The following is a 72,089-nucleotide window of genomic DNA, read 5'->3' on the forward strand; positions in this document are numbered from 1 at the left end:
ATGAAAGAGGAACTTATCCCATGAAGAGGGGATCTATCCCTTTGAAAGAGGGGCTTATCCCATTGATGGTGGACCTGTTTAACTTCCTCCAAAGCATTATAAATACAGGCATTGGGCCAGAGGCAAAGGGGGTTGAAAGCTAAACATTCCTAAGGGTAGATGTTGCTGAAATTAGGACTCCCTTATAGAGCTTGAGAGGAGAGATCACATTCCTTTCTTAGCTTCATTTGGAAGTGGGTGAGCTGATCAAAGTAGAGGAGAACTCTTGCTGGACCCTGGGAGGGACCTGCATAACACCAAGGCGTTGGTTGTAAGGTTTCTTTTGTTTCCAATTAATACAATTAAGTTCATTTTTCTCAACAAGTTGTTATATATAATTTGTTTCATAAACTCCTTGGTCTTTATGATGAATATGTTTTATTATATGAGTTATTTAGGTGCTACGTAATCGTTTGCTTGTTTGTGTATGCAGGCTTCAAGGAGAGGAGCTCATCTGGATCGAAGAGGCTTGGCCGCTACAAACAGCGTTGGACTAAAGGTAAGCCTTAAACACCTGGTTGCTTTTATTTTAAATGCATATTTAGGGAAAGATAGTGCTTGATTGTTATGTTTGTCACTAGAAAAGCCTTAGTTTCTAGGGAGGTCGGCTTTGTCCGCAAAATTGACTCTTTCCGCATGACAAAATGGCGACTCCACTGGGGATTTGATTGTTTTCCTTGTCTATACTTTGGCCTGAGAAACTGTATTTTTTGTTTCTGTTTTTGACTTGATGATTGTGGGATTGGGTGAATTTAGTTAATTTTGAGTTAGTTTTCATTTTTCATAGTTTTGGGAGAGGTACGCACCCTCTGAGTTAAGCACAGTGCGTACTTGTACGCACTTTTTCTTTGTGCACAGAGCGTGGACGCACCTGTGTAAACAGGTTGCCTGCGTACCCTGTCAAAAATTTGGAAAATTTTAAATTTTTCTCTTTTTTATCAGTTTAGAATTTGTTTATAGGTTTTAGCCACTGCCCAGACCTGCATGTGACTTGTCAGAAACTTTCCTTGGTTAATTCCATTGGCATTCCTGCTTTAAGCTTTTATCAATTGGGTGTTTTGAGTCTCTTTTTTGAGAAATTCTAAATTTGATTTCCTTTGGTCATTACTTCGAGGTTTGTCTCAGTCTTTTCACAATTTTGCACCTTTTTGCTTTTCTAAATTGTGTATGAGTGTTAATCGCCTTTGAGTGTTTTTATTTTTTGATCTTTGGAACTCTCACCCAATTTTCTCGACTTGCACTTGATTGGTTCTTAGATTACATTAGAATCGTCTTGTGTTTGAGAATTCTCTTGCATAGATCACATTTACATAATTAGAATTCTCATTTTCAGAATATGAATGAAAAATGTGCATAGATTACATTTGCATACTTTTCAAGTGAATTGTGCATAGATTACAATTGCATAGTTTACATTCTGAAAAATCAATCGTAGATTTAGATAAGTTTTCTTTGATTTGAATTTACAAAAAAAAAAAATAAATAAAAAAAAAACTATTTTGGAATTGATTTGCATTAGTTTTTCTTGATGAAATTAGTGCATTAGAGAATTTGTTATATTTTCTCTTAGTGATCAATTTTTTGCATTGTTGGAAGTGAATGGAAACTGTCTCCTTACTTTATTTAGGATTCATCGAATTGAAAGGATTACATTATCATATTTGATTGCATTCAGTTTTGAGTCGGGTCATAACACCATTGGTTTCGTATCCATTTACCCCTTTGAGTAATAACAGCATAAATAACACAGCGCTTAATTAAAATTCATCTAGTAATTTTTACATTTCTAGGGCTCTGATACACCAACATAGCTTAGGCTAGTGTCTTGGAGTAGGAGAGTAATTAACTCTCCAAGATAGTAAAAACAAACAAGTAGATGTATCTTGTGGTAGGGAAGAAATCCAATTGTTGCATTTATGCTCTGGGAAAGCTCCTCTTAAAGGAGAAGCACGAGATCGTGTCCGAACCAGTGTGGGAATCAATCCTTCCTCATTGGGAATGACGCCAGATATTCACGTATTAAAAACGGTAAACCTCAGATTAACCATTGTCGAGGAGCCTGGGGTCACTTGTTGGTAAACCTTGGATTATGTCAAGGAGCCTTCAAGGGGATTGAGCTTGCTACTCTACCCTTGCGTGCGTATCGGATCGTAGATTGTTCCCCCAGGTATATTTGTTTCAGTTGGTAACCTTAGTGGCCATGTTCTTTAGGATTCTTCCTAAGGTGACAGTGGTGGGAAGATCCCACTGTACCTGGAGTAGACGTCGACTAGACTCACTTGGATTTTCTGGGGGGTTCTCTTCACTCGAGACGGTTTAGTGGAGGAACTTGTGCCAGTCTATTCATTAAGTAGGTTGTCGGGGTAACTGTTCCAACCGCCATTTCTGTATTGGATTCTGCGACGTTGGATTTCATCACCAACTAGTGTTTTCGGTACGGAAAGTTACTGTTTGTGTGTGGTTTGACTCTTAGATTTGATAGTGCGTGTTAATTTGTTTGTTTTTACTTTTAGAAACCATAGGTGTGAATTGAGAATTTTAATTGTTAGGTGTGAATTGTGAATTGTTAATTTTAGTTCTAAAATTGTTAATAAAATTCACTGAAGTTGAATATAATGGCAAATGTTCCAGAATTTACCAACCAAGGAATCCCTCTTGACGAGAATCCTAGTACTTTTCCTTACTTTGGAAATGTTGGTCCGCCTTACATGGCTACTTTGTCATTACCTGGATTTACAATAGGTTTACCGATATTGTTATTTTCAACTTCATTGGCCCCAAACACTCCAATTGTTCCACCTCAACTGAATGCTTCACCTCAACAGAGTTCACCATCTCAACATCACCAACCTTCTATTGACCCTTTACCTTCTTCGCCTAATTTTTCTTCCTCCATTTCTTCCTCTTCGCTTGGTAAAAGCCTTGATGCTAGTAACCAGGTGGCTAAGAAGAAGAAGAAAGGGAAGAAGAAAAAGAAGAAGAAGAAGCAAGATAAGAAAGAAGTCAACCAACCAAACACGACTGTAAGTGTTAGTTGTGTTGAGGAAAACTCTGACATGCATCGTAAACCCAAATACCCTTGCAGGCTTTGTAAGGGTGACCACTTCCTTGTCGATTGTCCTGGTATTCCAAAGGTCTTGGAAGTATGGTCAGAAAAATCTCATCAACTTTCCATTGATCCATCAACCAGTGATAGTCAGGTTCCTGGGAAAAAGGGTAAAGTTAGGTTTCCTTGTAAGTTATGTAAAGGGAGTCATCAAACTCACATTTGCCCTCACATGGATGAATCCTCAAAATTGTTGGAAAACCTTATTGTTCCACAACAAGCATTTCCAACTGGTTACCGTAAACTTTCTCCCAACCTACCATCAACTGACGGAGTGATTGATGTAATTTCAAGTCCAGACAATCACACTCTTCCATTGGAGAGTGAAACTCATGTCACTCAGTTTGATGATCCGTTAGTTGATCAAGTGGTCGATTCAATTTCACATTCGGTCGATCCCACTTTCCCTTTAGAGAGTGAACTTCATACCGCTCAGGTTCTTCTTGTTACATCAGATTCTTCTATGCCGGGGGGCATTTCACTTGTTTCTATGGAACCCCCTCCAAGCACTGAGGTCTTTTCCTTTGATTGGAATAGACTGACAGAACCTCGTCTTCCTTCCTCCATCCCTTTCCAAATCATTGTCAAGGCTGGTGGTAGGAACATGCATCGCACACAGGTAGATGAAGGTGCTTCTGTCAGTATTTTATCCTCAACTGCTTGGAAGGCTTTGGGTTCCCCTCAGCTTGCGCCTATTACGCAGAATCTAAAAGATTTTAACAGAACCATTAGTGAACCTTTAGGGATCCTTACTAATTTTTCCATTACCTTGGAAGGTAAAACTGTCTATATTGATCTTATGGTAGTTCGAGGTCCCTTGGATTTCAATTTACTCCTTGGGCGAGACTATGTTTATGCAATGAAGGCTGTCGTATCGACACTCTTTCGCGTGATGTCTTTCCCTCACAATGGAAATATTGTGACTGTAGACCAACTTTCGTTCCCTAGTCTTGTTTCAACTACAAATAATGTGACACCCCTAAATGTTCCTGATTCTAAAGTGGTATCTACCCTGCCATGGGTTAATTATGTGGCAACTGGTCCCATGCTTTCAGTTACCGATGTAAGTGAGCCTCCCACTATTTGCTCATCTTCCTTTGATTTAGATCCGGTAATTGACATGGAAAACTCTATGGGATTATTTGAACCCGATGTTCTTATCCCTTTTGAGTCCCTTGACATGTGTTCCTTCCAGAGAACTATTCTTCCTTCTGATGAAGACCTCTTGGAAGCCATGATCAAGGTGTGTCCATTGACATGTCTTTCTTCCAGTTGGAAGCCATGATCAGTGAGCTACGAAGATAGTTTGTTCCTCTCTCAACCTCGTTAAAAAATGAAATAGGATGTTTCGAGGAAAGTTCCTGTTACTGAGTCAACCTCGTTAAAAAATGAATCAGGTTCGAGGATAGTTTCTTGTCTTGTGTCAACCTCGTTAAAAAATGAAACAAGGATCGGTTATATAAGTAGATATGAGGATAGTTTTTTCCTGTATCAACCTCGTTAAAAAATGAAACAGGTTTCTGTGAGGATAGTTTGTTCCTGTCTCAACCTCGTTAAAAAATGAAACTGGATGTTATGAGGATAGTTTTTTCCTATATCAACCTCGTTAAAAAATGAAACAGGTTGTCATGAGGACAGTTCTTTTCCTGTGTCAACCTTGTTAAAAAATGAATTAGTTGGTTAGGGGATAGCTCCTGTTACTGAGTCAAGCTCGTTAAAAAATGAATCAGGTTCGACGAAAGTTCCTGTTACTGAGTCAACCTCGTTAAAAAATGAATCAGGTATGAGGACAGTTCCTTTTACTGAGTCAACCTCGTTAAAAATTGAATCAGGTATGAGGATAGTTCTTTTCTTGTGTCAACCTCCTTAAAAAATGAAACAACTCCCTTTTCAAGTTAAATCTTGAAAGTAAACCTTCATTTCATCCACCTGGTTGAATGCAATGAAGCTTGGGGGGCATGTACCTTGATTTGCAAGAGTTCAATTGGGGGCATGTGAACTTATAACAAGCATAGTTTTTCATTTCAAGCTTGCGTAAACATGAAACCGGATCCGAGCATAGTTCTTTTCCTGTGTCAAGCTCGTTTAAAAATGAAACAAATCCTCCTCTAATTGAGCCGAGAGTTTGACTAGATCTCATAAATGTTAAGTTGTATATTTAGGTTAGTTATTTCAGTTTTTTTTGCATAATTTTCTTACAGTTTTAGGTCGATTCTTTCAAATGATCTTGTAGCTGAACCTTCATTTCATCCAACTGGTTGAACGAAATGAAGTTGGGGGGCATGCGCTCTAGCAATTATGCTTAGGGCGCATCAAGCACAGTTTTCTCTCTGTTTCAAGCTTGTGTAAAAATGAAACTACTTTGAAGCATAGTTTTTCTCTGTTTCAAGCTTTTGTAAAAATGAAACCTATCTCGAGTCAATTTCAGTTATTTTCAAGACTCGTTAAACTCATGAAAATCCCGAGATTATTTTGCTATTTTTCATTCTCGTAAAACAAATGAAAATGCTGAGTTCTTTCCGTCGTTTCCTGCTCGTAAATTAAATTGAAAGTCGGCCATATGAGTACATTTTTATCATTTTTTCGAACTCATTAAAACTTACGAAAAAGTGAAAACCATGAGTACATTTTTATCATTTTTTCGAACTCGTTAAAACTTACGAAAAAGTAAAACCTTAGAGTCATCTTTAAGCCCTTTTTTGACTCCTAAAACATGAAAAGATTTCCAAGCGTTTCTTTTACACTCGTTAAAATGGAATTAAAAGACGGTCCACTTACAACTCTTTTCCGACCATAAAAACATGAAAAGATTGCCGGATTTTTGTCTTTTCGAATTCAATATTGGTTATAAAACGTGTCTTTGATCGTTTTTTTACTTTTTCGGATCAGTGACACTAATAACGAAAAGTACTCCTTGGTCGTAAAAGATCAAGCGGTTCTCTCAAGTATTATTTTATACTTTTTCGGGCTTGGGAGACACAAATTTACGAAAAAGGTCAACCCTGGAGTCTTCTTAAGTTTTTTCAGACTCTCTAAAATTGAAAAACGCCGAGTTTCTCCTATACTGGACTCGTTAAAATTTCACAGTAAAGGACCTGTTCAATTACAAACAGGAACGAACCACTCCTTCTTAGGGTTCGAATCTAAACTAAGTTGGACTCATTCGAAGGATGAGCTTATAATCAAGCAAATGTTATCCTCCTCAAGCTTGTAAAAAATAAATAGGTACTTGCCAGAAATGGTGGGGAAAAGAGAGGAAAATGAGTCTGTTTGTCATACTTTGTAACCACTCTTGAACACGACACTTTTATTCACCTGGGTTGGGAAATCCTTTGCCTAACAGTTGATCAAACCACATTGAAAGTCTTCAGCCGGTTTCTGGGTATTAACTTTGGGTCAATTGTCACCAAGCCATCTGTTGTGTCATTATGTGTTCAAGAGGCCACTGCCAATAAGCCATTCATCTGAAAAATATCTGTCATCCATCTTGACCATCCCTGAGTTAGTCCTTGCAACTAAATTTCTTCAACTTGATCTATGATTTTGTGTTGTGGGCTTGCCTATGACGGATCACTTTCTATCGACATCAGCACATTATCTAGAAAGATGATCTAGGAATCATCAGTACCTTGAAATCTACATGCCTCAATGGCAGGTTTCTCGCCTTTGACGATAGTTTACATCATTGACTTTCGATCGAAGGATTCCGTGACATGTTCGACATCAACACATCTACTCACATCTCATGGATTGTACTGGGTACTTTGAGAACCATTAACATCAATGGTGGTCTCTCTCACACTTGTTAACAATTTACATCATTGACTGGTAATCAAGTGGTTTCTACCATGTTCGACATCAACTCATTTATTCGCATGGATAGAATCGTACTATTTCGGGAAGCAGAAATGAAGACCCTGGATCTAGTTTCCGCCATCCAGGCTGCGAGGAGTTTTGTATTCATTATACATTAGACTAACTATAAACAGATGGCTGCGTCCATACTGTGTCTACATGTGTCTATGATTATGATGTATTGCGAAATCATTCCTATATCAGAGCAGTAGTTAGTTTGTTAGTTAAGTTTTTGATCTAAGTATGGGAATGCCTACCTCAGCGATGATATGATCTCATATATGTATTTTGTGTTGAATATTTGGAGGTTCCGACTGGGCTCTCCACAAGATAATCCTCAAAATGATAAAGTGCTTCACCCTTCCTAGATGATATAAAACCCTGATCTACTACAGACCTCGCACTTTAGGGGGCAATCTGTTACACTAAAATTTGTCACCATGACTATTTACAGTTAGTATGGCTCCATCAATAACCATACTGTCCTCCTTGGCAAGTCTTATACCTCTGCTCCTCATGTCAAACTCCAAAAAAGAGAGAAAGCCTTTAAAAAATCAATATAACTCTGGTTCCGCACTTTCTCTTACTCTTACCTGCGGGAACGCACCTCAAGTACATAATACCTGCGTACTTGTATGCTCTGTCTGTAAAGGGGTGTGTGCGTACCCCTGTAAAAGTCAAAAGGCACAAGTTTTACTTCAAAAAACTTACTTGTGGTCGATTCTAGAGCATTCTAGAAGATGGTTTGACGTGGATTGAGCGCCTCCAGATGGTTCATGCATCCCAATGAAAGAGGAAATTATCCCATGAAGAGGGGATCTATCCCTTTGAAAGAGGGGCTTATCCCATTGATGGTGGACCTGTTTAACTTCCTCCAAAGCATTATAAATATAGGCATTGGGCCAGAGGCAAAGGGGGTTGAAAGCTGAACATTCCTAAGGGTAGATGCTGCTGAAATTAGGACTCGCTTATAGAGCTTGAGAGGAGAGATCACATTCCTTTCTTAGCTTCATTTGGAAGTGGGTGAGCTGATCAAAGTAGAGGAGAACTCTTGCTGGACCCTGGGAGGGACCTGTACAACACCAAGGCGTTGGTTGTAAGGTTTCTTTTGTTTCCAATTAATACAATTAAGTTCATTTTTCTCAACAAGTTGTTATATATAATTTGTTTCATAAACTCCTTGGTCTTTATGATGAATATGTTTTATTATATGAGTTATTCAGGTGCTACGTAATCGTTTGCTTGTTTGTGTATGCAGGCTTCAAGGAGAGGAGCTCATCTGGATCAAAGAGGCTTGGCCGCTACAAACAGCGTTGGACTAAAGGTAAGCCTTAAACACCTGGTTGCTTTTATTTTAAATGCATATTTAGGGAAAGATAGTGCTTGATTGTTTTGTTTGTCACTAGAAAAGCCTTAGTTTCTAGGGAGGTCGGTTTTGTCTGCAAAATTGACTCTTTCCGCATGACACATATTGTAAGGCATGTGATGCATGTCAGAGGATGGGCAGGCTGTCATGGAGGGATAAGCTACCGCTGAATCCATAGGTGTCATTGTAACCATTCAACGCCCAGGTAAGAAAACAGGTGTGCGTTACATCATCACCGCCATAAAATATTTGACTAGATGGGTGGAAGCACAACCTGTGAAGGAATGTACAGGGGAAACAAAAGCAAATTTTTTGTTTGAATATGTGTTGACTAGGTTTGGTTGCCCAAAGGTATTGATGAGTGACCGCGGTACTCATTTTCTCTATGAAACAATCAGTGTGCTGAAATAAGAGTTCCAAGTTTACCATTAGAAAAGTACACCCTATCATCCTTAGGCTAATGGAAGACTTGAGGCTTTCAATAAGATATTGGAGAATGCGCTAACAAAAATTTACAATGCGTAGCGGAATGATTGGGATGTGTGCATACTAGCGGTGTTATGAGCATATAGAACTACTTGCAAAAAGCTAATGGGTCAGACCCCTTTCCGATTGGTTTATGGTGCTGAGGATTTAATGCCAATGGAATATATCGTATTGATTCTACGCATAGTGGATTTAACAGGCATGGTGGACCTCAGAGCCTTACAAGAATGGCTCGCACATCTAATGGAGCTCGAAGAAGATAGGTTTCTAGCTAGATACCATCAGAAGGTTTAGAAGGAATGCAGAAAGCTTAGCATTATCGAGACATCAAACTGCACACTTTCAAGATAAATGACTTAGCTTTATTATATGATAGAAAGTACGATAAGCTTCTGGGAAAGTTTCAGATGCATTGGCTAGGGCCATATGGTGTCAAGGAAATTACAGATGGTGGTGCAGTTCAGCTCACAAAGTTGAATGGAGAACCCTTTCCGGGAAAAGTAAATGGAAGTCAGTTGAAGCCATACACCGGGGATTCGACCCAATGACTACATGATGGCAGGACAGTCTTAGCACTCCAGGAAGCTGTGAGGAAGCGTAGGACTATAAACTACACTGTATGGTTGGTGGAACTACGCGATAGAGGGATTGCATGAAAAAGGGTAATGTCACAGTATGAGGAGGCACACAAAGGGAGTTGAGTTACGAGGGCAGATACCGTGCAACACAACTATAAAATGACCGTTACAATCACTGTTCATGATTTGACTACTAGGAGATGATTAAGAGGAGCGGGGGGGGGGGGGGGGGTGACACTTAAGGCATTTAAGGCTGAAATATTTGGAGATCTACTACCAAATCAACATTTATGGATGAATTTTGGGGGGAATAGTCAAATTTGAATTTGAAATCACTTATAAATTACAAGTGGTCATCCAGTAGAGAACACTTTGTATCCTTAGAATTTTTGAGCTGTGTTGTCCATTGTTTATGAATCTTTAGGTTTTCGCAGATTTGGTCGCGGGCTCTCTATTAGACAGGTTACCTAAGGATAGCTAGCAGTTCATTCTCAACACCATGTCCAGACTAGGTGAGACTACAAGCACCAAAGGAACTGTTGCCTCCGAGGGAGAGGCTCTGGAAGTTGTAAGCATGGAGGGTCCTGCTCTTGTGCCTACGACACTGAGGTTGCTTAGGCCAAAGCCCAGTCTAGTGTGAGAGAATCCCAAGCCCAAAAAATACAAGCAGAAGTGGCCAATGCTGGTGCACAAGTCATCAAGGAAGCATGCTGCTACCTAGGCTCAGAAGAAAGATAAACAACCGGTGAAGGATCAGGGGAAGGTTTTGGATTTGGAGGTTGAAGAGGGCGCGAAGGATATAAACGCTGAGGGCATGAAGCCCATCTCCAAACTGCTGGATTATATCCCTCCGCAAAAGGGAAAAGTGAAGGTCATTAAGGACCCAGATACAGGTAAATTCCTCCTAAATACGCCCCTCCTTCCAGAAGGAATCTCCTTTGAAGGTTCGTGCTTGGCGCGGATTCCCCATTTAAATCTAGAAGACTAGGATTTAGTGGAACATGAGAGGTTCCCCCATCTCGCAATGGAAAACTACATGAAAATGGTATATTATAAAGAATATGGTGTCATCGCATTAGATCTAGTGGAGTGGATTCGTAGAGTGAATCAGTGAGGGTTGCTGAACCTACTATGGGTGCCTCACTACCACTGCTCCAACATTAATCTCATTTGTATAAAGCAGTTGCTAACCCTGGTGCATGATGGATGTTTGCAGCTGAGTGCGCCGATCCCGATTACAGATATATTGATCCATCGGATCACGCTATTACTACACTCAGGCCTGAATTCGGCCAAGGAGTTTGGTGGAAAGACAAGTGAGTGCGGCCTCATAAAGAAGATGAAGGAAAACTTCAAGCTGGTTAAAAATGCACATGGGAAATCCATCATGTCTATCCCTAACCCCGCGATGCAAGTTTCTACACAGATCTTACCTGGAATGGTCATGAGAAAATGCTGCATGGATAAGGTTCTGACACCAGTCATTTCATTAGCTGCATAGTGCGCGGAGAGCGTACAGTTAAATTGGTTGCGCTACCTCTGGAATGAGTTCCTCCCAAATTGTCACGAGGCTGAGGAGAAGAGAAAAACCTTCCACTACACGTGGTTGTTTCTCTCCATAGTGCTAGTAACTTGGGAACTACTAGAGGATAGTCAGTTTCCTCCCCTGGAGAAAGCATTGCTGAAGGCTTCCCTATTTGTTTCCCTTTCAGCCGCAAAGGATGTTGTGTGGGTCACGGAGACCAAAGTTTTCTGGGTGTTGATGGAGGCAAGCCTGCACATGGCCATCAACTAGAAGCCATGGTTTTCTTCATCTTTATTTGAGTAGCCATCAGAGTACGTGGATTTTAAGGCAGACTTCCACTGCATATATATCAGTGTGCGGAAAGATCCACAACAGAAATGGTTTGACCTACCTTACCTTGCTACAAATGATGCTATTCAAGAGGCTATCAAGTGATGACTGACAGATTGACATCCTCCATCTGATCTGGCTACATGCACCAGCAAATCCGCGGAAAAGAAAAAGAAGGAAGCAACAAAGTAGGTGATCCAGCAGTTGGCCGAGAAGCGAAGGAAAGAGGTCGAAGAGAAGGCTCAACTAGAAAAGGAGTGCACTGTGAAGCAGCAGGACGACCATGAAGAGCATGAATCTGAGCAGAGTGGTAAGTCCCCTTCGCCCCAGATAGAGGAAGAGGAGTAGTCAGAGCAGGGCAGTGGCAATCAGGAGGAACAAAGAACTCCCTTCTGGATAAAAATGTATAGGGATCAGTAGAAGGAGGGGCACTGAAAGAAGTTGAAAGCGACAAATTCATCACTGGATCTGAGCACACTAATAAAAGGAGATCTCAATGAGATTGGAGATAAGGTGTGTGACACCACAACAGAACTGCTACAACAATTCAAACAATAGCAACCGTAGGCGCTAAGTACTTTCCAAAAGGATTTGCGCGAGTTATAGATATAGACCAGTAGGATCTAGGTGGGCACAGGGTAGGTAAGCGCCGCACAGACAAGCTTGGCACCAGGAACAAATCAGGTAGTAGAGATGGTTAGATTAGTGAATCCCCAGGAAGTTGCACTACCTGAAGGCTCATTGAGCGTAGAAGCATCCGATGATAAGGTCATCATGAGTTCTCTAAAGAACATCGCCCTCAACCTCATAGCGCTACCCAATGAATATCTTCACATGCTATAGTCAGGTGTGATAGTGGAGGTAAGGGCATGGGAGAAACACACCCTCAGTTTAATCAGTGAATATCACGTGAACAATGAGTAGACGTTCACCGAAAAGATAGAGGCTTTGAAAGCAAAAGAAACAATCTAGGCACAGAGCACCTAGATAGCGGCCGTGGTGGTAGAAGGATGCATGATAGTGTCACCTGAGGAAGTTCCGTTGGAGGCCAAGATCAGAAAACTTTCTGCGGGCATGCGCGATGCCAAGGTAGAGGTGGCTAGGGTTTAGTTTGATTGAACATGAAAGCCATTGAACTGGAGCTGAAGTCACAGCCTTCAACCCCACTAGAGGTTAGGGAACAATGCGAAGCCACTGTTAAGGATGGAGTTTCTACGGTGGATGCTATGGTTGTGGATTGCACTGCACTATTTGAGCAGGGCATGGAAGTAGTGATGACCCTGTAGGAAGATCCCACCTTGTAGGTATTAAATACAAAGGTTTGTGAGCTCCAACAACAATACAATGAAGTAAGGGCGACGACACACACCGTTGCTACAACACAATGCCTCTCCAAGTTATAGGAGGCTAAGAAGCTCCTTACACAGATGGAAGCGACGCAGAAGAAAGATGCAATCCTTAAGGCCAATTTGGGGCCTTGGTTGGATGAAGTCTACGTAGTCTCGGCTAACATACAAGAAAATTTGGTGAACCCTTAGAGTATGCAACAACAGATCAAGTAAGCTAGCGAAGGACCATCCACAAAGCAACTGGTAGAACAAATCTGGCAGGTGGCCACTGTTACACTAAAAAATGTCACCATGGCTATTTACAGTTAGTATGGCTCTATTAACAGTCATGCTATCCTCCTGGGCAAGTCTTATAACTCTGCTTTCCATGTCGAACTCCAAAAAGAGAGAAAGTCTTTGTAAATGTGTTTATCTCTGGGTACGCAGATTCTCTCGGCCTTACCTGCGTATACGCACCTAATGTTCACAAAAACTGCGTACTTGTACGCTCTGTGTGTAAAGGGATAGGTGCGTACCCCTGTAAAGGTCAAAAGGCGCGAGCTTCATCTTTAAAAAGTTACTTATGGTCATTTCTAGAGCATTCTAGAAGGTTGTTTGACGTGTATTGAGCGCCTCCAGATGGTTCATGTACCCCTATGAAAGAGGAACTTATCCCATCAAGAGAGGAGCTATCCCATCCAAAGAGGGGATTATCCCATTGATGGTGGACCTGATTAACTTCCTCTTGAGCACTATAAATACAGGCATTGGGCCAGAAGGAGGAGAGGTTGAAAGCTAAACATTTCTAAGGGTAGATGCTGCTGGAATTAGGACTCCCATTTAGAAGCTTGTAAGGAGAGATTACCATCTTTGCTTGTTCTATTTGGAGGTGGGTGAGCTTTGTCAAAGTAAAGGAGAACTCTTGATGGACCCTAGGAGGGACTTGCACAACACCAAGGCTCAGGTTGTAATTGTTCCTTTTGTTTCCTATTAATGCAAATGAGTCCATTCTTCTCAATAACTTGTTATCTATGAGTTGTTTCATGTACTCCTTGGTCTATGTGTTAAATATGTTTTATTTTATGAGATTATCAAGTGCTATTTAATCGTTTGATTGTTAGTGAATGCAGGTTTCAAAGTGAAGGAGGAGCTCATCCGGATCGGCGAGGCTGGACTACTACAACAGTGCTGGACTACAGGTAGGATCTAAACACTTGATTTCTTGTATGGTAAAGGCATGTTTAGAGAAGGATTGCTCTTGTTTGTCTTGTTTGTCACTAGAGAGTCTTAGGCTCCTAGGGAGGTTGGTTGTGTCCGCACTATCGACTCTTTCCGCTTGACAACCATGTATAGAGCGGCTGAAGTAGCGGTTGCACAAGTAGAGCTGGGGGAACTTCGCAACAAGGTCTCCATGCTAGCTGAGTGACTCGAGGGTGAGTCACGATCTTTGTGTTGGGGTCCTGTTGCGATGGGGTCCCTTGGGTCAATTTTGGGGCAAAATCCCAAGTTTTATGTAAAAAGATGGAAAGTATTTGCAATTATGGTCGCGGAGCACATAGTTAATTAAAGAGTCGAAAAGGGTTTTTACCCTCTTTTATGTAAGTTAAGTTAGCTTTTTTAAGATTTACCCATGGTCCGCGAACCATGGGATTGTATAAATAGGTGTGTCTTAGAGATTCTAAGGCATAAGAATAGAAGAAGAGAAGTTGTGCATGGGTATGACAAAAGGATTCTAAGTTAGAGCAGAAGGTAGAAGTAAGGCTCTACAGCTGAGTGAATAGAGGCCTAGAGTAGAGTCCGCAGCTAAGTGCATGGACCCTCACAGCTGAGTGTGCAGGGAAGTCTTGAGTCTATATGGGATGAAAGGTGCACTAGTTAAAGCATCAACCTTGAATACAAAACTATGTAATGGACAGAGTGTCCATAGAACACTTGCCCTTGGTATACTTCCACATCAGGCAACAAGTTACATTGTTAACTCCGAGCCAATGCTTTCTAGACTACATGGGCTTCAATAGACAGATCTTTATCTCATGCTTGCTTTAGCCCAACAATGCAGGACCCAATTAACTAAGTATCAATAAAAGAAGATTATTCCTGAAATTCTTGTGTTTTATCTGTTTATTTCTGTTACAAATGAATGCACTTTATGCTGTGATAAATGATGGTTTTGGTGAGATAATGATTTATTGATATGTGATTTTACTAGATCTATATTGTTATCTAAAAGCAATTGATGTTAAGTTCTTACGTGAAGATTATAGCGTTGTATGTTAAAAATATCAAACACTTAAGTAGATCTCAGTAATTACTAGGTTAAGAGTAATCTACGATGTGCATAAGTAGCTAATTCACCTATTTAGGGTTTGTGAAAGCCAGTCGTAGACCTTCATGGAGGTCCAGAGGCTGATTAACGGAAGTTACATCGATAAGCCATAAGGGCTTATCGATCTGTACGAAGGCAGATCTAGTGCACAAAATGAAATCATGCTGATCTCTGGGTGCGGAAACTTGGTTCCAGCATCCCCCAATACTGCTTCGGGTGAGACTTCAGTCCGCACTCCGTGGGTTGATTCTGAAACGGCCATTAGTGTAGGGATTTTTTTGGCACAACTAGCTCTGAACCTAGGTCAGGACCCCCCAAGCCAACAGAAGATACTGAGACTCATTCAAAAGGACCTTCAAGAGACACTCAAAAGAATCACCCTAAAAATCAAATTATTGGAGATAAAAGTGAAGGAGTACAAATGAGGAAACTAGCAGAAAAATATGAGCAAGTTCATATAGCCATGTTGTCATAGATAGAGCCAAAGAAATTTGAAGAGGCAAGTAAATACAAAAGTTGGATAGATGCTATGAATGAGGAGTTAGACCAAATTGAGAAGAACGAGACTTGGGAACTAACACCAAGACCTATCGGAAAGAATATCATTGGCACAAAATGGGTATTCAAAAATAAGATGAATGAATAGGGTCAAGTTGTTAGAAACAAATCTAGACTTGTGTGTAAGGGTTACTCACAAATAGAAGGACTTGATTATGAAGAGACCTTTGCACCAGTCGTGAGATTGGAGGCAATCAAGATGTTTTTGGCCTTTGCATGCTACAATGATTTCAAGGTGTATCAAATGGACGTGAAGTTTGCTTTCCTAAATGGTGATCTTGAGGAAGAAGTCTATATGGAACAACCTGAAGGTTTCTCATTGACAGATAAGCCTAATTATGTCTACAAGTTAAAGAAAGCACTATATGGTCTTAAACAAGCACCACGGGCGTGGTACTCTAGACTAGACAAGTACCTTCAAAAACAGGGGTTCAAGAGAGGAGGAGTTGATAGTAATCTATACATAAAGGCTGATGGAGATGAGTTACTGATTATAGTTGTGTATGTGGATGATATTATGTTTGGCAGCAATAAACATCATCTAGTAGAATGGTTTGCTAAAGAGATGAAGACCAAGTTCGAAATGTCTATGATTGGAGAACTTACCTTCTACCTAGGGCTCCAAATCCTACAAAACCATGGAGGCATATTCATTTCTCAAGAGAAATATCTAAGATATATGTTGAAAAGATAGTAAACCAATCTCAACCCCCATGACTACGGGATGTAAGCTATGTGCAGATGATGAATCACCTAATGTGGATCAAAAGCTATATAGATATATTATAGGAAGTCTTTTATACCTAACAAATTCTTGACCAGATATAATGTTGGTAGTCAGATTATTAGAAATGTATCAATCATCACCCAAACAAATCCATTTTTTAGCAACAAAATAATGTCTAGGTACTTGAAAGGGACTGCAGGCTATGGTCTATGGTATCCAAAAGGTAAGGATTTTAATTTGACAAACAAAAATGCGGATTGGGTGAGATAGGATAATCATTGGTGGCATGGCTAAGAAAAAACCAAACATCTATTTCTCTATCTACCGCGGAAAATGAATACATATTAGATGCAACATGTTGCACACAAATATTGTGGACGAAACAAACACTACATGACATGAAGGTAAAATTTAATGAACCTATATCTATCGAGTGTGACAATACACGTGCAATAAGCATTTCAAAAAATCCTATGCTCCATTAAGAGACTAAACATATCCCTATAAAGTACCACTTTCTCAGAGAACAAGTGGCTGAGAAAATAGTGAAGATGGAGTACATACCCACAAGGGAGCAAATAGAAGACATTTACGAAACCCCTTGATACATAACAATTTGAATATCTAAGAAACAAGCTAGGGATCATACCTATAGACTCTATTCACTAATGTGACTTCAAAAGGAGAACCTAAAAGACTGCAGAGTATATGAAATTGAGAATGATATAAGGGGTCGATTATAGGAGTAAGAAGGAGTAATCAAGAGGATCACAAAGCTTATGATCATGTCAAGAATTTGAAGCAGTTAAAGAAGAAACAAGAACAAAAGCATCATCAAAGTGGGAAATCAAGTCACGTTCTCTAAGAGCTAATAACATCAATTAGGTTCACCATTCAAAAGTCCATTCTTCAATGATTTTTTTTCTCACATGTATATATCTAATGCATAAACATGTAAATAAATTTATGCAAGTAGACACAATACTAGTACTGCTAAGACAATTACATATCTATTCAAATCATTTTGGAAGTTAAGCATAACTTATTGTATAATTTCATCATCATTTTTTCTCAAAATTATTCATTTTCTGAATGCATCAATGTACATTATGATGATCCTCGTTAAACATCTGATGTATGAAAACCTGAGAGCCATCCAAATATAAACATGGAAGAAAAAGCAAAGACATTGACATCAAAGCGGAGGAGAAGATCCTATTTTCATATATATATATATATATATATATATATATATATATATATATATATATATATATATATATATATATATACACACACACACACACACATATATTTCCATCAAGCGGAGGAGCAGACTCTATATATGTTTATGTTTGGTTTATAGATGCATTCATCATGAAGCATCATGAGATCTACATCAGAACCTTATTATTGGCAATCTCCATGTGAAGAATTTTATCTCAGCAAGTAATCAAATATTGTACCAATTTCACTACATCACTAGGATTTCTTTAAATCCTTCAGCACTGTTATTGTGAACACTACTGTGAATGCTTGAAGAAGAAAAATGAATTTATCAACAAAAGATGAAAGTTATGAGAAATTGCAGTGAGATCATTCTCCATTCCAAAAAGAAAAAATTGGAAATTATCCTTGCTCATCAATCACATCTCAAGCAACGACAGACTTTTGAAGAAAATGAGACTCTGCAATATCAAATACCCTAGGAGAAAATTCTTTCAAATAAACATATTGAAGAATTCAATGCAGAAATTGGCATTCAAATTTATTGTATTGCAGAATAAAAAGAAAATTTATGAAAATGTCTCTACAATTTGAAGGCCATGGGTGATTGAAACACCATGCCTCACTCAATTGCAACACTTCAGCTTCATTATTATGGCCATAAAGATTTAAATAATATTGATGCTACATGATCAAAGTGAAACTATGGAGGAAATTTTGCAAAGCATCATCATCTGAGTTGAGGAAGATCAAATTCCTTCATCTGAAAGAGTAAATGAAGAGTCAGTGTTATAGAAATATTTGGGCATTGTAACCCCAATCTTATATGTCAATAAACCAAGGGCTCTTTAACCCCTAAAAGTGTTGTTTCATACCCTAAAGAATCATGGTCAAATGATTACATCATTCCCCAGAAGTTCCACCTGAAAAGCCACTCAAAACTGGCCAAAATTGAACCATACTGACTGCTCCACTATCAAGGTGTGATGCATACTGACTTCAACACTAGCCAGGTGTGATGCATACTGAAGAGGCCTTCTATGGGGTGCGATGAACGAGGATGGACAAATGTCCGAGACAGTTTGCTAAGTGGATGCTCATGGAATCTTCTAGAAACTTCTCCTATGACACTTGCCTCTCTAAATTCACCAAGGGATGAGTAAGAGATCCAAGAAATCTCCAAGTGGAACCAAGAACAACAAGTGGAATGACACTAATGAAATACCCAGAGATGACTCACACCCTTGTAGACATCTATAAATGGATCCCTCATCTGAGAGATCTGGGGGCTGGAATTTGGTAATTTGTACGGAAGTGTTGATAGTTTGTATCTGAGAAAGAGCATTGTATTGTTGGGTGATCTTGATTTTCATGATGTGAAGAGGGTTATGATGTTGAGAGAATGATGCTGGATCAGACAGCTAGGTTGTAATTCTCCCTTCTATTATTAATAAATTTCTTTGAGTTTTCCTCCATATAATCATGTATTTGTGAATGTTGTTATTTATGAATGCCATTTTATGTTCAATATATTTATGATTCTGCATTGTTTATGATATAATAGATCGAGATGCGTTGATGGTGTTTTGTTACTTTGTCTTTATAGGAATTCATTGAGCGGGATAAGTAAGAGAAGAGGTGCAAGGTCGATCAAGGGAGAGAGAAATCAAGCAAGGAGTCAACCGGAAGATCCAGGTTGGTCCCTTTGCTTCTCTCTTATCTATCATGCATAAAGGAAATCGCAAATTGCTTTAATTGTTTGTTTCTAGGAAAGCTACCAATCCTAGTGGGACTAGCAGATCGAGAAGACGCTAGTTTTCCTGGAAACAAAATGGCAACTCCATTCGGGATTGAATAATTTGTTTGTTTATTGTTGATTGTTTATTTTATAAACTATAGATGGAGCCTGAAGTTAGCTAGATAGCCTTCGAACTTCTCTTACTCTGCAATTGCAAAGTAGATGAATGCTGCTTCAATCAATCTCTGGTTTAGCTTATGATTTGAACATATGACTTACAAACATTCTAGATTCCCTGTTGGTAGCTCAATATCCTTCCAAGATCATACCCCTGTACATTGTTCTTTACTGTCCATAATAGCTCCCCTTAACAAAGCTGCAAATTTGAGCCAAAACCCACCTCAGTTGCGCTCCTTGGCCCATCGCACTATCTGTCATTGGAAGCCAGTATGCATCGAACTTCCCAAGTGTAGCAGGTGAGATGCATCCCTATTTCTGTGAAACATAGGTGCGATGACTGAGTAGTCCAATTTCTCTCATTGAAATTTGGGTTTTTTGTCCTTGTTTTCAGCTCTATTCAATTGTTTCGCTGCTTATGACCAGTATGTCATTACTGAAGCCTCCTTGCTTTACATAGTTCAGCCTCCATTGATCAGGATTAGTAAATGTTTTTATGTATTTGTTCATCATTTGCAATCCTTTATCCCAAAGTTGCTTAAATCGAACTGTCATTTTGGTGCAAAAAAAGTGTCGTAACTGTCGTTTTGTATCAAAAAGAGAAGTGTCGTTGAGTCTTCCTTCCTTGGATAGTCGATTGAACTTTTTGTCATGTATTTGATTTGATTTGTTGATATTTTGAAGTGTCGAAAGCATTCTCTATTCGAAATCGAAAAGTGTCATTTAGTCTTCCTTTCATTTTGAAGAGAAATTGTCAAAGTGTCGCTTTGAAGAAAATATTTTAGATCTATACTTAGTTTTCTTTTTTGGCATTTTTCACATTAAAGGGAACGAAAAATAAATACATGCATTTGCATTTGCATATAGACTGTGTGTGAAAAATGATTTAGGAAAAGTACATTTAGTGTGTTCTCTCTACTCTTTGTTTGAAAGAATCGTAATCTTCTTTCCTTAGTAGCAAGGATTTTCATTGTTAAAAATAAACAACGATTGTTTATCATTTTAGATTGCATATTTAGGAATTTTACATCTACATCACATGGTGAACCTTGAAAGGAAAAATTCTAAGCAAGATCAACTCTAAAATAAATTTCAATGAACTTAACAATGCTTTGGAACCTAATGCAACACATCTAGAGGTCTAGGCTAGAGATGTGTTCCAGTGTAGTAAAAACTAGTAACTATTGTTTTCATCGAAGGTTGGGTGATTCCTCCTCTTTGATATGACAAGTGCTAGCACGAACTTGTGCTCCTCGTATCGTCGACTATATATTGGGAGACCAAAATAGGCTTATATCCTTTATCCATAGGAAGCCTTGTCTTCCGCCCTATCGATCGCAATGCACTGAACACAACATTCAGGAAGATTGACAACTATACATAAGTCCTTGGTAATTTCTCTTTAATTTATCACCAAGGTGTATTTTGCAGTTTTGCGATTGGTTTGGTAATCCCTCTGTCTAGATCTCCAAAGTAGCCACTTTCGTTCCTTTTCGACTCCTTAAAAGAAAAGGTCCATCTGAGCACTTGTCACTTCAGGCTCATTAAAAATCGAAGGGGACTAGAGTCATCTTTAGCTTTTTCTCGGCTCTTAAAAATTGAAAAAGCAAAAGTTGTGTCAAAGCATCATTAAAATTTATTTAAATTAGAAATAACATCCCTGTTCCTTCGCTGGTCTTAGGTTGAGATAATGCAGTCCACCAATCAAAGAATCCCTTTGGAGGGGATTCCTAGTCCTTTCACATCCTGGGAAATATTGGTGCACCTCATATGGCCACTTTGTCCCTTCCAAGACTTACTATTGGCCTGCTAGTATGGCTATTCTCAACCTTTGTGGTTCAAAATAACGTGATTCCTCAATAATCGAATTAGCATCCAGTTGATACTCAAGTTGACCCTTCACCTTCCTCTTCGTTTGTTTCTCCCTCCCCTTCTTCATCTTCGCTTGGTGAAAATAACGATGCTAGTAACCAAGTGACTGAGAAGAAGAAGAAAGGGAAGGAGAAGAAGAAGAAACCAGTTAAGCAAGGGGGCAACCATGAATCATCTGGTGAAAATCCACACACTAAATCTCCTATATATCCTTGTGTAATTTGCAAAGGAAACCATTTTCATCGAGATTGTCCGTGCATTCCTCGGATCTTGAGAGAATGGTCCCCCCATTCGCACCAATCAGTGTCATCAACCCCTACTGATCATGTTGATAATGCACCATCAAATAGTGATAGGGAAGTCCATGGACAGAAAGGAAAAGTTAAAGTTCCAAAAGAGTGTTGCATAATTGTCTTGCTTCACCACAACGACTTCCACCTGGATACAAGAAACTCTCCCCTAGTCCTTTACTAGTCGAAAATCCGACTGACTTAACTGAACCGTTGGTCGAAATACTTAACATTGAAAGTGAATCTTCTGAGTCCATATCGGACCAAAGTCAACAGGTCGAGATAGCAGTCGACCCAGTCTTGCCTTCAGAAGGTCCACCTTCAGATGATATCATTCCCAAAGAGAGTGAGAACGATACTGTTCAAATTCTTTTTTTTACTTTATAGTTTGATGAACTTGGGGGCAATCCAACCATTCCATCACAGCAGGAGGAGAATCCCCCAGTTCCCGCTACTCAAGGAGTTATTTCATCCGTTTATTTGGTACCCCCTCCAAGCAGTCTGGTTACTTCCTTTGATTGGAATCGACTAGCAAGATCCCGCCTTCCTTCTAATGTACCATTCTGGATCATAGTACAAGTTTACAAAATGATCGTGTCTGGCACTATCATAGATGAAGGGGCTTCAGTGAGTATCCTTTCCTCAACTGCTTGGAAAGCGCTTGGTTCACCATAGCTTATGCTTGTTACATAGAATTTGTTAGGCTTTAACAAAGGAACCACTCGACCGTTAGGGATACTTCCCAAGTTGCCAATAACTTTGAGAAGGAAAACCGTTCACGTGAACGTGATGGTAGTCCAAGGATTGTTAGATTACAATCTACTCTTTGGACGTGACTATGTTTACAACATGGAACCTATTGTTTCAACACTCTTTCGAGTGATGTGTTTCCCGCATGAAGGCCAAATTGTCATTATTGACTAGCTTTCATTTCCCGATTCAAACATAGCTTCATGTCAAACATCATCCCTAAATAGTCCTTTTCCATCAAGAATGTCTCTTCAACCTTCATTCCCTCCACCTAATTACCGCGAGTAGTCTGGTGAATGTAACGAAGCTTAGGGGGCATGCACCCTTGTCTATTTTGTGAACGAACCCAGCGAAAGTGATTGGTTTCCCTATAGGTTATGTGATTGGAAGTGTTATCTCACACCATTCACCTTTGTCTATTTGATGGACAAAGCCAAGGGAGTGTTTGATCAGCTCTGTCGACAAAACAATCCTGCTTAACCGCAGTGACTTCCATATGGTTACCTGGAGACTCTCCTTTTCTCGATGCATGGGGGCATGCAAATCTTTTTATGCAAGAAAAAAAGGACCAATTTCATTTTTTTAACTTTTTAGTTTTTTTAGCTTTTTAGCTTTTTATTTTTTTAGCTCTTGAGGTCAGGTGATTGGTCCGACACACCATTCACCTTCATCTATTCTGCAGATGAAGCAAATGAAGGGCTTTGTCTAAACTGCTGATAAAACCATCCTACCTAACCTCAGTAGTTCCTTAGCTTTTTAGTGTCTTTTAGCTTTGTAGTTTGGTCATTTCTAGCCTACATAAAAAGGCAATGAGGAATGTTTCTGCAAGGTTCAAGCTCATTAAAAAATGAACCTACCAAATGAGCAATTTTTCCGCAAGGTTCAAGCTCGTTAAAACATGAACCTGCCAACTAAGCATATGTTCCCCAGAGTTCAAGCTCGTTAAAAAATGAACCCACGTTTGGTAAATAACCTTTTTGATTGCCATTATATCAACCTTTTGAGCCTTGGTTGTGTTCCTACCATCACCTCCATTCTTTTGGCCAATCATACGCTTCTGCTTGATTGTTTACCTTTTTGAGGAATAGCTGCAATGAGTGGTATTGTTAGCCACCCTCTTCACATCACCATGTTTTGAGAAGTTCCAAGATTACCCAGAACTAGTTGCTACCCCGGATACCACTCGTTCCTCAAAAAAGAGTCCACTTTAAACCCTTTTTAGACTCGCTAAATATGAAAAGATTGTCGAGAAATTGGCCTCTCCAGCTCGCTAAAGTGATTGGAAGCACCATCCCTCCTGTATATTTTAAAATTTTCAGACTGAGGGATTGTCTCATGAAAAAGTTTGAGCTCTTGTCTTTTTCGGCTCGCTAAAGTGATTGGAAAAGTCATCCCTTTTGTATTATTTTAATCTTTTTCGGACTTAAGGGATTATGATACGAAAAAGAACTGCTAGAGTTTTCTTTTCATCCCTTTTCAAACTCTCTAAACATGAAAAGGACCGAGTTATCTTTTTCGTTAAACTCATTAAAACAATAGTGACAAAGTTGTCCACCCAGACAAGAATGAGTTTCACTGTCGTTAGACTCGCTAAAACACAACAACAAGTTTGCCCGAAGGGAAAATTATAGAATAAGCATATGTTATCCTCCTCAAGCTTGACAAAAATAAAGAGGTACTGGTCAATAATGACTGGGGAAAAAGGGAAGAAAACTTGAAGAATTTTATTCGTAGCAGGTTGCTCTTGAACATGACACTTTCACTCCATCACCATGATTGAGTCGGGTTGGGTTATTCCGTTCACCGGTCATATCACCATTGGTCCTCCATACCATCCATCTTTTGGGGTTAACACTACCAATCCATCTCAGTGTCGCCGATATGTTCAATAGATGTCATTAATAGAATTCATCATCCAGTTAATGCCTCATCCACTGCAATACCTTCACCCTCCATTTTTCATGACCGCCATTCTTGAACCTTATATAATCAGATCGTTTTCACCTCCAGAAAATCATTTGCTTTGTTTCGTGTCGTAGATGTGGGAAACATTAAGGCCCTCCTACGACGAGTCACTTCTTGTCAACATCAGCTCATTATCCAAGAAGTTGACTTAGAAACAACCCTTTCAGTACTTTGAATCTTGCATGCCTCAATGGAAAGTTTCTCACTTTTAGTGATAGGTTTACATTAATGGCCTTCGACTAAAAGATTTTGCATGGTGTTCAACATCGGATCATATATTCACACCACGTGAATTGTACTGTAGTACCTTGAGTGTCATTATCATTATCGGTGATTCCTCTCGTGCTTGTTAACAGCTTACATTATTGGCTGGTAATCAAGCAATGTCTTTCCATGTTCGACTTTATGACATCTTTTCTCATGGATCGACTTGTACATCGGGTGAAGATTGAACGAGTTTGAAGGCCCTAGATCTAGTTTCATCCATCCGAGCTACGATATATTCAGGGATATAAAAACATAAAATGTACAAAAAAACTACACAGATAGTCATCTAAGCCAGGGAAGATGACTCTTCATATGAAGAATCACCAGTGTGCAATTGCAGACGATTATCTGTCCTATGTACACAAAAATAAATTTATAAAGCTGAGCATGGGAATACCCGCCTCAGCGAGATCATGAAAATAATATGATGATGATGTATTGTATTGTATCTTATACAATTCAACTTCCAGTTCGAATACCTCGGATCCTCATGATAAAGCATTTCACCCGACATCAAAATATTTATGACTTCATGCTTTAGGGGGCAACTGTTATAGAGATATTTGGGCTCTGCAACCCCAATCTTATATGTCAATAAACCAAGGGCTCTTTAACCCCTAAAAGTGTTGTTTCATACCCTAAATAATCATGTTCAATTGATTACATAATTCCCAAGAAGTTCCACTTGAAAAACCACTCAGAACTGGCCAAAACTGGACCATACTGACTGCTCCACTGTCAAGGTGCGATGCATACTAACTTCTACACTAGCTAGGTGCGATGCATACTGAAGAGGCCTTCTGTGGGGTGCGATGAGCGAGGATGGACAAATGTCCGAGAGAGTTTTCTAAGTGGATGCTCATGTAATCTTCCAGAAACTTCACCTGTGACACTTACCTCTCTGAATTCGCCCAGGGATGAGTAAGAGATCCAAGAAATCTCCAAGTGGAACCAAGAACAACAAGTGGAATGACACTAATAAAAAACCCAGAGATGACTCACACCCTTGCAGACATCTATAAATGGATCCCTCATTTGAGAGATCTAGGGCCTGGAATTTGGTAATTTTTAAGGAAGTGTTGATAGTTTGTATTTGAGAAAGAGCATTGTATTATTGGGTGATCTTGCTTTTCATGAGGTGAAGAGGGTTTTGATGCTGGGAGAATGATGCTGGATCAGACAGCTGGGTTGTAATTCTCCATTCTATTATTAATAAAGTTCTTTGAGTTTTTCTCCATACAATCATGTATTTGTCTCTACAGGTATTCATTGAGCGGGATAAGTAGGAGAAGAGGTGCAAGCTCTATCATTGGAGAGAGAAATCAAGCAAGGGTCAAGTGGAAGATCCAGGTTGGTCCCTTTTCTTCTCTCTTATCTATCATGCATAAAGGAAATCGCAAATTGCTTTGATTGTTTGTTTCTAGGATAGCTACCAATCCCAGTGGGACTATCAGATCGAAAAGACACTAGTTTTCCCGGAAACAGTCAGTAACCCTACAAAAGAATAAATTAAATTATATAAAAAAGGAATTCTCCATGTCCATACAAGATTCATAAATTAAATCTCATACATCTCATAGCAGACAAATAAATCCAATGTTCCGTCAAACCTATTCTCTACAGACATTGAGATGCAATTTCTGGGCATTCAACTCCAAGAGAATCTAGAGAACAATAAAATATTGAATAGGAGGGTGCCAGTACATGCCATTGAAAATGACATCACTAAGCATTGATCATTTTCATACACTAAAATCCTCAAATAAAAGAAAGGGGGAGAGATACATAAAAGCTCAAGAAATTAGAGAAAGTAAGCATAAAGAGGAAAATTGGCATCCATCAAAGAGAACCAAGTGCTCAGAATGATTTCTATATATCATGATAAGGTACAAATAGTGAGAAGGAAAGTAACGCATGGAAAAAGAAGGATACCATTTAATTTCAATTATGAAGGTCAAAATTTGACGGGAGTAGAGGTGTCAGGGACAGAAAGACAACACCATACATATTATTGACATCTAGTGGATTGGATCAATGTTAAATAATGTATGCAATAGTGGAATACTTTTGTGTAGCAGAATAATTGTGTGTAGAAGAATAATTATGTGCAGAGGAATAATTATAGCAATGTTCATATAATGGCAATGTTTCTATTGGAGAAATTGTATTGGATTTTGTCAACATTAATTATTTTGTAGCAACATTAATGGTCAATATGGAATGCATTATCACTTATCAGTCAGTTACATACGAATTAATGTTTTTTTTTTCATTGGCATTGGTATGTATATTATGCATGGGCATTGGCATTCTTAATATAGGTAGATATCCCATTATTATGGTGCCACTACTACAAATGCGTTCAACTATTATTCGTACATATGGATTATTGGCACTATAATAGTATTAACAATGATCCATATCGACGTTTATGTCCATAATATTGGCATATATTCTTATATATTGGCATGTCAAATTAGGGTTTTGAGCCTTAGCTACCACTCAACTTTCTTATAATTGGGTCACGAAATGATGATAAAATGATACCAAATTGAAGGAAATATTAATGCATTGGCATGGAGCACCTGGAAGATTAATGTGTGGTGAAATAATGCAGGTCGATTAATGTGTGGTGAAATAATGTGTGGTGAATACAAGCCTTGAAATAATGAATGCGTGGTGAATACATTTGAAGGAAATATTAATGTGTTGAAATAATTGCGTTGAATTAATGGGTGGATTAATATGGTGAATTGATTTGGAACAATTTTAAATAATGTGAATAAGAGCCTTGAAATAATTGCATTGAATACGAGCAGTGTGAATAACACCGTGTGAATGAGAGACTTGAAAGAATTGCGTTGAATTAATGGGTGGATTAATGCAGTGTGAAAATAATGAAGAACACATTCTGACTAATTTCGTTGAAACTTAGACGCTAATTAGATAGAACCTACTCCATTATCAATGAGCCCATCCATTCATACGTACATAACCTACTCCATAATTACTTCATCTTTGGTCTAGTCGAGTCAGTCCACTCACATGTTTCATCACCGCATACGAAACGCCTTGGCTAAATGCCCTTATGCTCCGACTGATAACTACATTCCTCTATGCTACGACATGAAATCACTATTAGTAGGAAAATACTCACACATGCATGAATAAAACATCCACGTGACTGATGCTTTGAAATAAGGAAAGTGGAACAGAGCATGGTGTGTCACTGCTGGAACTAGATTCATTCTCGAACTAGATGGTAAGATGATAAATCAAATAAATCCAAAGTGAATGCCAAGCTACCTTGTGATAGCAAGACATCTCTGCATGTTTTTCTATTAATTCTACCCAAAATTTTGAATTATAGTGTTGGGAAGATGGGTTGGCTTTACGATAATTGGCTAAAACACGTGTCTTTCCCCAAGAGATCATGGATAATCTGGCCTACACGTAGCTTTCATTCTATACATAGCCCTTCTTTTCTAGGCATATGTATACGAGATTCTACATCATTGTATTGTACTCTGGCCTCCTTGCTTCCAGTGATATATTGTACTATATTGAGACCTCATTTTGTATTTGTGATGGATTTGTGGTAGATCTAGTGTGTGCCCACAAATTTGTTTATTTAAGGTATTCCATCATTAGGATAGTTGCACTAATATGGAGTTCTCATTTCAATGGAGACTTTGTTTGTTATCTTATTTTGGGGACTGGACTTGCTTGTCTTTCTCTTGGACCTGTCTCTATTGGAGTATCCCAATCGAGGTAGAGTAGGTCTGATAGCAATTTTGGGTGAGATAGAAGTACTTCTATAAAATCCCGCCATATGATCTTTCCCAGCCTTCAAACACAATAAAAAAGGTGATCAATCTCAACATACAAAAGGCCTAATTTCTGATAGTTACTAGCATCAGTTAGGGCATCCTTATGAACAACAATTGCTGGGCCCTAAGACATACATATCCATTGGAATGTTTATATCCATTGGAATGTTTATGACTATAGATTTGGATGCAAAAATTCTTCTCTTGCATTGGATGCATTAAAGTTTCTTTTGTGTCGGATACATAAAGGCTGCTCTTGTGTGAAAAATAAATGCTACTCTTGGTGTTAGTATGTGGTTCTTTTTACCTTCATTGAATTTATGGATTGAAGGCCATTGGCTCAATTCAAAACGAATGATTCAAACTCTGGGAAGACTTGTTAATACATTACAGTACATGGAGTGATGGAGCAACATTAATACAAATTCATTATTGGAGCAGAGTCAACATGTTATTGCTGATATATGCTATGATAATATTGCATGATTATTATTACAATGCATTATTGTATTCTAGATTTCATTACAATCATTGAATTAATATGTAGACATATTATTACTATTATTACGGCTCTTATATTCAACCATGTTTTCAACAACCTTATAAAGCCAACAATGCAATGCCTTACAAAGTGTTCTCCCAACAAAATTCTTACAATGCTTTGCAATGTGTCTATTCAATGCATTTGTTCTAATAAATTTTGAAGAAAAATTAGAATAACAATCATTTTCAAGCAGAAATCTAGAGAAACCCTAATTTTCCATTTGCAGCAGCGTTCATTCAAGCACTGTGTCAACAATTTGATGGTACGACTATCTCAGTTCCATAGTGCTCAATAGAAAGAATTACACAACATGGTAACGAATTTACATTGAAGGAACATTACATTGAAAAGCCAATACAACTTTTGTATATGCAATATTAATTTCCTTCTTTATTATATGCAACCTTATTATATATGCAACATTGTTGGACTACATTGACCATCCTCTCGTGTATTCATATTCATATGCAAAGGATGTCTTCATATTCACATGCTCCTAATTTCATATGCTTCAACACATTCATTAGCAACATATTTGGCTCTTTGAGGGCATGAAACTCAGAAACTAATTCATCACAACCACTCCTTGTCATTGATGTCAAAGGGGGAGGCATGAGATAGATGGAGGCAAAAGAAGATATATTATTTTTTCCTATGAGGAATATTTTTGTTTCCATCAATGCCAAAGGGGGAGAATGTTGGTGTCATTGAATTTCAAGTTAAGTTGATTGATTAATGTCGATGAACGTTATTGATATCACTAAGCACATTGGTGATAATTTCTATTGAATGGAAAGTGTACATAAATGTTGAATATTGAATATAAAAGGCTGAAATTGATGTGAAGTGCAAAGGCTACGCTAATCAATGTGAAGGCTAAACATTGAGGCAAAAACTGAAATACATATCTTTGTTTGAACATAAAATGTAGATAATCCAAATCTGATTTGTTTCTTGTAATTATTACTGAATGAGCTATTAGTTCAGCTCTATTTTATATTACAAATAATTTTAAGAACTAAAAATGAAAATACAAGCTTGTGAGCAATTTCGGAATTCCAAGAGACTATGCTTGATCTCATGTTCCTCCAAAGAATACAAACAACCTAGAGGGCTTGCTTATAAAACATACAATGTGGAATGAAAAATGTGATCTTCCATTTTAGTGGAAGGAGTCTACATTAGAGAATTGATGAGTAGTAATAGAAGAGGAAAAGAGTGAAAAGAAGAAGTTCAACAAAAAACTTGATAGCAGAAGTGTATATGAGGCAACCAACATTTGTGACTTGATATTGTGAATGAGAAATTTTTGTTCTTTTCTTTGTTGCATCTTGATAAAGAATAGGTTTTAGCCTATTGAGGTAGGAACCTCCTATGGGTTGTACCCTGTATAAAACTTGTGGGAGTTGGAGCTTCCTTTGAGGTAGGAGCCTCTTTGTTGGGTGCGGGATCCCCCAAGGGCATTTTTGGGACTAAGAACCTAGATTTTGATCCAATTTTGTAATTCCAATGTAAAGGCTCCGCATTTTGTGGGCGCGAAGCATGTAGTTGTTAAAGAGTAATAGGGTTTTCCACCCTTATTTTGATAATGTAATGTCGGCTGTAGAAGATCTACCCATGGTCCGCGGACCCTGGAATTGCATAAATAGAGTGAAGCTCTAAGTAGTCAAAGGCATCAATCGATCAATGAAATCAATGATGAAGAGTTGAGTCATACCTGTGGAGTAGAAGTCTAATTTTGGGTCGTAGCGTAGGTAGAGGCTCTGCTGCTAAGCGTGTAGAGGCCTAGTAGATCATAGTTGAGTGCGTGGACCCCTACAGCTGAGTGGGCAGGGAGAGTTGAGTCTGTAATCATCTGGAAGTATTAATAAAGAGAAGTTTCTATCATTTCTGTGTCTTTATTTCCTATTTATGAATCTGTTATATTGGGTATGAATTTCACATCTAATGCTTATATTATGTGCGATTGTGTATAACTGTATTGGTTAAGTGAACACAAGTTAGAATATATGTTTACACAAAGATAATTAAGGGTTATCAATAAGATAAGTAAGATACTTAGTCTAGTTTGGGAAATAGTGCAGTTCACTGCCCTAGCAGTGCAAAAGGACTTCAGCCCCTAGTTAGGGCTACACGAAAGCCGATTGTAACACTTCACGAAGGTATTGAAGGGTGGAACAGAGTGCGAAGCAACCTATGCAAAGGTAGGTATAGTTGGAATAAACAGACATCACAACCATCTCAAGGGTGCGGAAACTTGGTTCCAGCTGTAGAGCTGTAACTAGGGTCTCTCACACCGCTAATTATTCCACATTAATAAGTCAATCCGGGAACGTTTTGTTATTGCAAGAAGTAGCTCAATCTGAGGCTATTTGTAATGCTTAGTAGTACAGTGTTCAGAAAATTCAAAGGAAAACAGATGCTAAGCTGTAACTACACAAAACAGTTGATCAGTCAAGGGTATGGAAGCAATATCCCATCCCTTTAGAAACTGATTAAAGAAGGGAAATTAGAGCATGGACTTATAGGTCTGGGAGCTAAGAAACATCTTGCTGAGGCTCACTACAGCCTTAGGCCTTCTCTCACACCAAAACAACGAAGGCAGGTAAATAAATCATCGGAAAGTAAAATGGAACAACAAAACAGAAATGGAACAGCAGTAAATGGAGCAGCAGTAAAATGGAATAGCAGTAATCAAATGGAACAGCAATAATCAAATGGAACAGCAATCCGTAATGTTTTATGGAACAACAACCACCACCTATATGTACATTAATATAGCAAGCTGAGAGTATTGAATGATACAACTATGTTTCTAAACAGAATGACGCTACTCTCAAATCCCACGAATATTGGTTCACATAAATCCAATGACAGTAACATTCATACCAGTACTCTATTACAGAAATGGCTGAATAAAGATACAATTCGACCCTGTGTAAATCCAATTATACAGTGCAGAGTCTTTACATAGAGAAATCATTCACTCATTAGACATAACAGAGCATAGCGTATCATATAAAGAATTCATCAGATTGCTAAGTAATAAAGATAAACAAACCACACACAAATCACCATATAATGATACAAAAGCAAGTGTCCTTCGGAGCCGGGCCCTTAGCTGCCAATGGTACACTGCCTTAGATTACTCCAAACGCAGAGACGGAATAAACACCAAGTCTTTTGTATTAATCGCATTCACAAAAGTATAACAAAATCAGGTCTCAGTGAGACTCAATGATTAAAGTTTGTTCTAGAACTGTAAAATTACAAAAACAGTCGTCCTTTTGCTTAATGATGTTGTGCCATTATATAGAAGAAATGACAGAGATATCTAGATAATCAGGGATAAGTAAAGAAGCGATCCCTCAGGATCGAAGATCCCGAGGGATTCGCTAATCGTTCAATCTTTCTTGCATTCGCCGAGCCGGTATCCCGCATTCTTTTCCTGGACTATTCAATTCCGATTTTGCTTGATCGTGTCCGCATCTGGTTCCCTACTGTTATAGACATTTTTGTGCCTTACAACATGGAGCATGAAATGTCAATAATCTGAGGGATCCAAAGTCCCTAAACATGTTGTTCTTACCCTTAGAGGAACAAGGTCAGCAAACCACAGCACTAAAAATCAGTTCTCCACCTGAATACACTCAAAAACAGGCTATTTCTGGATCATGTCAGCTGCTCCGCTGAGCATCTGCGCTGAATGTCAACTGCTCCTCCTTGTACCTGCGCTGAAGGTCAAAATCAATGAAGGCTACCTGCGCTGGGCGAGATTGGCCAAGTGGCACAGTCATTCTGCAAGGTGTCAACTACCCAGGAAGCTTCCAAACTGACACTTGGTTCAAGGAATTCGCCCTATGATGAGTAAGAGGGTCTTGATCTCCAAGTGGAAGCAAGATTCTCCAAGTGGACTCAAGAACTGAAGATTAACTAAAGTGGGAGAGGACACTAGTCAGCTTTATGCCAGCCTCAAGCTGACTCATCCTTTCTCCAAATCTCCTATATATAGAGCTCTCTCATGAGGTCTAGGGAGGCTGGAATTTTGTGCAAGTAAGGAAGTGTTGTTGGTTTGTGTATAGAACTATTGGGTGATTGCTTTGAAGGAGGTGAAGAGGAGATTTCTTTCTGCTGGGAGGTGTTGCTGGATTGGGCCTCTTATGGTTGCAACATTCTCAGAACTTTACTTCTTCCATTAATAAAGCATTTGAGGTTCTTCTATATGCATGTGTCTCTATGGCGAATTGATGCTTGTATATTTGATTTATTCTAATCCTTGAATCAGTTATGGATGTATGCTTCTTGTAGTTTCCCTTTCTTGTGCTTTTGCAGGATCTTTGTGTAGCTGGGCCAGTTAAAGAGCAAGGAGCTGGGAGCAAGCAGCAAAGAGGGAAGATTGGATCAACCATTAGCGGAAGATAACGGTTAGTGGATCCCTTTCTCCTCTCTCTTACATCTCATAAAGAAGTAATCTTGAATAGCTTTGTATTCAGTTGTTGCTGAGGTACTATCACCCTTAGAGTGGGATAGGGTCATTCCGTATTGGATACTTTCCCCCCCAACAAATTGGCGACTCCATTGGGGATCGTATCTTGTTGGTTGTTTGTGGTTTTTTGCTATTCATTTCATAAACAAAGGGAGTACCGAATCGAACTATGTTTGAATCCATCAAACACAAAGTAGAGGGCAGCTACTCTAGCTCAGTTTCTGGGCAAGTTTATGATTTGAAGAGCTGATCCACAAGGACTCTAATAAGCTCTTAGTGATAGCTTTTCATCCTCCTTTACATCCCTTAGTGTGTCCTTGACTGATAGCTTCTGATTTGAGCAAAAACTGTGAATTTTTGAGCAATCTATGACCCGGAAACCAAGACGGACGAAAGTCTCGTTCTTCATTGCAGGCTGTACAAAGGCAGTCTGCATTTCAGCGCAGTTCCCGAAGGGGCTACCTGTGCTGAAGGTCAAACAGGCAGTGTTACACCTGCGCTGGACCAGTCTTGGCTTGAGTTACTAGGGTTTCCTGCTGTGTCTTGCCTTGTTTTCACTATTGTTTTTGCTGTTTGTTGCCAGTCAGTGGGCCTATCTGAAACCATCTTCCTTTGTCATTATTCCGCCTCAGTTGTATAAAGAAACTGTATTTGTTCTTTTGTATTTCTTGTGTCATTTACAGTTTCCCATAACGAAAGTGAACCAGTCTTGCATTGACCTCTTAGATAAAGACCTGTGATTAAGTGTCGTTCTGATCTTAAGAGTTAGTTTATTTGTTGTTCATAGCTGATTGAGTTTGTCGCTTTCGTTATATGGTTTGAATTTATATATTTCTAAGTGTCGAAACAAGTGAATCGTAAGGTAAGGTGGTCTTTCGATTTTGGACAAACTTGTTTGCTTTCGCTTGAAATTGAATTTGAAATTATACAACAGCTTTCTTTTTGTATTTCATCAAACATTAAGGAAGAGAAAAGAAATACTTGCATCTTTGCATTTTGCATTAAGTTTGTATGTTGATTTAAGGAAAAAGTGCATTAGCGAGTGCTCTTTGATCTGTGTGAAAAGGATTTCATCTCTCTTTTCCCTCAGTAGTTAAGATTTTCATAAGTCGAAAAGATTTGAAAAGCTTGCTTCTCATCTTAGACTGCATTTATGAATTTGTATCAATACATCTCGTGGTGAACCTTGAAAGGCAAACTTTAAAAAGATCAACTTAAAATATATTGAATGAACCTAACAACGCTTTGAAACATAACACAAACATCTAGAGGTCTAAGCTAGAGACATGTTCCGGCGTCGTTAAACATAGTGACTGTCGATCTCGACGAAGGTGGGTGATTCCTCCTGAGAGTCGGTGGCACTAATACGGACTTGTGGTCCCACGTACCGTCGCGTATATATTGGGAGACCCCTATAGGATCAAAGCCTTTATCCATAGGAAACCGTGTCGGCCGCCCTACTGATCGCAATGCAGTGAACACAGCATTCACGAAGATCGACCACTCGTACCGTAAAACGTATTCTGTGGTTTTGCGAAAGGTTTGGCACACCCTCTGCCTAGATCTCCAGAGCAGTTTCTTTTGGCCTTTTTCAAACTCTATAACTGAAAAAGTCCAACCGAGCATTTGTCACTTCGGGCTCGTTAATACATCGAAGGAGACTAGAGTCATCTTTAGCTTTTTCTCGACTCTTAAAAAGTGAAAAAGCAAGTTGTGTCTAAAAGCGTCTAATAAAATTCATTCAATTCGGAAACACAAACTTCCCCTTTTAATATTTTAGTTGATCGAGTAATCCGCAATCGTGGAAGAAAGTCAATTGAAAACCCGTCGTTCGTGGAGGCTTACGAGTCAACCGTCTTTGTCCCCGGAATCGAAACCAGTACGGGTAAAGCGAACTTGTTTAACCGGTTCAAAATCTCCTTTGAAAGTTAGAACAAGTGTTCCAACTGCATCCGAGGTTCCGGTTACTCCTAACATTTCTGGAAACCCTGCCTCTATAGAAGAAGTTCAACAGCCACAGAAGGACAGTAATACTGATCCTGGTCTGGGGGCAAATACTTGTGTAACTGAACCAATTCCATCTGTAACCGGTCCAGAAAGTTTTGTTCCCCAAACAACTGTCGTTGTCGAAACAACCACTTCTTCGGCACCAGAAATATTTTACGGACCTGACGGTCTTCCTCTTCCACCGGGTTTGATTGCGATAGAGGAAATTGCAGAGGATCCACAAGCAAGTACTCCAACTCATTTTGGAGTAGGGGTCGCTCTCTTTCCTTCATCAGAAGTTAATACACCACAAATGGAAGTCCCTGTAGAATCGCTAGGCAATCTATTGGATAGACTTAAAATGTCTGAACAACCGTCATCATCTAGGACTGTGTCAAATGACACAGCGACAGCAGAAGCCCCTGCCGTCACTCCAACGATGTTTGCCGGCATACCAGCTGTCCCAACTAGCTCCCAACAGCTAGAAGGAGTCCACCAAGGGACTATTTCGACAGTATGGTCTGTTCCAGTTTGTTCATCCGGAGTAATACCCGGTAATTCTTATGTTGAAACTCGACAGATTGATCCTCATGGAGGTCAATTTGGGCCATCTAGTCCTCAAAGATTAACAATCCCTCTGAGTTCCGGATTGCTACCATATGGGGGGCAGTACGCCCTTTCATTACCTCCTCTGGGTGGATATCCATATGGCAGTTCTCAACAGTATTCTGGTTATACTGGAATTGCATCAAGTAGTTGGGTACCTATGCTACCTCAACAACCAAGGATTGTATATTCTATGCAACAGTGTGTACCTATGACAAACATCCCAACCACCCCGGCTATTGTAACCGTGTCGCAAGTTCAAGCAATGCCTGTTACATGTCAACCTCAGGTTGTAATGCAACAGTCGCTTGACCATGGGTCGCAACCACAATCGCCAACTGGTGGGATGACACAAGTACAAACGGGTACAATTACCCCACACCTTGGTTCAATGGTTAGCATGGCACAACAGAACGTGGCGTCACAACCATGGCTTGTACAATACCAACAACCGCAGTTCCAGCAAGTGTACCAAGGTTCTGAACAGCAGATCTTTGCGAATAGTGGACAACCGTATATCCAAAACGGTCAAAACCAACCACTTTACAGTGGTCAAGTCCACCAACCGTATCAATCATACCAACATCAATTACATTATGCTGGTATGCAAAGACCTACTGCTCAAGCGATTCCATCGTACCCTGGTTACGCTTCGCCTAACCTGAATCATCAGTTACCATTCGTGGCAACTTTAGAGTTACCTGATTTACACCGTTTAACCAACGATCCGATTTCTTATGCCCCTTGGTGGCCAGCGATTCCTCATAAACTTCCATCTGACATTCCTAAATTCAATGGAAATCCAGGTGAAGACCTGTCGAATCACGTGATGACTTTTCATCTGTGGTGTTCGTCGAACACCCTTAACGACGATTCAATAAGACTTCGCCTTTTTCAGAGGACATTGACAGATCCAGCGGCTAAATGGTATATTGAATTGCCAAGAGCCTCTTTCGACAACTTTAGTTCCCTAGCCACGACTTTCTTAACCCACTTTCAATTACCGATAAGGTATGAAACGGGAACAGAAATATTAACCAACTTCAAACAGACGACTGCTACCCATATATCTGATCATATACATGAGTGGCGTCGTCGTCGTAGGATGGTGAAAACATATGTTCCCGATCAGCTATTAGCTGAATGGTTTATAAAGTCGTTACTTCCGGCTATTACGGAAGATGTGGCCAAGGGGGGAGTCGTAACAGAGGAGCAAGTTATTGCTCGTGCACAATATTTGGACTTAGTTTATACTCAGTCCGGCACGCTCTATGACAAAATACCTGACGCCCCTAGACCAGAGTTTTCAATTCCTCCCCCTCCTAAATCAAATAGTGACTCTCATGCCGGTGACGGCGTGATTGGCACAGCAAACGCGAAATCGATAAAGGCTTCGTCAAAGAAAGCCCATAAGAATTCCGATCAAAATGCAAAAGAAGAAATTCTTGCTTCGGAAGTAAATTCTGTATCGGAAGATAAGGGCAAAGAAACCAATCAACCAGGAAGCAAGAAGAAACAAAACAAAGGGAAGAAGAAGAAACAGGGTGAGTCATCCCCTGGAAAAAATTCTTCAAACCCTCCTGGCAAAGGGAAACAAAATTATCCATGCCTAATATGTGATGATAAGGATCATAACACAAAGAATTGCCCATTCAAAGCTGAGTTAAAGAGGTTCTGTAAAAGTTCACAAACATCAGCTGTGTTAACTGATCCATTTCCCAACCTAGGTCAAAATCTGGTTGATAGTGGAAATGCTTCCCCGTCGCAAGTCCTTATGTTGTCGGTTTCGAAACAGCAGAATGATGCTTTGATTTCGACAAGGAACAAAGATTATGGGAATCCTCAGGTGTCGAACGAAAAAGGTAAAGATCAACCAAGTAGTTCGACAACAACTTCGACGGAAGTTGTAACGCCCACCATCCCTGAATTAACAATAAAACCGCCAAAGGGTGTAGTACATAAGTCGACATTTAATCCTCGCGCCAGAGCGGCGCAGCATTATAATATAGTGGAAGATTTGGCCCAATCGCCATCCGCTATGTCGACTCTTGAAGTGCTACAAAATTGTCCGACCCAAAGGCAGGCGTTGTTATCGGCAATTGGTGGGGTTGATCCTAAAGACTCCAATCTTGTATCCTTTGATCACAAGGGATATGATCCTCAGTTACCAGCTCAGCTAGCTTTCCTTATTCAAGTGAAAGCACTCAACAAAACTGTTCACAGAACGATAATTGATGAGGGAGCCTCGACATGTATTATGTCAATGAGTTGCTGGAAAACTTTAGGATCTCCAACCTTGTCGCGATCTTCGACGACATTAAAAGCCTTCGACGAAAGGACTTATACCCCTTACGGTATCCTTAATAACTTGAAAGTTGAACTAGGAGGAAAGACAGTAGAAATTGATGTAGAAGTCATTGATGGAAATCTTGACTATAACATCCTGCTGGGTAGACCATGGATTTATGCCATGGCGGCTGTCGTGTCGACTTATTTTAGGAAGATCACATTCCCGTTTGAAGGAGGGATTACGATCGTCGACCAACAGAATTTCCTCCCTAATGGTTCACAAGTTACAGGAAGCATTCCCATGATCCATGAGAGCAACCATTCAATTCAAGATATCGGAGTAGGATTATTGAAAGACCCCACATTGATGGGAACTTTCGCGCTACCACCTCCTATTTATATAGGAAATGTACCATTTGTAGCGACCTGCAACATGATATCTTCCACGAAGGTCAACATGGATCATTCAATGGTTTTGCCCCCAAGCCCTTTAGAAATATTGTAGCAATCAATGTTTCAAGCATGGGAGGCGAGCCCAAATCAACGCTCGTCAAGCGTTTGGGTAGATAGATCTAGAGAATATGGAACCCCATTAGATCCTTGGTCGAAAGTACATGGGACTGACGAAGGAATCTTACAATCAATGATGATTAAGGGGGCACCATGGAATGATCACCACCATCGTTCCCTTCTTCCGGAATATGAAGAAGATACTCAAAGTGACCTCTATCACCCTTCAGTATTTGAGTTCCTAACGAATACTGTAAACACGGTGGATTCCGAGCGAAACCTATCCAATATTGAAGAGACTATAGCCATAAATATCTCGACTAAAACAGATGTTGTAGAGAATATTTATGTCGGCAAAGGTTGTTCCCCTTCAGAACTGGAAATATATAACGCTCTTTTTCGCGAATTTAGAGATGTCTTTGCATGGTCATATGATGAAATGCCAGGCATTGACTTGAGTATCGTTGAACATGAAATTAAAATGTATCCTGATGTCAAACCAGTAAGGCAACGACTTCGGCAAGTGCACCCGAAGAAAGCCGCTGCCATTAAGGCGGAAGTTGAAAAACTCCTCCATGCTGGGTTCATCTACCCGGTTCCTCTAACCGATTGGGTATCGAATATTGTCCCTGTTATGAAAAAACAAGGGATGATTAGAGTGTTTTTCGATTATAGGGATGTAAACCAAGCGTGTCCTAAGGACAACTACCCTACACCCTTCATCGACCAGATAATTGATGAATGCGCCGGATGTGAAATCTTTTCATTTATGGATGGATTTTCCGGGTATAATCAAATAAATATCCGCCCACAGGACCAGTCAAAGATTGCATTTATTTGTCCGTGGGGCACATTCGCTTATCGAAAATTACCCTTTGGTTTAAAGAACGCAGGGGCGACGTTTCAGAGGGCGATGAATTATGCCTTCCATGACATCAAGAACATCGTTCAACCTTATCTCGACGATCTTTCGGCTCATTCGCGAAAGCGGACTGATCATCCGCAGCATTTAAGAGCGATATTTCTACGTTGCGGACACTACAAGATAAGACTCAATCCGCACAAATGTGTGTTTTGCGTCGGTTCTGGTCGTTTACTTGGCTTTGTAGTCTCTAAAGATGGGATTCGTCTCGACCCCTGCAAGGTTTAGGCAATCATTAATTTGCCTCCACCTTCAAATTTGCTTCAGATTCAGAAACTCCAAGGGAAAGCAAACTTTCTGAGGAGGTTCATTCCAAATTACGCAGAACTTGCTAAAGGTTATACTCGTTTATTGAAAAAGGATGTACCTTTTGTCTGGGACCAAGTAGCGCAAGCTTCTTTCGATGCTCTGAAAGACTGTCTAGTAAAAGCATCATTAATGTACGCCTCGGACTATCAAAGAGATTTTAACCTGTATCTAGCTGCAGCGGATACAACCATTGCGATGGTTTTAGTACAAGAAGTCGATGGAATTGAACATCCTATCTATTATTTAAGTAAAAACTTAAACGATACAGAAAGTAAATATTCTTATGTTGAAAAACTAGCGCTTGCAGCTGTTCAAGCGATTCAAAGGTTTCGACATTATGTCCTCTTTCGGAAAACTACCATCCTGTCAGATTGCAACCCCATGACTTATATACTGTCGCGACAGTTGCTGGGGGGCAAATATTCAAAATGGATAGCGATCCTTCAAAAGTTTGATCTGGAATTTGTAAAATCCAAATCAAAGAAAGCTCTAGTTTTCGCAGAATTATTATGCGATCTCCCATCGTTGTCGATGAAACATCAGAAGAGTCAATCGTGGACGAAAGTTTGTTTCTGATATCTGTAAGTGATGAGTGGTATGGAGATATCATAGTTTATCTCCAAACCCAAAAATTTAGGTCTAACACCTCTCACTCAGAACAAAAACGTATACGATACCAAGCAAAAGACTACATGATCGTCGGTGATACACTTTACCGTCGTGGTGTCGATACAGTTCTGAGGAGGTGCCTTACCCATGAGGAGGCCGAAAAAGCCCTGAATGATTGTCATTCAGGCGCGTGTGGGGGGCATCAGTCTGGATATGCAACAGCACAAAGAATCCTACGAGCAGGATACTTCTGGCCAACCATGTTCAAAGATTGCATAACAGCAGTCAGAAGTTGCCATGCTTGTCAAATCTTTGATAGCAAAACCAGACGACCACCCGCACCCTTGCAGCCTATAGTTGCTGTTGGGCCCTTCGCCAAGTGGGGCATCGATTTCATGCAATGTAACCCCACCTCGACCGGGGGGCATGGGTATATAATAGTCGCTGTCGACTATTTCACCAAATGGGCCGAGGCGATGCCTACATTAGATAACACTGGTGAAACAGCTGCCCTTTTCTTTTTCAATCATGTAGTCGCCAGGTTCGGTGTACCACAGGCTATAGTTACAGATCATGGGTCGCATTTTCGCAATCACATGATGGTCGAATTAGCTGCCAAGCTAGGGCTATCTCACGACAGCTCTACCCCATATTATCCGCAAGCCAACGGACAAGTTGAGGCAATCAACAAGGTCCTGAAGCGTATGTTGCAAAGGATGATCGGGGTTCATAAAAGAAGATGGCACCTAATCCTGTACTCGGATTTGTGAGCTTACCGAACCTCGGTAAAGAACGCAACTGGGTTCACACCTTTTCAACTGGTGTATGGCCTGGAAGCAGTCTTACCAATCCAGTGCGAAATTTCGTCGCTTAAACTCGCAATCGACCTCCTCCCCGGAACTTCAGAAGAAGAGGCTCGTTTCTTGGAATTAATCCAGTTGGATGAAACCCGTCGTGACGCCGCTTTGGCTAACGAAGCTCATAAGAAACGAGTCAAGGCTCAGTTTGACAAAAATGTCAAACCCCGTGTCTTCTCAGAAGGTGATTTGGTCTTGCTTTATGACCAAGAATCCGATAAATTGGGAGCAGGTAAATTCAAGTCCTTATGGATGGGCCCCTATATTGTTAAAAGGGTGTTATCAAAAGGAGCCTATGAGTTAATGGATTACGATGGAATTCCACTGGCGCAGCCCCGCAACGGGTTGTACCTCAAGCGTTACTATGCTTAATAGTAACCGGCATGCTTTTGTTGTATTTTGTTTTCGCTAAAGTGTTTGTTCTGGTCGAGTGATCCACCTTTTTCCGTTGCAGATGTCGAACCTTCTGGAGACATGTGTTGGGTATGCCGACGGAGCGAGTCGTAGTTCGCGGAACCTGTCCTCCGCAGCCTGGGCCATTTTTGATCCAAGCGGCGAGTTAGTAACTTTCAGAGGTGTATGTATTGGGCAATCAACGAATAACATCGCTGAGTATAGCGCGTTGATAGAACTACTCTCTGATGCCATCACACGTGGCATACGCTGACTAATTGTCAGGCTAGACTCACAGCTCGTAATACTACAACTCAATGGTATATATTCTGTTCGCAATCCAGCTATTTATCGCATGTTCCTAAGGGTTAAGATCTTGGAAAGACGATTTGATTCAATTCAATATCAACATATTTCAAGAAACTTAAACACATTAACTGACTCATTAGCAAACTATGTGTTAGATAGACATTTGCAACATTTATAAAAAGGACACATCATCAAAAATTGTACATATGGATCACATAAATCAACCAGAATAAAACCCGAAAATCAAAATATATAAGCTGTTTATATAAGTTCATACACAATGTTCTGTAACCAAGACAAAATTGGTCATATGACCTAAGAACTCAAAAAGATGCTAGGGGGCACCCTAGCCTAGTGGTGCTCATGATAGTACGTCACGGCCTGTGCAATCATGCGCAAGAGACGAGTCCATCGTCTAGGCACACCAATGGTATGCCGCTGCATCTGTAAAGGTAACTCGTCAATCTGTACATCCGGAAGGCCACGAGTAAGGCTCTCAACTTGCTCCTGCACAGCTGTAAGGGTCTCAGTGTCGTCAAGATCGCGAATAACAACTCTCCTAGCAGGCTCCCCTGCTGGGGCAGCAGCTGGTGATCTCGGACGAACTGCTGGACGAACAGGACCAATATCTGCATGCACCCAAGAGTACAATTAAAAGTCTTGACAGAATAAAGCACAACAACATTATGAGTAAGAACAATAAACAGTAATATGGTCAAAGAGTTTACTAATGGCACCCCACTGCTCGCCATCCGGTAACACCAAATCCGGATCACCTCGGAAATCCATGCCCACATATGGATACTCAGAAAACGCCATCTCCTGGTGCTTGAACCACCTAAAGAAGGCCTCAGTAAAGGTAATCTGAGGTTGACCTGCATGCCTAGACATGTGGTCAACCCTCCTCTGCATGCGTGGCTCGGTCGGGGAAGGCAAATCAAGTATGATGTACTGAGGCTGCATCAGTGGGATTTTCTCCAAGGCAAAGGCAGTCAGAATAGAACCAAATCCAAAGTTCTTCAGCTTCCCGTCCTTTACCTTGGTCAATTGAATTTTCATCTGAACAAGTACTACATCACACCAGTTGAATACTTTCGGCTGGAGACACTCCAAGGCATGCTGCATATAAGACCTGTTGGCAACATGTAGAGCTGCGCTACCAGCCATCCTACCAATAGTAAACAGAATGGACCTGAGAGCCCGATCAGTAATCTCACGGATAACAATCTTGCCGTCTCTGCTCGGCTGAGAACCTTCCCTGCAATACTGGCGGACATAATCTCTGGTGGAATCAGTCCCCCGGGCCGTACCTGATAAGGAAACGAAGGTACCACGTCTTGAAAACCCAGTCAAGAAGTACATGTCCTCTATGGTCAAGGGGATGGTCTTCCCCCTAATCTAGAATACTTGGTTAATAGGATCCCAAGCATCAAGCATATACTGCAGTAAAGAAATCTGTGCTCTCATACTAGAGATCCGGAAGAACTTCAGCAGGCCACAGTTCCGCAGCGCGTTCACCATGACCGGGTCATGGAGGGAAATCATGTCCTCCTCTTCATGTTCTCATTCTCGCCATGTAAGGGACATTTTGCTCAAGTCACCCTGCAAAACAAACAAGAGAGAGAATGAGTTCCTGTTTTGATGAAAAACTGGCGAAAAAATTCATCAAAAAATAACCTTAAAACTCAGTCCTTTTGAGCCCAGCGCAGGCAGGAAGTCTCCCACTTGCGCTGAGGGTCAGGCTGCCTTAAGGCAGCTTGACCTTCAGCGCAAGTTTCGAAAGGGAAACCTGCGCTGATCCTAGGGCGCCTTGGCAAAACCCCAGGGGCTCAGAAAGACCGGAAAACAGGCAGAAAACAGGAAAAGGAAACCATGAAAAGAAAGAGCTAGGGTTTAGCTCCTACCTGGTCCAGACGGCGCCGAAAATCGTCCGCAGAATCTCCCGGAATCAGCTGGTAAAAATCAACGGGGAAGGGGCACCTCCAGAGCTCCAACAAACCAAATGCAAATGAAATGGTAAATGAGAGGTAAAAACTCCTTTTAATGGCTTTTTACACAGTTTAAAGTAAAATATTAGGGTTATAATCTCGTTATCATGCAAATATTATTCATTTCTAACAAATTTTGTTGCAGCAATTGAAAGTGCAGTACTATATTAGAAAAAGAGAAAAGCTAGTAATGGTAAAAATCAAAATTTGACCATATAATCGAGCAGTTTTACCGCGGAATTTATGCTCGTTAAAAAATAGAAAAGCGTGATCCGAGCAGTTTTAGCGTCATAGTTCATGCTCATTAAAAAATAAACATAAGCTTTTGAGCAAAGAGTTTCCTCCAGAGTTCAAGCTCATTAAAAAATGAACCTATTCCGGTAAATAACCATTGTGATCGTAAATTTATTAGCCATAAAAGCCTTGGTCGTGTTTGCACCTGCCACCTCCATTTCATTTGGCCAATTGTTCACCTCCATATGATTGTTTACCCATTTTGAGGAACAGCTGCGAAGAGTGATTTCACTTAGCCATCCTTGTGACACTGCCGTGATTGGAGAATTCCAACCTGTACCTGGAATCTGCTGCTATCCCTATTTATCACTCGTTCCTCAAAAGACGAGTCTTCTTTGAGCTCTTTTTATCTGACTCGTAAAATATGAAAAGTTTGCCGAGTTTTGGCCTTCCAGCTCGTTAAACGACCGGAAGAGCTATCCCTCTTCTAGATTTTAATCTTTTTGGACCTGAGGGATTATTGCACAAAAAGGTCGAGCGCTTGTTTTATTCGGCTCGTTAAAGTTATCGAAAATTCATCCCTTCTGTATTGTTTTATACTTTTTCGGACTTAAGGGATTAGATGACGAAAAAGGAATTTTGGAGTTAACTTTATGTACCTTTTCAGACTCTCTAAAAATGAAAAGGACCGAGTTTTCCTTGTCGTTAGACTCGTTAAAATGATTAAATAGCGACAAACTTGTCTTTAGACGAGAACGAGTTTCCCTATCGCTAGGCTCGTTAAAACATAGCGATGGGCTTGCCCGAAGGGCAGGTTATAGAACAAGCATATGTTATCCTCCTCAAGCTTGACAAAAATAAAGAGGTACTGGTCAGAAATGACTGGGGAAAAATTGGGAGAATCTCAAAGCTTTGATGTTAGCAAGTCGCTCTTGAACATGACACTTTGTCCTCCGTATCACATCGGGTTGGGTTGTTTCATTCACCGGTCTCATCACCATGGTCTTTGCCAAACCATCCGTATTTGGGGTAATGCTACCGATCCATCACATCAGTGTCCTTATATGTTCAAGAGATGTGTTCAGAAAGAGTCAACCGTGTCCCATCCACTGCCATACATTATCCTTCATCCACCCATGATCGCCACCCTGAATCATATTTCACAGATTGTTTTCACCTCCACTAAAGTCACTAGCTGCGTTCCGTGTCACTGATGTGGGATTCATTAAGGCCCTCCTTTGACGGATCGCTTCTTGTCGACTTCAGCTCATTATCCAAGAAGTTGATGTAGGAACACCCCCCCCAGTACTTTGAAGCTTGCATGCCTCAATGGCAAGTTTCTCACTTCCGGCGACAGGTATACATCAATGACCTTCGACCAGAAGATTTTGCGTGGTGTTCGACGCCAAGTCCTTTATTCACACCACGTGAATTGTACTGTAGTACCTTGAGGGTCATTGTCATTATTGGTGATTCCTCTCGCGCTTGTTAACGGTTTACATTATTGACCGGTAATCAAGCGATGTCTTTCCATGTTCGACTTCAGCGTAATTCTCACATGGATCGACTTGTACTTAGAGTGAAGATCGAACGAGATTGAAGACCCCGGATCTAGTTTCATCCATCCGGGCTGCGATATATATTCAGGAAATATAAAGACATTTGTTATGTACATCATTGCAGCAGATGATCATCCTACTCAAAGGATGATAATTTCAGCAGAGAATTATCAGTCTACCATCAGACGATCGTCTGTTCTATGTACCAAAATGAATTTATAAAGTTGAGCATGGGAATGCCCGCCTCAGCTAGATCATGAAATCAGAATGAAAAATAATGTATTGTATTGTATTTTATTACAGGGCACCTCTCAGCGATTGAATGAACTTCGGATCCTCCTGATAAAGCATTTCACCCGATAAACGACCTCATACTTTAGGGGGCAACTGTTATAGACATTTTTGTGCCTTACAACATGGAGCATGAAATGTCAATAATATGAGGGATCCAAAGTCCCTAAACATGTTGTTCTTACCCTTAGAGGAACAAGGTCAGCAAACCACAACACTAAAAATCAGTTCTCCACCTGAATACACTCAAAAACAGGCTATTTCTGGATCATGTCAGCTGCTCCACTGAGCATCTGCGCTGAATGTCAACTGCTCCTCCTTGTACCTGCACTGAAGGTCAAAATCAATGAAGGCTACCTGCGCTGGGCGAGATTGGCCAAGTGGCACAGTCATTCTGCAAGGTGTCAACTGCCCAGGAAGCTTCCAAACTGACACTTGGTTCAAGGAATTCGCCCTATGATGAGTAAGAGGGTCTTGATCTCCAAGTGGAAGCAAGATTCTCCAAGTGGACTCAAGAACTGAAGATTAACTAAAGTGGGAGAGGACACTAGTCAGCTTTATGCCAGCCTCAAGCTGACTCATCCTTTCTCCAAATCTCCTATATATAGAGCTCTCTCATGAGGTCTAGGGAGGCTGGAATTTTGTGCAAGTAAGGAAGTGCTGTTGGTTTGTGTATGGAACTATTGGGTGATTGCTTTGAAGGAGGTGAAGAGGAGATTTCTTTCTGCTAGGAGGTGTTGCTGGATTGGGCCTCTTATGGTTGTAACATTCTCAGAACTTTACTTCTTCCATTAATAAAGCATTTGAGGTTCTTCTATATGCATGTGTCTCTATGGCGAATTGATGCTTGTATATTTGATTTATTCTAATCCTTGAATCAGTTATGGATGTATGCTTCTTGTAGTTTCCCTTTCTTGTGCTTTTGCAGGGTCTTTGTGTAGCTGGCCCAGTTAAAGAGCAAGGAGCTGGGAGCAAGCAGAAAAGAGGGAAGATTGGATCAACCATTAGCGGAAGATAACGGTTAGTGGATCCCTTTCTCCTCTCTCTTACATCTCATAAAGAAGTAATCTTGAATAGCTTTGTATTCAGTTGTTGCTGAGGTACTATCACCCTTAGAGTGGGATAGGGTCATTCCGTATTGGATACTTTTCCCCCCAACACCTACTGGAGGAACAACAGTTATTTTTCCTCTGCTTCTCGCTTTTGGGCGGGAACTCCTTGCTTGCACGTCTTCCTGCATAGAAAACGTCAATTATTAGCACTTGAGCTTTCTTTGTCTATTTTTGCCCATTTTATCAAAATCCTTTATCTTCTTTGAATTCCTAATGCAGAAAAGGTTACAATTATTATTGAAAAACCACTAGATTGCTTGTCAAAAGCATACCTTCCAGGTGCTCCACACACCCCCCTGCTTACCCTGTTTCATGGCCTCATGAAAACATTGTAGTTGACATGCAAGGCGGTGAGAGAATAGGCCAGAGAAGGGATCTCGTGAGGAGGCCGACAACCGTGATGAGCAACTAGATTATCAAAGAACTGATCTATTTGATCTACAGGCATCTCATACAAGGCCTAATATCCGGGTGAAGGGTGCCAAATAATTGGACTGCGAAATCGATACCCCAACCAGGATGGCCCTGCTTGCAGAATCTGTTCCCCATAAAGGTTCAACCGGCTTGCAGCCAGCTCAAAATTCTCATATTTGAATGGTTCCCTGAGCTGGATGCTTGGACTAGAGGTCCGGTATCGAAATTTTGCAGCATCGAGGGCAAGATCTTTAATAGTCAGGAAATATTCCAGACCATTTCAGATCAAGTCTTCGTGCATGGGTCCTATTGTCTTAATGACACCTGGGATCCTCATAAGACTCCTATGCTCTCTCCATAGCATCACTAGGTCTCTAGGTTCAGCTCGTATCCACAAGTCTAGGTTATTTTCTTGTCTCTGAAAGGTGTTATAAGCTCTGAGCCATTTCAGCTGATTAACCCCAAATGAGATGAAGGCTTGGAATTGTATATCGCCAACAAAAGGGCCAGGATTTAAATCAGTTTCCTGGTCTAGCACAAGGTTGTGCAAGTAAAACTCGCACAATAACCTTTGAACCTTAACCCCATAGTGCTTGCAACAGTCTATAAAATCATTAACAGTGTTGATGTGGATAGGTGCTCCTGCCCTAATGGCTTTTATTTTCAATCTCAAATATCTTTCAAGCAAAAATAAAGCATAATTTTTAGCAGGGGCCCTACAAGTCAAAAAGTCATTATATAAGGAACACACAGTGTCCATCTTCTTAACAACACTATCTAATCGACGAGTTACCTTAGCAACCTTTTCTTGTTCCTTCTGCCACCCCTCAAAGGCTTGGCTTTCGGATTGACTAATACTCTGAAGTTGCTGTTTTAATTCTTCATATTTCTCCCGGGGGATTGCTTGCTCTCTTAGTTGTTCAGCTTCTTGTTGGGCTTGCTTCATCATCCTGTGCAAGTTTCTCATTTTTGGATCCTTTTTCCAATGAGCGGGAGAGGCCGGGAATTTTTCCTGAAACTTTTTGTTGCGCTGTTTAGAGTTCAGAACCCGAATAACCCCTGAGGGTGGTGCCTCTGTTTGGATATCCTTATTCTCTTTCTCCTTCTTGACACGAATGAAAGGCTGTTGAGGTCCCCCTACCATTGGAACATCTTGCTGCTCTTCCCCCTTAATTGGAATGTCAGTTTGTTCTCCAGGGTCAGATGGAACAGTAGTCTGTTCCTCTATGTTATTTGGAACAACACCCTGTTCCTCATTAACATTTGGAATAGCAGATTGTTCCTCGGCAGTAGGTCTCCTGATGGGGTTTCGACTAACAAAACGGGTTCTTGTCCTCGGGGTTTTTGCTGTAGTGGCCCTCCTCCTTTTCCTTGAGGTCCTCTGTATTCTCAAATCGGCTTTCAGAATTCGAATTTGCTGCCGGAGCCTGGCTATAGTGCCCAACAACCTCTGCTGTTTCTTTCTTAATTTCTTAATTTCCTTTGCCTCGGCAGTGGTTTTGGCCCTTAAGCCCGCTCCTTCTTCATCTGGAATATCTTCCGGCGTCCTGGGGACAGACTGTCCCTGATTGTTGTCTTCATTATCATAACCAGGCAGGTTTTCTTCTCCTGCCTTTTCTGCATGTACTTCCTCGGGTAGTTCTTCCTCTGCGGGACTGTCAGGGACGCCTGTTGTGCTGGAGGGCTGGCCATATTACCCCATATTGGCCAGAACTGCTGCCAATTCCTCCTCACCTACAGGGTCCTGCAACGGGCTACCCCCTGGCTGTACTATTTCTTCTTCTTGATTGCCCTGTTCGGTAACCCTTTCTTCCTCAAAGTGCTCATTTTCTTGGTTGCTCTGTTCGATAACCATATCTTCCCCTTCCGGCTGGCCAGTCCTGGGCCTTGATTGCTCCATATTTCCTTCGGAAGGTCCTCCTTCTGGTTCTGGAGGTTCGTCCGCAATTTCAATTGGCTGGGCCGTTGTTTCCTGAATTCTTTCCAACCTTCCTCATATCCGGGCCAGCCGAGCTAACTTCCTTGGTCTCTCAGGTAGGTCGGGTGTGGAAGCAGGTTCTCTGGGTTCCTCTGGTCGTTCTGGCGTATCGGAAGGTTGTTTCCGTTTTGAAGCAGCATGTCTTTCTGCTACTGACTTCTTGCGTTTCTCTAATCGTTCCGGCGTACTAGAGGACTATTCAGGTTTTGGGGGTGGTGCAGCCGATCCTCCTTCGACTATTGCGACCAATTCCTCCCAAGTGCTTTGCTATTGAGTGAGACTGTGGCTCACTATCAACCGAATCAGCCCATGGTGGCTAACAACTGCATCTATGTGCTGGGCCTTTTTCAGGCTTTGGGCCGCATCATGTAGTAGCGAATTTAAAAGTGCAGGGAGATTTACAGAACATTTTCCTTTTAAAACAGCTAAAAGTTTCAGGTGACGAGGTCTTACCACGTCTTTTCTCCCTTCGCAGGTGATATAACTTTGTACTGTCTTCGCTAGCTCGGTCCAGGGTTCCCCTAATGTTGCCGGAAGAACTCCTTTCCCTTTGACTGTCAAGCTTTGGCCTTCGTCCTGGAAAATTTCCATAGCTTTTTGTAATCTTTCCTTCTTTGGCGTCCATATGGGTCCAGCAGCTGGTAATCCTGAGACTTCTGCGATGATATCCTCTGTAACCTCTATCCGCTTTCCTCCTACTATGGAGTAATTTTCCTGCAAATTCTGCAGGAATTCCAACGCCACGGCTTCATTTGATTCTTGCAGGCGGCTGAAGTAATTCAACCATCCTACGTTTTCCAGGATTTTGCGAGCAGCAGCAGAAACTGTCAGCTTGTGAGGTTCGCTCCGGACCGTCTTTCCGCCCATGATTCTACTCAGAAATGGAACAGCAACTGCTTGCGGTGTTTGCGACGCAGAGAGAATGATCACCGAGCATGCAACTAAATAAAAAAAAAGATAGTGGATAGCAATTTCCGTAGAATGGAAGCATCATACCGTTAAACCATGTCATTCCTTCGTACATTGTCTCGCCCGAATGGTGTGCAGCCACGTAATCATGGAGTAATGAGATTACCTTCCCCCCCGCAATCTGATAGGCTGTCCCTAGCCGTCAAAGAGAGGAGCAACAGCCAGTTCGAAGGTCCAATCATAAAGTACAGCATATGAAATTATGCCATGTTTTAGAAAAACAACGAAATGCCGAAACCGAGGCAAAAAGGTAGATCGCGTTTTTCATAAGAGCCTGCGTGATATAATGAGGAGCTAGGGGATGGGACGTCTGTCAACCGTACGAAGTCTCCAGTGGTCACCGTCAGTTCCGTTGCCATGATTGGTGGTAATAAATATTCATGCGATATATACATCGGGTGTGACATATGATCTTTGCAAAGGATAAGAGACAGAAAAATTTAATATCATACCTGTTGGTGTAATTATTACGACTTCTATGCCATTAACAGAGCTCTGCTGCCAACAGGTGTTCATAACCTTGGCAGAGTTGTTTATTTCACCCTCCGGAACCATGATCCTTTGTGTATATTCTGAAGAGTGCTTTGTCAAAATGCAAGCCATTATGCTGGCTTGGTGACCAGATGGCCATAATGCCATTCACAAGGTAGGCGCGAAATGTGGTCAGGCCGGCTCGCGATGAGACCCCCTGTTCCAAGGTTTGCTTGTTAATTTACCTTCGGACCATATCCCTGGTGTGGTGGCCGTTATGGGAATGCCACTTCGCTTCCATCCTTATGATCATGGTAGGCCGGCTCTTAATGAGACCCCCTATCCTGCATTTGACAATTTTCATATTTTGTTTTTGTTTTCTTTTGCAGAGCACCTTCTCTTATTTATTTTCACATAAGGGTGGTTCCGCACTCCTTAAGAGCGAGGAATGGAGGAATAAGTCTTACGATCCCAACAGATAGATATAAATCGTTCGTTCTTACTCCTAAGTAATGATCAAGAAAGATTTTTAGGGGAATCGTCATGATAAAGATCACCAATGACAATGGTACCGGTAAATGACAATGACAACGAAGAAGAAAAGTTCATGTCCCTCCTCTTGTCCTCCTATACATACTGGCTTCATAATGATAGCGATTTATGATGTGCTGATTTCGGTATATCATGGTTTATGTTCACCGCATAAGTTCAATGTTGTATCTACAAGATTGAGGAGAACATGGGGGCAAAGCATCCTCCATAAGGGAAAAACATGTCGATGGCATTCCTGAGAGAAGAATTCATTCGTAGGATACCATTTCTTTGAGAGGAACAACGGAAAATCGTAAATGCTGTTCCTTTTGAGAAAGGAACAGCAAAGACACTCAAATGCTGTTTCCTTTGAAAAGGGATAGCAGACACACTCAAGTGCTGTTCCTTTTCGCAAAGGAACAGCAAAAACACACAAGTGTTGTTCCTTTTCGCAAAGGAACAGCAGAAACACACAAGTGTTGTTCCTTTTCGCAAAGGAACAGCAGAAACACACAAGTGCTGTTCCTTTTCGCAAAGGAACAACAGAAACACACAAGTGCTGTTCCTTTTCGCAAAGGAATAGCAGAAACACACAAGTGCTGTTCCTTTTCACAAAGGAACAGCAGAAACACACAAGTGCTGTTCCTTTTCGCAAGGGAACAACAGAAACACACAAGTGTTGTTCCTTTTCGCAAGGGAACAACAAAAACACACAAGTGCTGTTCCTTTTCGCAAAGGAACAGCAGAAACACACAAGTGTTGTTCCTTTTCGGAAAGGAACAGCAGGAACACATAAGTGTTGTTCCTTTTCAAAAGGAACAGCAGAAATCACACAAGTGCTGTTCCTTTTCGCAAAGGAACAACAAAAAGCACAGGTGCTGTTCCTTTTCGCAAAGGAACAGCAAAAAGCACAAGTGCTGTTCCTTTTCGCAAAGGAACAGCAGAAACTCGCAAAGGCTGTTCCTTTTGAAAAGGAACAGCAAAATCACACAAGTGTTGTTCCTTTTCGCAAAGGAACAGCAAAACACTTGGAATACAAAAAAATTCAAGGAAACATATATACAAGATGTTATATACAAATTATAAAAATAAATTTCTTAAATTATAGGTGAGGAAGATTTCGCCTCCTCTCCTAAGATTTCCATATCAGTATCTTGTCGCAGCTGCTGACAGAAGGATTCCCGAGTGAGTGTCTTTCGATAAAGGCGAACTCGGTGGCCATTTACTTTGAATGCATATCCAGAACCGTCAATTGTGATCAGGGTAAGGGTCCCATTGTCATGTACGTTCTGGATTTCGTATGGTCCTAACCATCGAGTCTGTAGTTTCCCTGGGAATTCCTAAAACCGAGAGTCGTATAACAGAGCCCAGTCTCCTTCATGAAAGACTTTATTCTTGATAAGTGCATCATGCCATTTAGCTCGCTGTTGTTGAATCAATGCTGTATTTTGTAATGCAGAGAGTCTGATTTCGTCCAATTCATTAATCTGTTGTAATCGATTGATTTGTGCCTCACTCAGATCTAGGCCGACTTCCTGTCCCGTTCGTAGCGTTCGGATTTCGAATTCGATGGGGAAAATTGGCTGCTTTCCAAACACTAATTGATAAGGTGAATAGCATGTAGTACTTCTCCATGTGGTTCTGTAGGCCCACAGTGCTTCAGGTAGTCGAGTGGCCCAATCTCGCCTATGCGATGCAATGGTCTTTGTTAAAATTGATTCTATTACCTTATTACTACTTTCTACTTGCCCATTTTCCTGCGGATGGTATGGGGTAGTGATCTTATGTTGGACATGATAATTGTTAAGTGTTGCAGCTAATTTATTTCCAACAAATTGTGGTCCACCATCGGTGATTAGTTCTCTCGGAAGTCCATAACGTACAAACAAATGGAACAAGAATTGTATCACAGAGTCTTCTGTAGCCCTAGGTAATGATTCGGCCTCGACCCATTTAGTAACATAGTCTGTCGCCACCAGAATGTATGTCCTCTGATTTGATGATGGATTAATGGGCCCAACGAAGTCCAGAGCCCATCGTTCAAATGGCTCAATGACCAATTGTGGTCTCAGAGGCATTTCATCGGCTTGGCCAGGTCTTCCAGCTCGCTGGCAGCTGTCACAGGCTTGTGCAAATTTTTTCGCATCCTTGAAAATTGTAGGCCAATAGTATCCCGTCTGCAATACTTTATGTGCTGTTCTTTTTTCAGCGAAATGCCCCCCGCATGGCCCGTCGTGGCAAGCTTTTAGAATGTCGAAGATTTCGTCTTCTCGAATACACCTTCTGATTTGCATGTCTGCCCCTGTATGGAACAAATGGCCTCCAATCCACGAAAACCGAGTGCTCTTCTGAACAATCTGCTTGCTTTCCTGAGGGGTTAAGTGTTTTGGTAGCTTACCGACTACAAGGTAATTGGCGACATCAGCATACCAGGGTGTTCGAACAGCAAAAGCAAACAGGTGCTCGTTAGGAAATTGATCTTCCACTGTTGCTGTTTCAATTGCTTTCGGTATTTGTGAGACGAAATCAGCTACAGGGTTCTCCTTGCCAGGTCGATCCTTGATTGTGATGTCGAACTCCTGCAATAAGATCAACCATCTCGTTATTCTGGCTTTCGTAACAGGTTTATTTGCCAAATATTTGATAGCAGAATGATCTGTATATAACACAACGGGATAGCCTGTGATATAATGTCTAAATTTGTTAACAGTATGTATCACAGCCAGGAATTCCTTTTTAGTAACAGTATAATTGAGTTCGGCAGAGGATAAATTTTTGCTGATATAGTAGATAGTGTATGGTCTCTTATCCTCTTCTTGCCCTAGGACTACACCAATTGCTGTGTCCAAGGCATCAGATGAGATTTGAAATGGCAAATTCCAGTTGGGTCCTCGAAGGACTGGGGCTGTTGATAGAAGCTTCTTCAATTCCTTAAAAGCCTGGTTGCATTTTTCTGTCCACAAGAAATCAACATTGCCAGTTAAAGCATATAAAGGTGCAGCCATACGTGAGTAATGTTATATAAATCGTCTGTAATACCCAGAAAAGCCAAGAAAACTGCGTACCTCCGTTTGAGTAGTGGGGGTAGGAATAAGCAAAAGAATCTGGATTTTAGCCGGGTCTACCTAGATGCCAGCTGCTGAGATATAGTGCCCTAGAATGAGCCCTTATGTCACCATCATTTAACATTTTTCGTGGCTCAGACAAAGTCTGGTAGCGATACAACGTTGTAGGACTTTTTCCAGGGTATCTAGAGCTGGGTCAAAATCATCTCCATATGGTGTAAAATCATCCATATACACTTCAAGTCCGTCAGTTATTAGATCTGCGAAGATACTAAGGACAACTCTTTGGAATGTAGCAGGGGCATTACATAGGTCGAAGGGCAAAACTCGATAGGCAAACGTTCCCCAAGGGCAAGTAAAGGTAGTTTTATCCTGGTCTTCAGGGGCGATTTGAATTTGGTTATATCCGCTGAAGCCGTCCAGGAAAGAAAAGAATTTCTTTCCTGCCAAAGTGTCCAATACTTGATCTATAAACGGGAGAGGGAAGTGATCCTTCTGCGTGGCCTTATTTAACTCCCTGTAATCTACGCAAATCCTCCATTTTCCATTTTTCTTGGGTACCACCACCAAGGGAGAGACCCATTTACTGTCGGAGATGGGATAGATAAAATTAACATCTAAAAGTTTCTGAAGTTCGACTTTTACTACCTCTTTTAGATGGGGGTTAAGTCTTATTTGCGGCTAACGAACAGGTTTTGCATCTTTTTCTATATAGATGTGGTGGGTGCATAATTGGGGATCGATCCCTTTCATGTCAGGGTAATCCCACGCAAATGCTCCTTGATATTTTCGTAACAGATTTAAAAGTTTTGTTTCTTGGTCTGGTGTAAGGTTGGCGTTGATATTTAGGTCCTTACCAGGTTCAATTTCCACTACTTTACTATTGGCAACAATAGTCACTGGTATTGTTTGGTCATGTGTGTCTTTCAAAGGGTCTTCCTCTAGCTCACTATCAAATGCTGCTTCTATCATAAAACACTGTGTGTGAGATCTAGATTCAGTTTGACTGATGAAGTTATTGATGGCATCATCTTCTATTTGATCTTTAAAATCTAAAGCCTTCTGTATAGTCAATGGGGATCTGATATTGTTAGTAAGGTATGACACAGGATACTGATTGGTTTTGATCATTGGAAGGCTTGGCTGTGCTGGAGGATATAGAACTAGATTTTTAACATCTGGTCCTTTAGTATAGTCATGTTTCCCTACCGGCAACCAATGTAGGCATCGACAGTAGCAAGCCAAGGTCTTCCTAATATTAGCGGATGTCCATCCAGTTGGGTTTTTGGATTAATTATTAGGAAATCAGTTGGATATTCCCAGGAGTCTACAGAAACCATGACATCATATAGAGTGCCTTCTGGTCGAACTACAGATCAATCTGCCAATTCTAGCAAAGTAGAAGTAGGTTCTACTGATGTGATGCCAAGCTTTTGGCAGGTAGAGGTTGTCAATATTGATTGCAGCTCCTAGATCAACTAAAGCGTTAGTCAGGGTTTGGCCATGTTGGGGGGAAAAGTATCCAATACGGAATGACCCTATCCCACTCTAAGGGTGATAGTACCTCAGCAACAACTGAATACAAAGCTATTCAAGATTACTTCTTTATGAGATGAGAGAGAGAAGAGAAAAGGGGATCCACTAACTGTTATCTTCCGCTAATGGTTGATCCCATCTTCCCTCTTGTTGCTTGCTCCTAGCTCCTTGCTCTTTCACCGGCCCAGCTACACAAAGATCCTGTAAAAGCACAAAGAAAGGAAACTATAAGAAGCATACATCCATAACTGATTCAAGGATTAGAATAAATCAAATATACAAGCATCAATACGCCACAAAGACACATGCATATAGAAGAACCTCAAATGCTTTATTAATGGGGGAAGTAAAGTTCTGAGAGTGTTACAACCATAAGAGGCCCAATCCAGCAACACCTCCCAACAGAAATAAATCTCCTCTTCACCTCCTTCAAAGCAATCACCCAATAGTTCTATACTCAAACCAACAGCACTTCCTTACATTCACAAGATTCCAGCCTCCCTAGACCTCATGAGAGAGCTCTATATATAGGAGATTTGGAGAAAGGATGAGTCAGCTTGAGGCTGGCATAAAGCTGACTAGTGTCCTCTCCCACTTTAGTTAATCTTCAGTTCTTGAGTTCACTTGGAGAATCTTGCTTCCACTTGGAGATCAAGACCCTCTTACTCATCATAGGGCGAATTCCTTGAACCAAGTGTCAGTTTGGAAGCTTCCTGGGCAGTTGACACCTTGCAGAATGACTGTGCCACTTGGCCAATCTCGCCCAGCGCAGGTAGCCTTCATTGATTTTGAACTTCAGCGCAGGTACAAGGAGGAGCAGTTGACATTCAGCACAGATGCTCAGTGGAGCAGCTGACATGATCCAGAAATAGCCTGTTTTTGAGTGTATTCAGGTGGAGAACTGATTTTTAGTGCTATGGTTTGCTGACCTTGTTCCTCTAAGGGTAAGAACAACATGTTTAGGGACTTTGGATCCCTCAGATTATTGACATTTCATGCTCCATGTTGTAAGGCAAAAAAATGTCTATAACAGTTGCCCCCTAAAGTATGAGGTCGTTTATCGGGTGAAATGCTTTATCAGGAGGATCCGAAGTTCATTCAATCGCTGAGAGGTGCCCTGTAATAAAATACAATACAATACATTATTTTTCATTCTGCTTTCATGATCTAGCTGAGGCGGGCATTCCCATGCTCAACTTTATAAATTCATTTTGGTACATAGAACTGACGATCGTCTGATGGTAGACTGATAATTCTCTGCTGAAATTATCATCCTTTGAGTAGGATGATCATCTGCTGCAATGATGTACATAACAAATGTCTTTATATTTCCTGAATATATATCGCAGCCTGGATGGATGAAACTAGATCCGGGGTCTTTAATCTCGTTCGATCTTCACTCTAAGTACAAGTCGATCCATGTGAGAATTACGCTGAAGTCGAACATGGAAAGACATCGCTTGATTACCAGTCAATAATGTAAACCGTTAACAAGCGCGAGAGGAATCACCAATAATGACAATGACACTCAAGGTACTACAGTACAATTCACGTGGTGTGAATAAAGGACTTGGCGTCGAACACCACGCAAAATCTTCTGGTCGAAGGTCATTGATGTATACCTGTCGCCGGAAGTGAGAAACTTGCCATTGAGGAATGCAAGCTTCAAAGTACTGGGGGGGGGTGTTCCTAGATCAACTTCTTGGATAATGAGCTAAAGTCGACAAGAAGAGATCCGTCAAAGGAGGGTCTTAATGAATCCCACATCAGTGACACGGAACGGAGCTAATGACTTCAGTGGAGGTGAAAACAATCTGTGAAATATGATTCAGGGTGGCGATCATGGGTGGATGAAGGATAATGTATGGCAGTGGATGGGACACGGTTGACTCTTTCTGAACACATCTCTTGAACATATAACGACACTGATGTGATGGATCGGTAGCATTACCCCAAATGCGGATGGTTTGGCGAAGACCATGGTGATGAGACCGGTGAATGAAACAACCCAACCCGATGTGATACGGAGGACAAAGTGTCATGTTCAAGAGCGACTTGCTACCATCAAAGCTTTGAGATTCTCCCAATTTTTCCCCAGTCATTTCTGACCAGTACCTCTTTATTTTTGTCAAGCTTGAGGAGGATAACATATGCTTGTTCTATAACCTGCCCTTCGGGCAAGCCCATCGCTATGTTTTAACGAGCCTAGCGATAGGGAAAATCATTCTCGTCTAAAGACAAGTTTGTCGCTATTTAATCATTTTAACGAGTCTAACGACAAGGAAAACTCGATCCTTTTCATTTTTAGAGAGTCTGAAAAGGTACAGAAAGTTAACTCCAAAATTCCTTTTTCGTCATCTAATCCCTTAAGTCCGAAAATGTATAAAACAATACAGAAGGGATGAATTTTCGATAATTTTAACGAGCCGAATAAAACAAGCGCTCGACCTTTTTGTGCAATAATCCCTCAGGTCCAAAAAGATTAAAATCTAGAAGAGGGATAGCTCTTCCGGTCGTTTAACGAGCTGGAAGGCCAAAACTCGGCAAACTTTTCATATTTTACGAGTCAGATGAAAAGAGCTCAAAGAAGACTCGTCTTTTGAGGAACGAGTGATAAATAGGGATAGCAGCAGATTCCAGGTATAGGTTGGAATTCTCCAATCACGGCAGTGTCACAAGGATGGCTAAGTGAAATCACTCTTCGCAGTTGTTCCTCAAAATGGGTAAACAATCATATGGAGGTGAATGATTGGCCAAATGAAATGGAGGTGGCAGGTGCAAACACGACCAAGGCTTTTATGGCTAATAAATTTACGATCACAATGGTTATTTACGGAATAGGTTCATTTTTTAATGAGCTTGAACTCTGGAGGAAACTCTTTGCTCAAAAGCTTATGTTTATTTTTTAACGAGCATGAACTATGACGCTAAAACTGCTCGGATCTCACTTTTCTATTTTTTAACGAGCATAAATTCCGCGGTAAAACTGCTCGAAATACCAGTCATAGTATAAGAAATGTCTTCCTGCAAGATTCCAATTTTTATAGAGCTTGCACCTCACATAAGCTATGCTCTAAATTTGGCAATTTTTGACCTTTGCCCCACATCCTTTCTTTATGCAAGTTTGGAAACAGCTAATCCTACGAGTTTAAAGGGTTAGACCTACAGGTTTAAAGGGAGGACCTAAAAATTTAAAAAATAAATAGTTGCCCCTTGCTTGCACTCCAAAAGGTTTGCATGCCCCCAGGTATAAGGTACAATTTCAAGGCTGCCCCTACTTATCCTCCAAAACATTTGTTTTGATGGGTGAGGCTTGCCTCTTTCAGGTTATCCAAAAAATGGTTTTATTTGCTGCCGCAAATGAAACTCTTTCTTTGGCGATGTCTATCATTAGGTTATCCAAAGATGGTTACTACTTGTTGCAGCAAAGGAATCCCTTTCTTTGGAGGCTGCCCCTACTTATCCTCTAAAACATTAGTTTTAATGGGTGAGGCTTGCCTTTTACCCAAAGATGGTTACCATTTGCTGCCGCAATAGAATCTCTTTCCTTGGTAGCCTACCTGTTTAGACAAAGGTGAATGACTAAAATCATCAAACACATAACTTTGACAAAAGAGTCCTGTTCTAGAACAACCCCTCTTCCATCCACGGACGGGGTACGGACTAGTCATACTTTTTCACGGAAATTCTACCTTATACCCAAGGTTTCCTCTGCCCGAAGCAGACCAGGATGCATGCCCCCTGGGTTCCAGCCTTATCTTTTCGAATCACTCGCACTCATCGGGAAGGAGGACTGGGGGTAGAGACATTTCTTGGGTGAATAGACCATTCAGGGTTGGTATTTGACTATTTGCGATAAGTGATCCCGGAAATGAAAGTTGGTCTACGAGCTTGACCATTCTTCCTTCGTGTGGAAAACACATTACTCTAAAGAGTGAGGAGACTATAGCTCCCATGCAATATATATAGTCTCGTCCAAGGAGTAGGTTATAATCCAAGGGTCCTTGAACGACCATCACGTTCAATTGAACGGTCTTCCCTTTCAATGTAACAGGCACATTGGGGAGGATCCCTAATGGTCGACTGGTTCCTTTATCAAAGCCCGAGAGATTTCTTATCTCAGGCAAAAGCACCGGAGAACCCAGTGCTTTCCAAGCAACAGAGGAAAGGATACTCACAGATGCCCCTTCATCAATGATAGTTCCAGCCATCACCATTCTATAAATTTGGACTATGATTCTGAATGGTATACTGGCTGGTAACCAGGGTCTGCCTAGTTGGTTCCAATCAAAGGACACAACCAGGTTGCTTGGTGGTGGGACCGAATACACGGCTGGATACGATCTTGATGATGTTCCTTCCTGCGATAAAGGAATGGGCACATTGCCCTGATGCTCATCAGAATCTGTGTTGATGAAAAGAATCTGGATGGTGTCATCCTTTTTCTCTTCAGTGAGGGTGTCACTTGAAGATGAATCTTCAGTGACGGTGTCATTTGAGGATGAAACCTCTGAAGGAAGAACCGGGTCAACTGCCGTATCGACCTTTAGACTCTTGTCTGGTCTGGATTCAGTAGGTTCATTTTCAATGACTGATGTTTCAGCTGACCACTTGAGTGGGCCAGTTGTATTTTCAACCAACGAAGGACTTGACACGAGTTTTTTGTATCCAGGAGGAAGTACTACCGAAGAAACCGGACGATCTTCCAAAACTCTCTTCGCTTTGTCTAAGAAGGGACAACGGTGGATGGCATGACCGCCTTCACACAGTCTGCAGGGGGATTTTGCTCCCCCTCTTTGTCTTGAACCTTCACTTTCGTTGGTTGACGGTAAACAATCAACATGGTTATCAGAGTTTGATGCTCCCGAATTGTGCAGACGAGGGGACCAGTCCCTTAGTATCCGGGGAATACAGGGACAATCTCTATGGAAGTGGTCTCCTCTACATATGACACATGGCGATTTAGGCCCGGTCTGTGCTGTGTGTGGGTTTTTGTCAGATGTCTTTTGCTTGCCCCCAGTCGCCTTAGGCTCCTTCTTCTTTTTATCTTTCTTCTTCTTTTCCTTCTTCTCCATAGCAGCTTGGCTTTTGCCAGCTTTACCTTTTGAAGATGAAGGATTGGAGGAAGGGTTAGAGGAAGTAGAAGGCTGGTGGGAGGCTCTAGACTCATCTAACTGTTGACTCGACTGCTCAGGAACCATGGTGTTCTGAACTACACTAGTTGAGAATAGCCAAACAGGCAGGCCAATTGTCAGTCCTGGAAGCGACAATGTGGCCATGTGGGGCGCACCAACTTCTCCCCAAGAGGAGAAAGGACCAGGATTTCCATCATGTGGAGTTCCTTGGTTGGGGCGTTCCATGTTCTCAACTCAAAGATCAACGCGGGAATAGGAGGTGATTATGTTCCGTTTAAAATAAATTTTATAATGACGCTTAGACACAACTTGCTTTTTCACTTTTTAAGATTCGAGAAAAAGCTAAAGATGACTCTAGTCTCCTTCGATGTTTTAACAAGCCTGAAGTGACAAATTCTCGGATGGACTTTTTCAGTTATAGAGTTTGAAAAAGGCCAAAAGAAACTGCTCTGGAGTTCTAGGCAGAGGGTGTGCCAAACCTTTCGCAAAACCACAGAATACGTTTTACGGTACGAGTGGTCGATCTTCGTGAATGCTGTGTTCACTGCATTGCGATCAGTAGGGCGGCTGACACGGTTTCCTATGGATAAAGGCTTTGATCCTATAGGGGTCTCCCAATATATACGCGACGGTACGTGGGAGCACAAGTCCGTATTGATACTTATCGCTTCACCGTGGAGGAATCACCCAACCACTCAACGCTAAGATATCACGTTTAACGACGCCGGAACACGTCTCTAGCTTAGACCTCTAGATGTTTGCGTTATGTTTCAATGCGTTGTTATGTAAATTCAATTTATTTTAAGGTTGATCTTGTTTAGCAGTTTGCCTTTATGGATCACCACGAGATGTATAGAAACACTCCTGAATGCAATGTAAGATGATAAGCAAGCTTTTCAATCTTTCAACTTTGAAAACCTTAACTACTGAGGGAGAAGGAAGATAACACCTTTTCACACAGATCATAGAGCACACACTAATGCACTTTTCTAAATCAACATGCAAACTGTCATAATGCACATGCACAATGCAAGTATTTCTTTTCTCTTTCTTAATGTTGATGAAATGCAAAAAGAAAGCTGTTGTATAACTTTGAATTCAATTTCAAGCGGAAGCAAACAAGTTTGTCCAAAATCGAAAGACACCTTACGATTCACTTGTTTCGACACTTAGAAATATATAAATTCAAACCATATAACGAAAGCGACAAACTCAATCAGCTATGAACAACAAATAAACTAACTCTTAAGATCAGAACGAGACTTAATCACAGGTCTAGATCTAAGAGGTCAATGCAAGACTGGTTCACTTTCGTTATGGGAAACTGTAAATGACGCAAGAAATACAAAAGAACAAATACAGTTTCTTTATACAACTGAGGCGGAATAGTGACAAGGAAAGTTGGTTTCAGATAGGCCCACTGACTGGCAACAAACAACAAAAACAATAGTGAAAACAAGGCAAGACACAGCAGGAAACCCCAGTAGCTCAAGCCAAGACTGGTCCAGCGCAGGTGTAACACTGCCTGTTTGACCTTCAGCGCAGGTAGCCCCTTCGAGAACTGCGCTGAAATGCAAACAGCCTTTGTACAGCCTGCACTGAAGAACGAGACTTTCGTCCGTCTTGGTTTCCGGGTCACAGATTGCTCAAAAATTCACAGTTTTTGCTCAAATCAGAAGCTATCAGTCAAGGACACACTAAGGGATGTAAAGGAGGATGAAAAGCTATCACTAAGAGCTTATTAGAGTCCTTATGGATCAGCTCTTCAAATCATAAACTTGCCCAGAAACTGAGCTAGAGTAGCTGCCCTCTACTTTGTGTTTGATGGATTCAAACACAGTTCGATTCGGTACTCCCTTTGTTTATGAAATGAATAGCAAAAAACCACAAACAACCAACAAGATACGATCCCCAGCGGAGTCGCCAATTTGTTGGGGGGAAAAGTATCCAATACGGAATGACCCTTTCCCACTCTAAGGGTGATAGTACCTCAGCAACAACTGAATACAAAGCTATTCAAGATTACTTCTTTATGAGATGAGAGAGAGAAGAGAAAAGGGGATCCACTAACCATTATCTTCCGCTAATGGTTGATCCCATCTTCCCTCTTGCTGCTTGCTCCTAGCTCCTTGCTCTTTCACCGGCCCAGCTACACAAAGATCCTATAAAAGCACAAAGAAAGGAAACTACAAGAAGCATACATCCATAACTGATTCAAGGATTAGAATAAATCAAATATACAAGCATCAATACGCCACAAAGACACATGCATATAGAAGAACCTCAAATGCTTTATTAATGGGGGAAGTAAAGTTCTGAGAGTGTTACAACCATAAGAGGCCCAATCCAGCAACACCTCCCAGCAGAAATAAATCTCCTCTTCACCTCCTTCAAAGCAATCACCCAATAGTTCTATACTCAAACCAACAGCACTTCCTTACATTCACAAGATTCCAGCCTCCCTAGACCTCATGAGAGAGCTCTATATATAGGAGATTTGGAGAAAGGATGAGTCAGCTTGAGGCTGGCATAAAGCTGACTAGTGTCCTCTCCCACTTTAGTTAATCTTCAGTTCTTGAGTCCACTTGGAGAATCTTGCTTCCACTTGGAGATCAAGACCCTCTTACTCATCATAGGGCGAATTCCTTGAACCAAGTGTCAGTTTGGAAGCTTCCTGGGCAGTTGACACCTTGCAGAATAATTGTGCCACTTGGCCAATCTCGCCCAGCGCAGGTAGCCTTCATTGATTTTGACCTTCAGCGCAGGTACAAGGAGGAGCAGTTGACATTCAGCACAGATGCTCAGTGGAGCAGCTGACATGATCCAGAAATAGCCTGTTTTTGAGTGTATTCAGGTGGAGAACTGATTTTTAGTGCTGTGGTTTGCTGACCTTGTTCCTCTAAGGGTAAGAACAACATGTTTAGGGACTTTGGATCCCTCAGATTATTGACATTTCATGCTCCATGTTGTAAGGCACAAAAATGTCTATAACAGGCCATAGATTTGGACAGTCACAATTGGATTTCCGGGATCTTTGTATTTGATAGGTGTCTCTTTTCCCGATAATAAGTTAGATAAGGTGCCGACTACTTGGACTCTTGGGTTAGTGGTTGTATTCCTCCTTGATTTTTTTATGCACAGTTCTTTTATAGTTTTTGCGTATATAGGAATATCTTGAATGGCTTGGAGGAATGGAATTTTTATGTACAGGTTTTGTAACTCTCCCAGAATGTCAAAGTCTAGATGTTGTAATGGTCGTGGTATGACTAATCGTTCCAGGAAAGGAGGAGAGGATGTATTTGTTTGTTGATGGGTCTGTTCTTTATTTACACCCTCTTGTTGTGGTGGTTGTTCTATTGGTAACTGATCTTCAATGTGAATTGTTTTGTCTCCCTCTGTTTCTATGATACGTCCAGATCATAACTGAAGGTCATTGCACTCCCTTAGGTCAAGTCCAATTTCTGATGTTTCTATAATTTGGAGGGATTGGACTGGTCTATTATTAGGATTGGGATTGGGTTGGGCTGGGAGTTGCGGCCTTAGATTAGACTGGGGGTTTTGTTGTAAGGCTGGCAGAGTCGGTTGAGGGAGTGGAATAGTTCCTGTTGACTGATATGTCGATCTTGGCCAATTTGTTTGCCAGGGTGAACCTTGTGAAGTAGGGGGAATCCACTGTGGAGGGTATGAGTTATTCTGGCAATATGGTGGGGTGTAAGGAAAATTTGGCCAGCCGAATTGGCTTGTCTGATTCATCCATGGATTCGGAGAGGGAAATGGCTGTGATGACCAATTCGGGACTGGGGGTGTAGATTGGTTTTGCCACATACCATATTGCTGAGCATTATACTGCGGCGGCTGAAAAGAAGAGGTCGAGTCAGAAAACATACCAGATTGCCTAGGTTGCCATTGGCGACGTTGGTTAACAAAGTATGCTGGTTCTGATTCTTCTTCTGCTTCCTTGTATATTGCCTTCAATCCAGGAAGTGAGGGGCAGCTCTCAGTAAGGTGGTCTTTCGTACAGATAGCACATGTTTGAACTGTATCTAGCGGACATTCCTTGTGGCTGTGTTTTCTTCTGCATCGAGGGTAGAAAATTGCCACATTTTGCTCCGCCTCCATTTGCTTTTGTTTAGCCTGCACAATATCAAGCTGAGTAGTTAATGTCCCCAGAATATCAGTTTTAAAATTTTCTAATAAATTCCCTAGTTATACACGTGTTACTCCTTCTGTTGATATTTTGTTATCTTTAACAAACCTATCATATTCTGTTTATTTTATCCTTGTGTTGCCTCTTGAACTCCTGGTGCATAAATTAATGATATCAGCAAAATTCTCTTGGTAAATATCCCCTTTTCCCATGATATTCAATGTTTCAATCCACTGCTCTTTCATTCCTCTAATCAATGCAGTTTTCAACACATTATCGGGCAGAGGTAGTGACGCATAGGGGGATCTCTGTAAATTATACTGGAAACGTTCTACGTATTCTTATAAAGTTTCATTTGGTCTGGCCGTCATTTGGAAAATTTCATCTTTTAGCTCTCTCGACCTACAATAATCCTGATATTTTTTGAGAAAGGATTCTTTCATTTGCTCCCAGTTGTTTATGACTCCACCACCTAAACCCATGAACCATCTCAGAGCTGCTCCTTTTAAAGTGGAGGGGAACAACTTTAATTTCTGGGGGTCAGTGGTGTAATCGTACCCTCTACATAGCACATCGAATTCAAATAAAAATGCATCGGGGTCTTCTGATGTAAGTCCATGAAACGTCGGGATGTGTTGAAGAGGTATCGCTTTCATGGGTGCATTTGCAGCAGAATCTACTATAGGATATTGCAATGTAGAAGTTTGAGTATTTGGCTGATTCTGCGCCATTGAATCAAATATGTGCCAATATCCTTCCGGGATTTCTAGGAGGGTGTTCCTAGGTTGATAAGGGACGACCTTGGCTGGAACTGTTTTAATGACACTTCCCTTATCTGGGATTTCTGTCTGAGGGAATGGGGTGCCTTCAATATTAACCTTGACCGCGCTCCCCCTATCTGGGCTTTTTAACAATTGGATTATCCTAGAAGGAGACCTTGGTTCCTCTATTTCCCCTGTTTCCCCTTCTCCTTCACAAAGATTTCTTAAATTCCCTTCTTGCAGCCGTTCTGACACAGAATTTTCAATTTCTTGGAAGTTCTGTTCATCAGTCTGACTATGCACCTTAGCGTAGGCTCCAGATGGTGATGCTGTAGCCTGAAGGGAACTAGTAGGCTACTTAGAATGAGTCTTTCTGAGGCCTACTGACGGCTGAGATTCGGTTTTCTTATAGATTTCATCTATGAAGGTTGTTCGGCCAAGGGTCACCGGTCCTTTGGCTTTTTCAGGTTTGACTGGAGGTTTGATATTCTTTTCTAGCTTTTTCTGCTTAGTCATGCACTCTAAAAACTACTAAATCCTATTCAACCAGCAATTCTGCTAAGAGAGCGGACGGTGGAGCAGGGCTTTTACATGCTCCGTACGCAGGTTCTTACCTTCCGTTTTTAAAATCCGACTCCCCCCTAGCAGCTTTACGCACTACTCTGTAAAGGGAAAATGGCTATACTCCTTCCCCGGCAACGACGCCAAAATGTAGAGCTGTAACTAGGGTCTCTCACACCACTAATTATTCCACATTAATAAGTCAATCCGGGAACGTTTTGTTATTGCAAGAAGTAGCTCAATCCGAGGCTATTTTTCCGAGTAATGCTTAGTAGTACAGTGTTCAGAAAATTCAAAGGAAAACAGATGCTAAGCTGTAACTACACAAAACAGTTGATCAATCAAGGGTACGGAAGCAATATCCCATCCCTTTAGAAACTGATTAAAGAAGGGAAATTAGAGCATGGACTTATAGGTCTAGGAGCTAAGCAGCGTCTTGCTGAGGCTCACTACAGCCTTAGGCCTTCTCTCACACCAAAACAACGAAGGCAGGTAAATAAATCATCGGAAAGTAAAATGGAACAACAAAACAGAAATGGAACAGCAATAATCAAATGGAACAACAATAATCAAATGGAACAGAAATCCATAATGTTTTATGGAACAACAACCATCACCTGTATGTACATTAATATAGCAAGCTGAGAGTATTGAATGATACAACTATGTTTCTAAACAGAATGACGCTACTCTCAAATCCCACGAATATTGGTTCACATAAATCCAATGACAGTAACATTCATACCAGTACTCTGTTACAGAAATGGCTGAATAAAGATACAATTCGACCCTGTGTAAATCCAATTATACAGTGCAGAGTCTTTACATAGAGAAATCATTCACTCATTAGACATAACAGAGCATAGCGTATCATATAAATAATTCATCAGATTGCTAAGTAATAAAGATAAACAAACCACACACAAATCACCATATAATGATACAAAAGCAAGTGTCCTTCGGAGCCGGGCCCTTAGCTGCCAATGGTACACTGCCTTAGATTACTCCAGACGCAGAGACGGAATAAACACCAAGTCTTTTATATTAATCGCATTCACAAAAGTATAACAAAATCAGGTCTCAGTGAGACTCAATGATTAAAGTTTGTTCTGGAACTGTAAAATTACAAAAACAGTCATCCTTTTGCTTAATGATGATGTGCCATTATATAGAAGAAATGACGGAGACATCTAGATAATCAGAGATAAGTAAAGCAGCGATCCCTCAGGATCGAAGATCCTGAGGGATTCGCTAATCGTTCAATCTTTCTTGCATTCGCCGAGCCGGTATCCCGCATTCTTTTCCTGGACTATTCAATTCTGATTTTGCTTGATCGTGTCCACATCCAGTTCCCTACTGGAGGAACAACAGTTATTTTTCCTCTGCTTCTCGCTTTTGGGCGGGAACTCCTTGCTTGCATGTCTTCATGCATAGAAAACGTCAATTATTAGCACTTGAGCTTTCTTTGTCTATTTTTGCCCATTTTATCAAAATCCTTTATCTTCTTTGAATTCCTAATGCAGAAAAGGTTACAATTATTATTGAAAAACCACTAGATTGCTTGTCAAAAGCATACCTTCCAGGTGCTCCACACCAGCATCCCCCCATACTTCTTCCGGTGAGACTTCAGTCCGCACTCCATGGGCTGATGCCGAAAGGGCCAATAGTGTAGGGATTTGTTTGGCTAACTAATGTTGAACCTGGGTCAGGCCCCCATAAGCCAAAAAATGGTTCCGTTGCTGGGACCAAAATCTGCATGAGAGATGTGTGATGTCGTATCATTGGAATCCAATTAAGAAAGAAATCGAAGGCTAGTTGGACAGAAGAATTCATGAGTTCACGGTGCAGGAGAATAGAAACCCGTGACTGTCAAAAGAATAATGGTTAGATAGCTACATGTATATGTAGATCCATGACATATTTTTCATGTCCTTCCCTACTGAGCTATATGAGTGGATCGCGAAGATAGCAGATAGCCAAGGAAGGTGGAAACTTGACGGTCCTATTGAGCGGATCCCAGAGCTAGTGCGAAGGTTGGAAGCATCGAAGGATAAGATCACGTGTGCCATCTATCATTGGCTTGATCGCATTATAGGAGGATTTGTTACTAAGTTCACAGTTGACACCTCAATTAGCTACAGTGAGGTAGAACAATGCTTTCTCAAAGGACCGCGAGGTAAGTACGTAAAATCTTTGAATAGTTGGATTAAAATGTTGTTGTGTGAAAAGAGGGTTATGCAATTACCTTGATGTTTGGGGCTACGCAAAGTGGAAAGGTTTACAAGAACGAAGGAAATAAGGGTCCAGAAAATAGCCCCTTGATCTCACCTCTGCGAGGGGACAAGGAAGAGCTCGCGAAGGTCTCTTCACGAAGTGATATTCATCTGATAAGACAAGGAATTCTATGAATACCACCCTCACCCACACCACCACTGGCTTCACCGCCATCACCTCCATCTTCGCCCATACCAACTCCACCACTACCGCGATTCAGTATGGCAAACACAATGAAGTTTCCTATGTTCAAAGGTCTGGAAAATGAGGATCTGGACCAATTCTGGTTCTTTGTAAGGGTTGTATTGGAAGCACAAGGTGTTATAGATGACCATATAAAGAAAGCGACACTGGTTAGCACTCTACATGATCATGCGCTGACTTGGTATATTAAGTACTCCAACAATAACTCGAATGCAAGAGTCGTGGATATCCAAAGAATGCTAAATAGGGAATTTAGCAAGCCTAAAACTGAAGCGCAGTCGATTGTGGGATTCAAAGAGATCATGATGCTACCAGGCGAGACGCCTTGGGAACTAGATCAGAGGCTGAAATGTATGATCCATGAAGCCAACATGAATGTGACATATGGACAACATCGCGAGTGGTTTGTAGCTTCGCTACTACCACACTTAAGGAGTGCGTTGTTGCAGCAGTAGATAATGACTCAGGCAGTGGCCCTGGAGATTGCCATGAGACTACATAAGACCCCGATGCAAGATCCTAACCTAGGAGTTCGGAAGATCCACCCGTAGCTGAAAAATCTGTGCCTTGAGATGTAGAGTTTGAAATAGGGTAGGATAGTTCGACAAGAAGTGCATGAAGAAGTGTTGTGTGTGAAATGTAAGAGTCAGGGTCATGGAAAATACCACTGCGTGGTCTTTACAAATTACCTCGCAGGAGGAGGACCAATGCCTTTAAGGCCGGAAGCTCAAGCAGGACCTAGTGTGATGCCTGCTTTGTGGTGCACTATCTCTCAACTAGCCGAAAAACATGCCATGGATAACTGCCACCCGTTACAAAAGTATACGAAAAATTCGCAACAGTTGTTCTTCAACTTTTGTAGGTCAATGGGACATGACGAGCATACTTGTAAAAGCTATGAATTGATGATGGATAGAATGCCTGCCTACAGGGTTTAGGCCAAAACATGGCCCCTTGAGTAGAATGCAGGGATGGTGCGAATAGGATTTCAGTGGCGAGGATGAGGATGAGGCAGAGGAGGACTTGGTAGAGATCGTGGACAGTTGATTAGCTACAATTGGGGAGGGCCAGGACACTATGCCCGTGATTGCACTAATCCAACCTGCCCGTCATGTAAGTATTGCATGTTGTTTGATCATGAGATGGAAGATTTTCCTACGCTGATAACCAGGACACATGACAAAGGAGCTTTACCGCCTCCCCCGATTCAAAACTTGCAGATGATGAGGTCTGAGCTGCACGAGGAAGATCCAAGCATAAACATAGTGCTACAAAGTGGAATCATGATGAGAGATGACAAACGAAAACAACCAGAAGACAGTACTTGGGTTCGCAAAGCCCCAACGAAAGAAGTTGAGTTTGATTTGGAGCACGCTTGGGAAACCTTCATGGAAGCTAAGAAGAGCTTTGCTAAGGCCTCCACGTCAGGAAGCAAAGATAAGCCTGAGCAGGAGATGGATCCCTCCATGCTCACAGCTTTCCTTGAAGCCTGTATGAAATTACTGCATGACAGCAAGGCTGTGAAAGGGTTAAGGAGATCATCAACAGATGTGCTAGGACCATGCCAGGTGAACCGGGCATAATCCAAAAAATTGGAAAGCATAAGACAAGAACAGGACGTGAGATGAGACTCACTGCGTAGATTGGAGAATACGAAATGGATCAAGTCATCCTAGATTTGGGATCAGATGCGAATGTTCTACCAAAACAGACATGGGAGCGAATGGGGAGATCTGTGTTGCAATGGTCTCCAATTCAGCTAAGGATGGTGAATCAATAGAAAATTATACCCATGGGCTGATTGCAAGGAATAATTGTGGATATTGAAGGAGCGAGCATGCTGGCAAATTTTGAAGTCATAGAGATTGTTGATGATAGCAATCCCTACCCTGCACTCCCGTGAATTGACTGGGCCACTGATATGAATGGGGTAATTAATCTGAAGAAGCGGAAAATGATCTTTGAGAAGAAGTCACTGTGCATAACTATACCCCTAGACCTTGTTGAAGGATCGCGCTATACGGAGCTGGTCCATAACTATGAAAGTGATGATGATCTGGATTGTACCTATAAGTTAACAGTGCGAGACCAAGACTTGGTGAATCCAACCATGGATGGGTGGATTACATGGGAGTGTGAGAGTTCCTAGACTTCAGATTCTGACGAAGAAATAGAACAATGGAAGAATCGGTTACATGAGGTAACTACGCTGAATTGCAATATGATGACCAGGTCGCTGCGCAGTGTGTCAACAAAAGCAGGAAATTTTCCTACTTATGATGGTCTAAATGAGGTAGATACCTTGTTGGATGCATTTGAAAGGGAGGTGCTAGAAAATCAACGCTTCCAGGCCTTGGATTGGGTACTGCATGCTACACCCGCGAGATGGTGGGGTATGCAAAAAGGGAGTTTTGATGATTGGCGCGAATGTAGGAGAATGATGAAAGTATGATTTGTGAAGCCTAAGATGTGATTGATAGACAAATACGATGGACAAAATGATCCATGCACATGGATGCAGGCCTATGGAGAAGAGCCCCAACCTGTGTAGATGCACATTTACTCCATGCTAAAGTACCTGGTCAATAAGCCTGTGTTGGGGGGGCGCATCTGCAGATGGATTTTATTATTCTAGGAATATGATTTTGAAGTTGTTGTGAAGCCTAGATGATTGAACGCGGGACCAGATCACCTGTCGT

Source organism: Pinus tabuliformis, chromosome Q, assembly GCF_031772625.1.
Source record: "Pinus tabuliformis cultivar Carrire ecotype Pingquan chromosome Q, CPIR1, whole genome shotgun sequence".
NCBI lineage: Eukaryota > Viridiplantae > Streptophyta > Pinopsida > Pinales > Pinaceae > Pinus > Pinus tabuliformis.